The sequence below is a fragment of the Magnolia sinica genome, chromosome 12 (assembly GCF_029962835.1).
Source record: "Magnolia sinica isolate HGM2019 chromosome 12, MsV1, whole genome shotgun sequence".
In the NCBI taxonomy this organism is placed as follows: Eukaryota; Viridiplantae; Streptophyta; class Magnoliopsida; order Magnoliales; family Magnoliaceae; genus Magnolia; species Magnolia sinica.
The window spans coordinates 82,716,476-82,788,564 of NC_080584.1; the positions used below are offsets into that span (position 1 = coordinate 82,716,476).

A 72,089-nucleotide genomic window follows, 5' to 3' on the forward strand; every position below is an offset into this window, starting at 1 on the left:
TGTCAGGTATGGCGGCAACACGGTGCTCGAGGCATGCCATTTATTAAGCATGGCATGTCATGTTGTATTTCGAGGCCACAAGGGGCGTCAGGCCGCCGTTTTGGTGACCGATGAATGAGGGCGTCAGGCCGCCGTTTCGATGATCGATGAATGAGGCTGCCGTTTCGGTGACCGATATTAGGGGTGAGTAATGCATAGGGTCGTGCCACGTGTCAGTAGGGGTAGTCGAAAGGACATCTTTACGGCCTAGCATTGATGGGCATACTCAAACGACGCCACGTGGCCTCACTATATAAGGGAAGCCCTAACCCTCAGTCGCCTTCTCTCGCATTTTCATCTTCCCCAATCTGCTGCTTTCCCTTAGTCATTGAACGAGCAATTTCTGGCGATTATAACTACCGGCATTCGGGTGAACATCGTCTTCTTCTGTGAGCTTCAAACCTTCTCTCCCTCCTCTCCTTTTCCCCTTTTAAATCAGAGACTATCAACAACTAAAAAAAATCCAAAATGTCAGATTCTTTTAGTTTGCAGGAGGGGGCCTTTGGCAGCGATAGTGGGGCTAGTAGCCTTCAGGTGATGTCGAACCCACCATCGTCATTGGTGATGATGGAAGACTACCATTTTCCAGTATCACATGCGATGGAATGGTCCCCGACACAGAGGTCACTGGACGTAGAACGTGAGCCTTCCGGTGAAGATGACCAGGAAGAGTCGGCTGGCGAGGAGGGCCCGAGGGGTCCAATACCCTCGACCCTTACTGCTGAGGATCTGGTTCAGATTAGGCTCGGGTATAATATTCCCAAGTCTGTAGTTCTTCGGCTCCCTTCACCGGACGAGCTTCTGGACCGGCCTTTAGAGGGAGCTGTCGCGATCTTTCAAGTCATGCTTCAGTGTGGCTTGCGGCTTCCTCTACAAGGTCTGGTGAGGCGTTTGCTCACCCACCTGAACCCGACCCCATGCAGATGATCCCCAATAGATGGAGGGTTCTGATCGGCTACGCGGTGTTGTGGTCCGAGTTGGAACATCCCGATCTGACTGTTGAGGAATTCCCCCATCTATACCAAGTGAAGCTGAACAAACTCCAACTTGGTTGGTACTATCTCTCAGCTTGGCGGGGGATTGGAGGGAGCCTTATAACCGACCCTTTGTCGTCCAACAAGAATTGGAGGGATAAGTGGTTCTGGGCTTCTGGGTGCTGGGAGGTAGCCGATCTACCTTTGATCGCGAATCTACACTGGGTCCCCATAACATTTTCCAACCCAAGTATTCTTCAGATATAGAAATCTTGTAGCTTATCCTTTGTAGGTCAGTTTTCTATCTTGTTGAACTTGTTTATGCATGTCTTCTATTGCAGTTATCCCCAAACACGCTCCATTGCTCGACAGCGAGTTACTTGCTCGAATTAAAGGGGAAAGAGTGTTAGTGGAGGAGAAGAGATCTTGGAGAGTACTTCTCCAACTCGAGCTACTCTTGTAGTCGAGTTTAGACTTCGCCTTCTCTGTTAAGACTTTTGGTACGATCCCTGGCCAAGCTTGAGACTTAGAAAATTTTATGAATTCTCCTGACATGTCTTCTTCATGTGCCAATGTAGAGATGCCTGAACTTCGCCCTCTACTCCGATCTTCTTCTAAACTTCGTGCGTCCCCTCGAGAAGAGCTGGTGGCACTGAAGAAGAAGAAACACAAGACCTCCTCTAAGAGCAAAGGGGGTCGGCCCCTCCTGCCTGGTTGTAATAGAGACGAAAGGAGAGGGAATGGAGGTGGAAACATCCTCTGGCGCTACTGGGGTGACGGGGACGATTGTCCCAGAAGAGACTGTCTTAGTCGAAGTGCAGGGAGCTCCCGAGCTTTCTACGGAAGCTCAGTCTTTAGGGGCAAAGGAAATAGCTTGCCTTCACAAATCTCCGGAGGGTCGAGGTAGGGGTCTCCGTCAAACCGTCGAGGAGATCCTTCCTTGGGCAGACTACCACATGCCGGGGGAGGAGTTCAACAGCTTGTTTGACACCCCCACAAAATTCGGTCTTACACAAGTGACGACGAGCCCCCTCAGGGTATGCATGTTTTTCGAAGTTAGGTCGATCATTAGTTTCATGTTGCTCGTCTTTGTTTAACCTCTTTCTTCCCCCTTTTTTTTGTAGATTGCCTCGCATGTGCTGAGTTTGCTGAGCTGCGTGAGCAGGTGGGTGAGGCCAATCAGAAGCTTGCTCAGTCGGAGGCTCGGGCCTTGAGTGCGGAAGCTGAGCTGGAGGCTGTGAGGAAGCTTCTGGAAGAGGCTTATGCTCAGAAGGTTGAGTTGATAGTGAGGCTGGAGGAGGCTAAGGGGTGGTACGGAGAGTGCAGATCCAAGCTCAAGGAGACTGAGGCGAAGCTCGAGGAACTTAAGACGGGGACTCAAGCTACCATTGCTCTAGCTCGGAAGGACACCGTCAAGGAATTCGAGTCTTCCCAGGTGTACATGGAGGACAGAGATGCCCTTTATCGCCAGGGCTATGCCAAGCGTGTCGAGGTTATAAAGGAGACCTTCCTAGAGCTGGACCTCTCCGCCATTGACGAGTCTGAGACGGGTTCTGATGAGTGAAGTGGCTCTTGAGCAGCCTCCTGAGGTCCAAGGGTCAACCTAATTTTGCAGAGCAGTATTTCCTTTGCTTTGCAATATCTATCCGTGGTTGTGCAATACCTTTCCCCTTTTTCTGCCTTTTGTTAATGTAGACTGATGTAAATGTGCCCTCTCGGGCTATAACTGATGTAATTATGCCCTTCGGGTTTTATCAATGGAAATACTTCTTTTGATAAAGATTTGCCTCGAATTCTTAATTCTCAAGCCTGACTGGCCAGCTCGGCTCGGTTCGGTCAGTAGCTCGGGCCAGCTCGGGCCGAGTTCAAGCCAAGATCGAGCTGAGTTCGCCATTGAGGCATTTCCACAAACACCTAGATTGCACCTTCAAAACCCATTTATATGTGAAACAGAAGCAATGGTTCTACAGGTATTTTATCAAACACCTTATAAGCAACAAAAAAACCAAGAAAAACCAAGAAAAATGGTATTTGTTTCATGTACATACCTTCCTTGCCACCAACCACACTTCGTTGAGTTATTTTATCAAACACTTGGTGAGCAACATCAATGGTAAAGTAATCGAGTCACCGAATTGGTTCGATCTGAGTTCGATTAGAGCTAGATTCAAGTTGGATTCAATCCGAGTTGAGTCGAGCTGGGGCCTGCTCAAACTCGGCTAACTCGGATCAAACTCATTTTCGAGCTCAAAAAATCAACTCGACTCGGCTCGAACTGAGTCGAATCGAGCTTTTTCGAGTCGAGTCGAGCAAGCTAACCGAGCTAGCTCAGTTTGTGTACACCCCTATGTGTACTATGATGAGTTCCGAGTATTCTTTTAAAATGGTGGTTAACTATTACTTAATCGGCCATTAATAAATACTTCTTGTGGGACATAAAAGTTTTGAAACAAGCGCTAATAACAAGCCTTATACTAAAGTGGTTCCACGTCATTTATTTCCAGTTTGTTTGCCGCTATAACAGCTGGCTTTGGACTGAAGTAGGGCTAGCTAGAGTACATGTTTTTTCTTTACATTTTACAACTGGTGGAATGAAAGTGAGCCCCACTTTTTACAACACTAGGTATTATTTTAAAGTGAGACATACATGGTATCATTAAGACTTTAAGAGTGTAACTTGGTATTAAAAGAAGTTTTTTCAAAAAAAAAAATAAAAAAAAAATACCAAACATCTCACTTGAAAACAATATAATTTTTCTTGTGAAAATACTACTCAAAAAACAACCATGGGAAATAAATTTTCCTTTCCCACGCTTCTTGGAAATGGCATTTCTAGATAAATATAATTTTATTTCTTATACTTTCCCAGAATCCAAGCAGGGACTAAGGGAAATTTTTAAAGAACCATAGGGTGGCATGAAATAGTGGGTTTCACGTGCCCACTGTTGAACAATGCCCGCCCACAAGTGGGGCCCGCCGATGAAATGCTAGGCTGGCCGACCGTGATGTTTGGGAGAAATCCAAAATGTCTACTAGTTTTTTCAGCTCAATTTAGGGCGTAAGCTTAAAGATGAGTTATATCCAAAATCGAGTGGGCCAGACCGCAAGATACAGTGGCTATTGAATGCCCACAATTGAAACAGTTGGGGCCCACTATGATGTTTTTTGAGAAATCCACCCGTACACTAATTTTTCTAGCTCATTTTTCGGGGTGGGCCTAAACTTGAGGCAGATCCAAAACTTAAGTGAGCCACACCCCTTGAAAAGGTGGGGATTATTGAAACACGTTTCCGGTTGAAAAAGTTGTGTGGTGCACCGTGATGTTTTTATGAAATCCACAGTCCACTAGCTTTGCCGGATAATTTTAGGGGGTGCGTTCAAATATGAGGCATATCCAATACTCAAGTGGCCACAAGCTTGAAATATTGCTATTGAAAACCCACCATTGAAATAGTTATGAGGCTCACCGTGATGTTTTGAGAAATCCATCTGGTCCACCAGTTTCACTAGATAATTTTAAGGGGGAGCTCAAAATTAAGGTAGATGCAAAAATCGAGTGGGCCATGTGACTTATAACAGTGCATGTTTAATACCCACAATTGGAACAGTCTCTCTTTAATTTCCATTCATGGCCACTGAAAAAATTCATGGGACCTCACCATGATGTTTTTGAGAAATCCACCCTATCCATCTGTTTTACCAAACGATTTTAGGGACTGGGCTAAAAAATGAGGCAGATCCAAGACTCAAGGAGGCCACAAAGCTTGAAGTAGTGGCTATTTAATGCCAATAATGGGCACTGAAAAGGTCATGCGGCCCACCTCGATGTTTTTTAAAAACACACTCCATCTATCAGTCTTGCCTAATGATTTTAGGATTGGGCCCAAATTAGAGACAAATCCAAATTAAACTCAGCTACACGGTTTGAAACAGTGCCTATCTAACGCCCCCACCGGTGAAATTGTTGTGAGGCGGACCATGATGTTTTGAAAAATCCACCCCATCGACCAATTTTATCAAATGATTTCAGGGGGTGGGCCAATCAATGGGGCAAATCCAAAACTCAAGTGGACCATACAACTTGAAACAATACCTAGTTAACGCCCACAGTTGAAACATCCATGGGGCAATAATGGTCCCAGAAAATTTTTAGACCGGGCTACTATATTTCAGTATCCAGTTCAACCCAGTGGGAATGACCTTTTGACTGGTGGACCTTAGGAAGGTTTAACGGTGGTCATTCTACATTTATTGTTTCCTTTCATGTTGTGCACTTCAGTTTTGGATTTGCCCTAACGTAGAACATGTTATAAATTTATTCTTAGTTTGATTGAACGAAAAGAAGCCTAAACAGAAGCGAAAGTAGTTCATTAGATCTGGATCCAATTCTACATAAAGCACAATATAAATTGGCCCAGGCATGTTCGGTTTGAAGAAATTTATTTCAAATAAGTTGTCCATTAGATGATGAGCTGTAACTTTTGATCTAGACATCATTATGAAATTAGCAGCCTATCAATTTTTATGAAATAATGGTTCTTGGGTCAACCGACATGCTTAGTAGGTCATGCACCTCTATTTCACATAAAAATGCAAGTACAGTTTAAGGAAAAATTATTATTTTTAGTAATTTTTAATTTTGTCATATCTTCTAACTTTGATTTTCATCTTTTTTTTAAAGAAATTGCTCATAGTAATGCAAAAAATGCTCTAGTAAGGACTATCTAGACTTTCTATTTTTGACAAATTAAGCTTTAGAAGAATTTTGTTATTTTATGTTACTAAGAGTTTTGCTATTTTGGATAATTTTAAATTAGGATTTGAGTTTTCTTTATTAGTGATATGATAAAAAAAAAAATAGTACACACATTATTTAAAATTTTTTTTAAACTCTCTTTCATTTTCTCGTGGACTCAAGAATTCACCTTGTGGATTCAAGGCTTTAATCACCCAGGGAAGATGGTGATATTCCTCTTACTGTTTCACACTCTTCCCCGTGTCAGCCTCATTTTTGGGCCCACCTCTAAACATGAGCTAAAAATACTGATGGACTGGATAGATTTCTTAAAAACATCCAGGTGGGCCCTACCTCCACCACAGGGTCAAGCCGGCAAAAGGAGGCGCGTTAAAGCCGCATGGTTGTTTTCGGTCAATACAAAAATAAAAAAGCTAAACCATACAGGAGACTAGCAGTAGGTGGCTGCTCAACTAATGGTGCAAAAGTTGAGCAGTTTTATGAAAATAGTTTCAAAGTTATAAGGTTTTCTGTTTTAAGTTCAAAAGAAAGTGGCTATATGAAAAATTCCCTAAAAAATTTCAAATAAACGGATGTCCACAATTTTAAAGCCACAATGACTTTGTCCCACATGAGCGCACTACTCGACAATCAAGCATATGCTTTCACAAAAGCAAAAGTGACTTGCTTTTGCTTTTACTTTAAGAAATTCTAAGGTCGGGATGAATATTATACGGACTGTACAAGTGAGCTCAAGGATAAGTGTTCAAAACTGATGAATGAATAACACTTGTCCTGTACAGTAGATTTTATAAAAATCTCCCAACGCAATCAAGCATATGCTTTCACAAAAGCAAAAGTGACTTGCTTTTGCTTTTAGAAATTCTAAGGTCTGGATGAATATTGTTCGGACTGTACAAGTGAGCTCATGGGTAAGTGTTCCAAACTGATGAATGAATAACACTTGTCCTGTACAGTAGATTTTATAAAAATCTCCCAAGTTGGATGCTTTTAAGTACCCATTTGTAACAGGTCTACTAAATAAATAATCAGCAACAATATAAAAAAAACAAGGCCGCATATTGGATGACTAAAATCATCAAACGTGAAATGTTTTAAGAGCATTTTAAAAAAAAAGTCCACAACTTATAAGGTGTATCCATCAATTTAACAACTTGCTTTAAGTGATTCGTGAGTAGGGGTGCACACGGTTCGGTTTGGTCCAGTTTTGGGGTGAAACCGGAACTGAACCGTTCCTAACGGTTCTAGGAAATTTGGAACCGGAACCGAACCGTTGGCACTCTAGAACCGATCCGGAACCGAACCGGTAAAACCGGTTCGGTTCCGGATCGGTTCTACGGTTCTTGGCTTTTTATAATCCAACCCAATTGCAAGCCCATGTCCATCCATGTTGTGGTCCATTTGATGAATGGTTTAGATGTTGTATAAGGTGTTCAAAAATACATTTATGAAAATAATTATTCTAGAGAAAATAATTATAAGATATGCAAAAATACATCGGTTCGGTTCAAGGTTCGGTTCCACGGTTCGGTTCTACGGATCGGATCCACGGTTTGGTTCTACGGATCGGTTCACGGTTCGGTTCGGTTCTACATACCCCCAAACCGAGAACCGAACCGTTGTCACCGGTTCTTTGATTTTTGGAACCGGAACCGGTGCACTCTAGAACCGGACCAAACCGGACCGTTTGGTCGGTTCCGGTCCGGTTCTACGGTTCTACCGGTTAAAAGTGCACCCCAATTCGCGAGCACAATAATCATGCACCCGATCCTCCTATACTTCAACATGCTTTTTCTCTTTGCTTTTGCTAGATGTTAAAGCAAGTGCTCAATTGAGTAAAAGGGGGATGCGACTTGCTTATAACCTAACTTTACTGGAATCCCCCATGTGACACTGTTTTGGAGGGATTTGTTATTATTTTGATACAAAGGATTATTTTCATAGATATTCATTATGTATTGTCGAGTTACACGTAAAGGGAAAAGTATGTCTTTTAAATAGATTTTTATTAATATGAGTTCAAATATATATTACAGATCATGGTCTAAGATAAGCCCATAATTACATTTTAGTTGAAATACTCTTGATTCTAAAGTAAAGACCAAGAGAAACATGACTCATTCTATAGCATAAATAGTGTAAGATCTACAATGCATGTGCCTTAACCAAGAATACTTCGTATTCATAGTGGGGTGTGCATAACATAGGGGAATGACTAGCCTTAGTGTCATTTTTTTCTTTTTCTTTTTTTGTAGCTAGATAAAAGACATGCATGTTGCCTTAACAATGAGCATACGAGAGTTGGACTGTCATTTGAATAAGTAGCATAGTACGCTTGTGCAGCTCCCCCTTATGATTAACCAATATTAAATATCAAGTGTATGATTGAACTTATATAAGAATTGGGTCACATGGAGATGAGAGTCCATGTATGATACAAGCAGACTAGGGCTATGCTAAATACAAGAAAAGTAGCGTAGTATTGTACCATGTGTGAGAGAAGGAGCTTTGGGCTGTGTCCAGGTAGGCAGGGAGTGTAGGGCTGTGTCTATGTAGGCAAGGGGCACATAGTCATATTTGTGTAGGCAGCACATGGCTATGTTTATATAATATGATGGTAAGGACATTGCGTGACACTACCTATACATATAGTTAAGCCAACATTGGACCCAGATCCTTACTCTTGCTCCGGTGGTAGACTCTCAGGAGTTTAAACACCCGGTCAAGGGTTTGAGTATCCATAGGTGGTGAAATCCCACTAAGGCATGAGTGTGTGGGGCCTGTGCGTGTGTTTAAATAAATAAATAAATAAAAACACCCAACATTGGACCTTGTACTAGCTAGCACAAGAATATGTAAGTGCAGGTAAGAACATAATTAATGACACTTTGCTCTAATAGGCAAGCCTGAATCTATACTCCTATAGGAAACTGGCTGCGGGTGCTGTCCTGACAGCTCGCTAGGGCGATTGCCCCATGCTGCTAGCATGTATGAGTCAGTGGGCATCTCTCCTCACCTACTCACTAGCGAATGTGGGTAAGGAAGGGTAGTAGCTGAAGGTCCTCGTAGAAGATTTTCTGAATCACTAAAATAAAAATTCCCTGAAGGGTATTTATAGAAGGTGAAATAGGTGACCTCCTATGGGCTGTGCCACCGCAGGACCGCGGCCTTTGGAGTGTGTATGTTGTTCCGTATACTTTTTCCTATCATATGATCTACCTGAATCATGGATTGTACTATTTTTGGGCCCTATGGCTATAATGAAGTGACACACTTAGTGATCAGGGTGAATTTCACGTAAACATCATAGTGAGTCATTTGTAAAAATTCATAAAATCGGTCTCATATGTGCAGGAAAAAATACACAAATTTTTAATTCACATAGATTTCATCTATACAATAGCAAACACAATATAGGATTCCACTGCACATAAAATTGATAATTATGATTTAGATTTCAATTCATATCAAATACAAGCTGCCAAACAATCCCTAGCTTTTCAAATGTGTAAACATTGTAGCAGTACATTAGTCTGTTTATTAATTCGTGTGTAGCATGCAAGAAAATAGACGATCAGGAAATTGTTTGCTACCGTTTGTGATATGGATTTAGTGAATGTTTACCCAAAAAAGGGAGGGAGAGAGAGAGAGAGAGAGAGAGAGAGAGAGAGAGAGAGAGAGAGAGAGAGAAGAAGAAGAAAACATGTGCATTCATCCAGTGAAGATGTGTTACCAACTTGGGGAGGAGGCTCAGGCTTACTAGAATTACCCTGCGGAGTGGAGTACGTACATAGCATGTGTGGAGTATCAGGGAGCTGAGATAGATACACATGCAAACAAATTCCATATTAGGAAAAGAAGAACTTTGGACCCTTTGGAAGCCAATTGTGTGGGGTGCCACCGAACTCCATGGTTCGTTGACGTGGAAAAGTTTTGTGGGCCCAATATGAACTTTGTGTTATATCTGCACCATCCATTCATTCTGAGAGATCATTTTAAGGAGTGATTCAAAAAATGAGGCAGAGATCCAAACCTCAAGTGGACCACACCATAGAAAGCAATGGGGGTTAAATGCGTACCATTGAAAACTTCTTGGGAGCCACATAAGTTTTGGATCAAGCTGATATTTTGTGTTTTCCCTTCATCCAGGTCTTTGTTACCTTATGAAGAGGTTGGATTAAACATTATGATGGGACTTTGGACGGTTTCAATGGTGGAAATCATTATCCGCATTGCTTTCTATATCGTGGTTCACTTGAGATTTGGATCTGTCTCATGTTTAGGCACACGCCTTATAATAATCTCGCAAAATGGATGAATGGTGTGGATGTAAGACATAAATCATGATGGGCCTACGGAACTTTGCCAAGTCAACCGAGTCACTTTGGTAGTGTGATAGATGATACCCGGGTGCGTAGAAGTTATTTAGATCAACCTGATCTTTAGCCTTGGGAATTAAAAGAGGGGGCATGCATGATGGAAAGTGTGGATGTCATGAATACGTGAATGCAAGCTACATACATATAGTTGTAGAATAAGGTTATTCACACATTATGGTGGGCCTCTTCATACCCATTAGAATTCACGTAGGCTCTTCTTATCATATGATGGTGATGGTGACAGTACAGAATAAGATTATTCTACACATTGTGGTGGGCCTTTTCTCACGGCCAACATCACAAGTGTTATGATGACTATATTGGGATTTTGACTAAAATGGTCTTATGGTTTTGCCAAACTCACAAAAAGTATCCCTTCTAAAAAAAATCTTTCTTTAACTTTCGGAGTCTTTTGAAAATTTTAAAGGAATGAAACAGCCCTTTGCATTGAGCTTTGAATGAGATTAACACTCTGGGACTTGCTAAGGTGTTTGTGAGAAATCTATGGTATTTACATGTTTTTCCAAATCATTTTATGACATCAGCTCAAAAATGAAGTAGATCCAAAGCTCAAGTGGGCAGCACAACAGGAAATAGTGTAGATTGTATGTCCAATGTTGAAATATTTATAGGGTTGCATAAGCTTTGAATCAGACTAATATTTTTATTCTTCTAGCTCATGCTTGTGATGAGGTCCTTACGAGCATTTGAGTCACTTTATGAAATATGCTCGTTGGAGTAAAAATAACACTCATTTTCAGGGCTATAGAAGTTATTAGCGGTGCCCATATGTCGAAGAAGTTGATGACAGTTATTGTACGTATAAAAATTTAGTCGAAAGGGATGGTAGTAGTTTCTTAGAAGACATTTAAAAAAAAAGAAAAGAAAAAGAAGTCCTAAAATACCAACAAACAAAGGACAAAGAAAAAAATCTAAAAAATCCGTACGGGCACTAGGTTTAAAAGTATGGATATTTTCATCCACTAATTCTAAAAAAAATAATCAAAAGGATATAGAGATTGTTTTATTTTTTATTTTTAGAAATAATACTCATTGGTGTGTTTGTCGATGTCACAAGGATATTTTGGTCAAAATCCCTTACATTTTCCTACATTGGATGCTCGGTAACTGTTGCTTTTTTACTTGACTGGAGTCTTCCTAATTTCTAATGGTGCAGCCTGGCCTCGCCCACCATGGTGGGTCCTGACTGTGGGACTTAAGTTAATGTTTTTACTGGATATCCATGCCGTCCATCCGTTTTTCTAAATTATATTAGGGCATGATATCAGAAAGTTAAACAGATCCACATATCAGGTGGATTTCCTGTGGCGACTGAACATTAAAAACTTTTATGGGCTACAAGTTTTAGGTCAAACTGATACATTAATTTTTCCTTTCATCTTGTGTACCTTATCAACAGGTTGGATGAAATGTAAACATTGCAGTGGACCCGAGAAAGAATTTAATGGTGAGCATTCAATTATCATTGTTTCCTATACTGTGGTCCAGTTGCGATTTGGATCTTCTTCAATTTTATTACTATGTCCTAAAATGAGCTATGAAAACTAATGGACAGAGTGGATATATAATAAATACAATGGGGCACACCTAATTAGATCCTTCTTCCTCCCTTCGAATGCTACCGACTTGTGCCTTATCGGGTGAGGCTGGGGCACACCTAGTCCGCTCCTTATCTTGATTTCTAATGGAGTGGACTCTATGCGTTTCTACCATGATTTATGTATTTTATCCACACCGTTCATCCATTTTATCAGAAAATTTTAAGGCATGAGCCAGCATATCCAAATCTCAAGTGGACCACACCATATGAAACAGTGAACTAAATGTCTAAAGTTGAGAAATTCTTGGACCACTCGACGGAAGTTTTGGATCAAGTTTGTATTTGTATTTTCTTTTATCCATGTTTGTTTGATCTCATGAATTTTAAAGTAGAAATCATTATTTCTACTGTGTTTTTGTTTTTCTTTTTTTAGCTTGTTAGTACACCCACCGTCAGATCACACTTCACTATTAGCCACCCCCACTGGGGAATCGGTGCTAAGACCTCAGTGTTGAAACGAGGTATCTTTCACCCAATCTACCACTTGAGCTATAGATCTGGGTGTATTCCCACTGTTTCCAGTGATACGGTTCTCCTCAGTGTACTGAGTAAACTTTGTGAGGTCCACCAAGATTTACGTATTTTATCCGCTCTATCCATCTATTTTCCTATATAATTTTATGCTTGAGCCCATAAATGAAGAATATATAATGTTCAAATGAACCACACACTGGAAACAGTTGAATTGAACTTCTACTGTTGAAAAGTTCTCGGGAACCAAAGAAGTTCTGGATCAAGCTTATATTTGTGTTTCTGTTCATCCATGTCTGTATGATCTTATGAACAGGTTGGATAACAAATAAACAACACTGTGGCGCCTATCAAGGTTTCAACAGTGGAAATCATTATCCTCACTGTTTCTTGTGGTATGATCTACTTGATCTTTGGATATGCTTAAAATTTGGGTTCAACCCCTTAAATTAGATGGAAAAATGGATGGACAGCGTGGATCGATCACATGCATTCAAGGTGGGCCCAAGTGAGTTTACTCGGTACGATAGGAGCCTAAGGAGTATCTCAGGGCGCTAAATCTGATTTCGGGCTGCACTGTGTTGGCTGAGGCCGGGGGCGCACCTAATCCGTTCCTTCTTCACACTTTCTGATGGTACGGGTTTGTGCTTTTTGGTGGAAACGGATTGGCTACTCCCCCTGCCACCAGCCAATGGCTGATGGTCGGTGCTATATGGGCCCCATCATGATGTATGTGTTTCATCCATTCTGTCCATTCTTTTTTATAGATTATTTCATGCTATGATACTAAAACTGAGGTATATAAAAATTTCAAGTGTACTAAATTACATGAAATAGTGTTGAATGAACGTGACCATTAAAAACTTTTTGGAGGCCATAGAAGTTTTTGATCAAGCTGATATTTGTTTTTTCCTTCATCTGGGTCTGTATGACCTAATCAACAGATTGGATGTCAAATAAACAGTACAGTGGGCCTTAGGAGGATTTTAATGGTGGATATCCAATCAACATTGTTTTCTGTGGTGTGGTCCACCTGAGATTTATATCCCTCTCATTTTTGGAATAAAGCCATAAAATGATCTTTACAAATGGATGAAACACATACATCATGGTGAGGCCCACAGAGCACCGACCACCAACCCCTGGGCTGGTGGCAGGGGGAGTAGCCAATCCGTTTCTGGTATTATTAATACATCAAGGTAGGCCGGCAGTCAAGACCGCACCATGTGGGGGAGGGGGCACTGGCACTTTCTAATGGTACGGATTTGTGCTTCATGGCGTTAGAAATACATCAAGATGGGCCCACTGTCAAGACCCGACCATGTGGTGGTACCTAATCCGATGCTTCTTCCTACTTTCCAATGCTACCTAAGCCTTTCTTTCTTCGCACTTTCTTACGAGACGGATTTGTGTTTTTAGGCATTAGAAATACGGACGCGGATTCCTTGCGAACGCCTCTCGCAGGAAGTTTCTGCGCAAGGATGCTGGGTGAAGCCACCTGCGATGTATGTGAGAAATCCATTCCGTCAATCTGTACTACGAGATCATTTTATGACGTGCCACCAAAAGGAATCTGGATACAAAACTCAAATGGGTTACACAAGAGGAAAAATTGAGGAAATAAATTCCTACCGTTGAAACCTTCCTAGGCTCCACCTTGATGTTTATATGCTAACCAAATCGGTTATAAGGTCATTCCCAATGGGATGAAGTGAAAAAGCCAGAAATATAGCCTGATACAAAACTCTTATGGTCATAAGAATGCTTCAATGGTGCTAGCTGAATTTTCAATATTTTCTCTTATGTGGCCCACTTGAGTACTAGATACATCGAATTTTAGCTTGCATGCCCTAAAATGAGCTCTAAAAACAGATGGATGGGATGGATTTCTCACAAACATCTATGTGGACTCCACTCAGCATCTCTACAGGGAAGGAAATCAGCGTCCGAAAATACATAAAGGTGGAAACGGATGGGCTACTCCCCCTGCCACCACCCAATGGCTGGTGGTCGGTACTTTGTGGGCCTCGCCATGATGTATGTGTTTCATCCATGCTGTTCATCTATTTTTCCAGATCATTTTACGGCATGAGACCAAAAATGAGGTATATCCCAATCTCAAGTAGACCACATTACAGGAAAAAGTGTTGAATGAGCGTTGACCATTAAAAACCTTTCGAGGCATAAAAGTTTTGGATTAAGTTGATCTTTGTTTTTTCCCCTTCATCTGAGCCTATTTGACCTAATCAATATATTGGATGTCAAATAAACAGTACAATAGACCTTATGAGGATTTTAATAGTGGATATCCAATCACTATTGTTTTCCTGTGGTGTGGTTCACTTGAGATTTATATCCTTCTCATTTTTTGTTTAAAGCAAATGATACGTAAAAATGGATGAAACACATTCTAAGCACCGACCACCAACCACAGGGTTTGAGGATTTTAATAGTGGATATCCAAACACTCTTGTTTTCTAGTGGTGTGGTTCACCTGAGATTTATATCCTTCTCATTTTTTATTTAAAGCAAATGATATGTAAAAATGGATGAAACACATACATCATGGTGAGCACCGACCACCAGCCACGGGCTACTGGCACGGTGAGTAGCCAATCCGTTTGCCATAAAGGTGGGCAAACAGCCAAGAGTGCACCATGTGGGGATACTTAATCCGCTCCTTCTTCCTACTTTCCAGTGTCACCTTATCCGTTCCTTCTTTGCATTTTTTCTAATGGTACGGATTTGTATATTTTGACATTAGAAATACATCAAGGTGGGCGCACAGTCAAGACCGCACCTTGGGGCCTACCTAATCCGTTCCTTCTTCCTACTTTCTAATGGTACAGACCAGTGCTTTTCTCATTACTTCGTCGGTTCGTCGCCAAGACTTCTTGCTCTCAACTCTCAAGGGCAGCCGTAGATATCTACTCTCAGGACCTCGTGTTGAGACTCCTCCGAGTCTACCACTGAGGTGAGGACTCGAACCTGATAGGACGCGGAGCAGCGAGACTCGCCACTGAAGTGATGTTACCAAGTTCTGTGGGCCCCACCATAATGTATGTATTGTATCCACACCGTTCATCCATTTGGAGATATCATTTTATAATATGATCCAAAGAATGAGGCAGATCCAAATCTGGAGTGGACCCCACCATATAAAACAGTGAGAAGAGTGATGTGCACTGTTGAAATCCTCCCACGGTCCACCATAATGCTTATTTGAGATCCAACCTGTTCATGTGTTAACGCAGACATTAAATAAGGGAAAACACAAATATCAACTTGATCAAAAAATTTTGTATCCTTTAGAGGTTTTTAACAGTGGCCGTTACTCTTCCCCACTGTTTTCTGTGGTGGGGTCCACTCGAGCTTTGGATCTGACTCATTCTTTGGATCTTGCTTAATATTATCTCTCTCCAAATGGATGAACGGTGTGGATATAAAACATACATCATGGTGGGGGCCACGGAATTTGGTGACGTCACTTTAGTAGCGAGTCTCGCTAACCTGTCAGTAGCTAATCCGCGTCCACCCCGATGGATGCAGTAAGTCGAGTCCCGCTACTCAACCTGTCATTACTCCGCATTCCGTTCAACCGTACCAAATCCTCGTACACGTGCGCCAGGTGCAGTGTTAGCAGCGAAGCGAGGGGTGGAAAGTGCACTCGCGCCCACTGAACTTTACCATGCCTGCCGCACGATTCCCAGAAAGAGAGGAGAGCCAGTGAAGAGAGAGAGAGAGAGGAAGAGAGAGAGAGAGAGAGAGAGAGAGAGAGAGAGATGGCCCCCGACGTGAACGGCGCCGCTACAAACTCCAACCGGAGTTTGTACGATCGGGGATCTGAGGCATTTTGGACGATCGCGGAGAAGCTGAAGGAGCACCTGCTCGATCCTGGAGGCATGCAGAGGCTGGATTGTATTTTAGCTTTCATCCTGAGAATCGACCCCTATTTCGCCAGCGGGAACATGCTCAGAAGCGGCGCAGGTACGTTTCCCTGGTTGACCAAAATTACCCTAGCGCATTTTGTGTGATTTAAAAAAATAAAGAAAAAGAAAAAAACACTAAGATGCAAAATCGAACTGACGAGATTTTTTTTTATTTTTTAAAAAAACTATCTAATTAATATAGAATTTACGTTTCAGTAATTTTTAAAAAAGCTATATCAGGAATAATCGATATAATTATCACTCCAGTCAGTTCTTTAACTGCTTGGATAATTATCACTCCAGTCAGTTCATTTGCATTTTTTAACTGCCCGGGTGGGCATGTGAGCAAATGTGTAAGCTGCTTGATTGGGCCTGACCATAATTTCATATAAGATCCATCCTGACCATCGGGTGCATTACCTAATGTTTAAACAAGTGCCCAAAATTCATCCCCATCCGTGATTCAGATATACCACATTATAGTAAACAGTGTACAGGACACTCAGCCTCATTCTTTTTTAGATCTAGGCCAAAACTGGAATTATAGGTGAACCATGGTGGGACTCATTAAAATTCTAGTCGTAGAGCATGGGTTGATTATTCTGAGAGACCCTTCTTGATTTTTACAATTATAGGCCACCTTATTATTATTATTATTATTATTATTATTCTAGTCCTTGCAAGGCTTACTGGGATGCATTTGGTTAGATTCATTTTGGCCATTAGATATTTAATCTCATATTAGCCTAATAACAATAATAATAAGGTGGCCTATAATTCTGATGAGTCACACAAAAAACCAGTTAAGAGAAAGACATCCACTCTTGATTTTTATATGGGTCAACAATAATCATATAAAATCCACTCTGACCATTAGATTCCAGACAAAAATATAAGCATATGGCCTAAAATTTATACCCATCCATAATTCATGTACTATACTAATCGAAATAGTTTGGAGGGAAAGCATTACCATGCACATTGTTTCTAACCATGTGGTTCACTTGAATCATAGACGAAGTTGATTTTTGGTCCATTGGCCTAATATGGGGTGATAAACCTAGTGGTTGAGGTAGATTTTACATAAACAACATGGTGGAGCCCACTCGACACACCAATCCATTTGCCATGGAAAAGGAATTGACATATTAATTAACTTTTTTTTTTTTTTTTTTGTAATATAGAGTTAAAAACAGACTTTTGCTAACTACGGTTCTCAAATAATTTAATGCGGCTGGTAAGATACGTTTCGATTTCAAGAGTTTCTGGTTACGTGCACTGGTTTGGGTTTTTGGGTTAAGAGGAGTTGGAGTTATCTGAATCATTTGCTGAGAGGATTCATTAGATCTTCGATGAAATATCAGCGATCCAAACCGTTCATCCGAAAGGACCCACCATTGACAATGAATGCCTTGGAAATCTTCCACACTAGAAGATTGTGAACTTTCAATTATTGGCATACAGGTAGATGGTTAAGGAGAAAACGAATCAATGGTCGACATCTTTACTGTCTAGGTAGGGTGAAAGGAGAGCAGATTCCTTTCACCAGATTGTGTGTAGAGTAAACTTTGTAGGCCCACTGTGATGTATGTGTGTATACTGTCCACTTTCCAATTCATTTTTGGGGACGAGTCCAAAATTGCAGCATATCAAAAGCTCAAGTAGGCCAAACCATAGGAAATAATGTGAATTAAATATAGGCGGTTGCAAAATATATGGGGGCAAAAGTTTTGGATCAAGCTAATATTTGTGTATTCCCTTTATGCATATGTCTATGTGACCTTTTAAGTTGGATGACAAATAAACATTATTGTGGGCCTTAGTAAGGTTTCAAAGGTGGGCATCATTATCCTCATTATTTCTAATGGTGTGGTCCACTTGAGCTTTTGATAAGCTTTAATTTTGGTCTCATGCCCTAAAATGAGAAAATAGATGAATGGAGTGGATAAGACACATGCATCAACGTTAGGATAGGACCTCTTTTAAAAACATTATTTTTTATGCGTCTAATGACTTTTCCCTTTTTAATGGGATGAAAATGACTCTAGAGCCTGTCATTGAGCCTTGTGCCTTTAAATGCATTTGTGTGGGGGACAGGGAAATGATTTGGTAAGGCCCATGTCATATATCATGTGGGCCATATAACTTTTATGTGGTTCATGAATAAAGCCATTCAAACCATTCAAAAAGTCCCACAGACTTTCATGTTTAGATAACACAAATTTCAGCCTCATCTAGACCCTCCCTAGCCCGAGAAGCATGCAATAGCAGTTGTTCAATGCACACCATTTCTTGTGGTGTAGGCAATTAGATTTGACCATTTTTTGGGCACATATCTTAACTTTAAAAGCCAAAACAAATGGATAGGTTGGATCAAATGCATACCTCAACAATGGGCCCCAAAGTCGAACGATAAAAGAGGTATATAGGCCCCACAGACAACGTTCGACATCACGAACCCCATTTTCAACTTTTGGGAGGGAAATAAAAAAATCTTTCATCTCCAAAGCTTTCCAACTGCTCACTCTGGTAAAACTATCACTTTAGAAAAATGGGCTCTAATCTTGTTTGAGAAGAAAATAGGATGAGAAAAATATAGTAAAAAATTCACTTTTAGAACATGGGCTCTTCTTCTTTCTTTAAAACATGTTCATGCGTCTTACTTTGAATGTACTTTTAAAATGTTAAATGTTATCCAGATGAGGTGAGTTAAATTCATTGAAAAGTTTGTCGAATATTTATCTTTCTACTGAGCATAATATCACCCCCATCCGACCTATAATGAGGGAGTTATGACCCCTTTTGTGAGATCACATAATGTTGAAAACTAGACAAAAAACAACTGAATTTCATCATGGACTTTGACCTACATTAGAACAATCAAATAATGTCTAAATGAGATGATTCTAAAGCCATTTTAAAGTTCAACAAATTCTTTCGAACGAGCAAAAGATCACCCTGATACATCCTATGACGAGGGAGCTATAATCATTTTTGTGGGATTGTGTAATGTTGGAAATAAGAGCGAACATAACCAAACACAATTATAGATTTTGGGCCTAATTTTGAATAGTCAAATGGTGTTAAAATGAGATGACTTCAAAGCCAATTGAAAGTTTATCAATTATCTTTTCAATGAGCATAAGATCACTCCAATCCAACCTGAGAAGAGAGAGTTATAACTGTTTTCGTGGGAACGCATGATGATGGAAATGAGAAAGACCGCGACTGACCGCTATCATAGATATTGGGCCCACTTTTGAACAGTCATATAATGTTCAAATGAGATGATTCCAGTCTCATTTAAAAGTTTGTTGAATTATCTTTCCAATGAGCACGAGACGTCTTAAACTGACTTATAATGAAAGAGTCACGATCATTGTTTTTATGACAATGATAATGCTGGCAACAAGAGCGAACGCAACTGAATGCCATCAAAAAGTTTCGGCAAACTTTTGAATGACCAAATGATATTCAAATGGGATTATTTAAGTTTCATTTGAAAGTTCATTGAATTATCTTTCTAACGAGCATATGATCATTCTGATTTGACTTATAATGAGGGAGTTATGACCGTTTTTATGAGACCATATAAGGTTGAAAATGAAAGCGAATGCAACCAATCACTATCATAGAATTCAGGCCCAGTTTTGTATAATCAAATGGTGTTTAAATAAGATAATTTTAAAGTCATTTGAAAGTTTTTTTTAAGTAATATTTTTTTTAGAAAAGTTCATCGAATTATCTTTTCAACAAGCATAAGATCACCCCAATTCAACCTATAACAAGGGACTTATGACCATTTTTCTATGATCGCATGATGGTAGAAATGAGAGTGAATGCAACCCAATGCCATCGTGGACTTTGAGCCCACTTTTGAATGGTCAATTGGTGTCCAAATGAGATTATTCCAAATTCATTTGAAACTTTTTTGAATTATCTTTTCAACGAGCATAAGATCATCATGATCCGACATGTACTGAGGAAGTTATCAACATCACATGATCCCACAAAATGGTCATAACTCCCTCATTAGATGTCGGATCGGGGTAGTCTTATGCTTGTTAGAAAGATAAATCGATGATCTTTTAAACGACTTTGGAATTATCTCATATATACATCAATTTACCATTTAAAAGTGGGCCTAAAGTCTATGACGGTGTTTGGTTGCTTTTTCTCTCGTTTCTAGTATCATGTGATCCTACGAAAATGCCTTAACTCCTTCATTACTAGTCGGATGAGGATGATCTTGTACTCGTTGGAAAGATAATTTAATAAATTTTCAAATATCTTTAGAATCATTTCATTTAGACACTATTTGATTGTTCGAAGATGAGCTTAATGTTCATGATGACATTTAGTCATATTTTCTCTCATTTTAAGCATTACGCGATCCCACAAAAAGAGTCATAAATCTATCATTATAGGTCGAATTGGGTTGATCTTGTACTCATTAAAAAACAATTCAATGAATTTTCAAATAATTTTAGAATCATCTCATTTAGACACTATTTAAATGTTCAAAAGTAGACCCAAATTTTATGATGATGTTTGGTTGTGTTCGCTCTTGTTACAAACATCACGCAATCCCATGAAAATTGTTATAACCACCCCTCCTCCCCCCAATTACAAGTTGGATCAGGTTAACCTTATGCTCGTTGAAAAGATAATTTGATGAAATATCAAATAACTTTATAATCATCTCATTTGGAGACTATTTGACAATTCAAATATAGGTTAAAAGTCTATGATGGCGTTTGGTTGTGTTTGTTTTCACTTCTAACATCACTCGATCCCATGAAAACGATCATAACTCCCTTGTTATTGGTCTGATTGAGGTGATCTTATGCTTGTTCTAAATATAATTCAACGAACTTTCAAATGAATTTAGAATCATCTCATTTAGATATTATTTGACTATTTAAAAGTTAGTCTAGAGCTCATGATGATGTTTGGTTATGTTCCCCCACATAATAATATATTAATAGCTCGAATGTTCATGATCATTTGCTCATATAGACAATGAACGCCTTCTAAAATCGTGATTTTCTATATGTAGAAATAATGATTAGTACCCATTTACATGCTTGATAACACATTTAACTTACACACATGTAGTTGCCCATTATATAGAAGTGCTAATCAAATATACGCTTCAAAAATATTTATAAAAAAATATAGCATTAGCTTTACTGGTGGATGGAGACCTTGCACCTTTGCTTATTATGATTGTTTGCTTGCACCTAGAGCATTTAATAGTGGATTTTATCTTCTCCTTGTACAAAAATTCTAACATTCTTTCGATCTTTCGACGACATTTCTTTCTTAAGGTAGTTTAATCTTTTCGCACAACGCTCTTATTTCATCTGATATCTCCCATTGGCTTATGTTGACTATCGGATAAACTAATTTTCAATAGATGTTTCGGTAATTTTCTACCATATAATAAAAAGAATATAAGGAGTAAAGTACAACATTGTACTTACTTCAAGCTATAACCATATGTACACAAAGTAGCAACATCTTCTTAACTCACCACATGCACACATCATTTGTCTAAGTATAATCGTATCGCTCGGCCCCTTCACCCCCCCACCCGACCCATCACTTGAAACTCATATCAAGAATTTGCATTATAATTTGTTCTACTCACTTCTAAATAAAGTGATTTTAGTTTATTATTCGCCCATGGAGTCAATTTCTTTTGGAAAGTTGAAACTGCTTTTCTTCTCACTTAAAATATGTGCTAATTTTGTATTTCACCCCATCTAAGAGCCTAGTGACTAGATATTCTCTTGCTTCTTTCAACAATGAGCTGACCCTCTCGGCTATGTTTATAATAATGATATTGTACCTTCTAGTCAAAAGTTATGTGCAGATGGGTTAGCCAATTCCAAAGATCACATGTGCTCCTCAATTCTATATCACCTACATGTCTTAATAGCTGGACAATAATACTTCTCCAATGTCTTGTCCTTGAACATCTTAATCATATTTGTATAAATATGGTACGTGTAGTAGTCATGGGTTACATATATAAAGATCATTTTTACTTCATTCATCAGTTCTTCATGACGATCTGATATAATAACAAGTCATGACATCAATCTTAATGCACGTTGTAAATTACAGAGGAACCAATTTCAACTGCTATTATTCTCCAATTCCCCAATCCTATATGTTACTGGAAAAATATGATTATCTCCATCCAATGTCATAGCCACAAAGAGAAGTCCCTTATACCTGCCCTTTAAATGTGTCATGTTGACCGTTAAATGCTCTTGCAATATAGATTTAAAGCTTCTAATGCATTGTCCGAGAGCAACGAAATATCTCTCAAAGTGCAGGGTTTATTCATTTACAATCACTTCCATCACTGTCTCTGATTTTGTCTTCTTCAACTCATGAAAATAGGATGGGAGCTCAGCATATGAGTTTGTGTATCATCTCATCATTACCTATTTTATTATAATCTCCTTACCCATTCATGCTTCCTTATAACTGACATCAGCACTAAATTTTGTAAATATTTCATACACAATATCTCTTGTCTACATTGTAGTAATGACTTGAAATGAGTAACAATATGCTCATTGCTTACCTAGCGATGAGCTCTCCCCCTCCCCTTAAAAGTTGATTAATAGAGCTCTCCCCTCAGAAAATAATTTGCACATGTGTTCGAACCTATATGTCTTTATTTTTAAAACCTTAGCGTCATCAACTCTCGATTCGTGGATCCTCTAGGTACAATTTTCAATGAGACACTAAACCATGTATCGATGCGTATTCGAATACGAGACCTTGTACTTAGGGGTGTACATGAACCGAGCTAGCTTGGTTAGCTCGCTCGACTCGAAAAAGCTTGATTCGACTCGGTTCGAAGCTGAGTTCGAGCCGAGTCAAGCTGATTTTTTGAGCTCAAAAATGAGTTCAAGTAGGCCCCAGCTCGAATCGACTCGGATCGAATCCAGCTCGAATCAAACTCGAATCGAACTAGTTTGGTGACTCGGTTACTTTGCCATTGCTGTTGCTCACCAACTATTTGATAAAATGACTTAACCAAATGTGGCTGGTGGCAAGGAAGGTTTGGCCGGTGGCAAGCAAGGTATGTACATTAAACAAATACCTTTCTCTCTCTCTCTCTCTCTCTCTCTCTCTCTCTCTTTTGGTTTTTATGTTACTTAGAAGGTGTTTGATAAAACACCTATAAAACCATTGCCTCTGTTTTACAAACAATGGGATTGTGAAGTTGCAGTTGAGGTGTTTATGGAAATGCCTCAATGACGAACTCGGCTCGATCTTGGCTCGAACTCGGCCCGAGCTGGCCCGAGTTGTTGACCTAACTGAGCCAAGCTGGCCAGTCAGGCTCGAGGACTGAGCTTAGCCGAGTTCGAGCTAAGGATAGCTAGTGTTCGAGCTGAGTCGAGCTGAAGCCAGCTCAACTCGTTCGACTCGATGTACACCCCTACTTGTACTAGAAGTGGTTTTGTATCGCATACTTGTTAAGAATATTCTGTAGTAAACTCTTGTCCATGTACATTTAACCGATTAATATTTTATTGGGGTCATCTACCACATCCGAAAATCTTGAGAGATCCACATTAATGTATACATCGTTATCTAAAACGGTAAATTCATCATTGGTCTGTAAACCAAAAGATGGGGCAACCATGATATCTAGTGGAGTATGTCTCAGTAGAGAGGTTGATGGTGTAATGAAGTCGACCACTGAATCATGTCCCCATTAGGAGAATGATGGCGTAACAAAGTCGAACAATGGATCATGTTTTGGTCAAGAGAAAGATGGCGTAATGAAGTCGGTTGTTGAATTATGTCTGGATGGAGAAGATGATGGCGTAATGAAGTCGATCAATGGATCATGTCTTGGTTAGGAGGATAATGGAGCAATGAAGTTGACCGATGGATCATGTCTCAATCAAGAGGATAATACTATGATGAAGTCAACCGATAAATCATTTCTCGGTCAGGAGGATGATGACAAAATGAAGTCGAAAGATAGATTATGTCTCGATTGAGAGGATGATAATGCAATGAAGTCGATCAACGGATCATGTCTTGATTGAGAGTATGATGACTCAATGAAGTTGGCCTATGGATCTTGTCTCAATGGGGAGGTTGGGATATTGTCCTGTATGTTAGGATCTGGCCAATCTTAACTATCCAGCAAGTGAAAAGTTAAGGTCTCGTCACTTGAGGTGATGTGGGAGATCCAAAACCATAGTAGTATCCACTATTGGTACCTGATCATTCAACCCAACGAACACAAGTTTAGGAACAAGAATAGCTTTGAGGGTAGTCTGATGAACATGCACAATGTCTTGGGCCACAATGTTACAAGGACTATACAGGTGGCTGCAGGGTATGCTCCTCTCTTGGACAATAGTTACATGCTCCGCTTTCTCTATGAAGGATGGTATAAAGACATTTGAATTATGTTCGCTGAAGTTAAGGAACACAAAGATAACTTCATCATCTGTGATAATGGTTGGAGGGAGTGATCCATAACTGTGACAAGCATAATCGACCTTTATTTTTACATCATTTTCCTCATGTGTTGTCTTCATAATCTTGAGCATTTTAAGTACTAGCTCCTTATATGTATTTGTGTTACTCATAAAGACATAGTTTAAGTCCCCACTACGGTATGAGAATCTCTCATTTTCACATACCCACTCTCCATCATAAAAGCATAGAATAGTCTGAATAGCCATTATATAAAAATATAGAAGTAATTGTACAAAAAATTAAGTTTATTAAAGTAATACAAGAAAAAGAAAAACAGATAAAATCAATGATGGATCATGGTTTGAGCGAGTGACGGACCGTGGTCCTAACAAGAGATCCATCGCGATTTTGAGAATCCTGCGATCTTTGTTGTCACATATAGACGATCACGGTTATAACGTTAGGATGATTGTTGTTGGAACACAAGACCGATCATTGTTTGTACGATTAGACGATTGTTGATTGTATGCATGGGTGGTCGTTGTTTGTACGAGTGGGCGATTGTTTGTACGTGTGGGTGATTTCTGTTGGACTGTAATGTTACGATGCAATGATTTTTTCCTCTTTTTTTTTTTTCATTACCTTCTACTAAAACAACCTATAACTATGTACTTCTTACCTGTCATGCAAATAGAGTAGCCATGTTCACCAATGATTAGCTGGACCGAGTACAATGTACCTACATACGTTCTTTTTCTGGAATATGATGCCAAAAATGAGAATATAATAGTTTGAGTGCATGGGAGAGTAGTGGTCGGACTCAGTATACAGGTGAAGGTTATTGAAACTATGGCCAAGGCTCACCAATAAATCTTGGATGAAGATCTTCCCGTTTCCCTCCCAAAAGTTGAAAATGGCGTGAAGTGAAATTGGTTGTTGTCCATGGGGCCAACTAACCTTCCACATTGTTTGACTGTGGGGCCCTTCATGAATACACACACACACACACATCCACACCGTCCATCCATTTAGGCTTTTGAAATTAGGGCATGGGCCAAAAAAAAAGGTTAAATCCAACTTACAGGAGGCTCAAATCATAAGAAACAGTGTGCATTGAATGACTGTCATCAAGGACGTCTTCTTCGCTAGGGAGAATCTGGAGTAGCTAGGGTAAAATTTGTGTATTCTCACCATCAAGGTTCGTGAGACCTCTTGAACAGTTTAGATGGCTCCATACATGGATCAAACAAAGGTTTCAATCTCCCAAGTGATGTCTGGCATATATGGGCCTAACAAATAATCTCTCACATGCGCAAACACATTAAAGGGCACCAGGCTCAATGCCAACTTCTCAGGGGCATTTTCATCCCAAGAAAATATACAAAGTCCTTTTAAGTTTTAAAAAAATAATTATTTTAAAAGGAATGCTCTTTTGGATTCTAGCTGATCTCAAGTTTACTGGTAACAAGTCGTCAGTGGACTTGGATTCCCTGGTGACCCACTGCTCCTAAAAAGCTCTATTGGACCCACCATGACGTGTGTGTTTTACCCACACCATCCATCCATTTTTTCCATGTCATTTTCGGCCATGATCCCAAAAATGAGGTAGATCACAAGATTAAGTGGACCACACCAAAGGAAATAGTGGAGATTGAATGCCTACAATTGAAAACTTCTTGTGAGCCACATAAGTTTTAGATCAAGCTGATTTTTCTGTTTTCCCTTCATCCAGGTTTATGTGAGGTTATGAGCAGGTTGGATAGCAAATAAACATATCAGTGGACCCCAGTAAGGTTTCAACTGTGAGTGTTCAATTCCTACTGCTTCCTGTGGTGTGGTCCACTTGAGCTTTGGACATGCCTAGTTTTTTTTTGCATCATGTCTTAATATGAGCTCGCAAAATAAATAAAGAGCATCGATAAAAGACATACATCATGGTCGGCCCGGGGCACTGACGGTTCACAACCGAATCTGAGTCCTTACTCAGTACGCTTACGCCATCGGGCAAAAGATGTGTCCACCAAGCATGGTAGGCATAAATTGTAATGAGAAGATCTCAGGTCCAATTGGTTTCACCATAATTTACGGTCCACTTAGTGAATAACTTCTAACCTATCATTTGGGTGTGACATCCGGCCCTTCCAGTAGTTTGGTCTCGCATGAAAATTGCCTTGTGAGAAGAAAGAATCAAGCCTTATACACTTATCAGGTGGGCCACGCGATAGAAAACAATTCCTAGCCATTGAAAAATAACAAAAGACAAGTGTGGTCCACGTCATGATTGGATATGGCTGATTTTTTTATTTTATTTATTTATTTTTGCAAAAGGTGGTCTTCATGATGGGTTTAACCTATTGGATGGGCGGGATGTTGCAGGCACATGAAAGGTTGGAAGATATTCAATGGGTGGACAGTTGCTCATGGTCCAACCAGTTATACATGAGACCTTCTAAATTTTAATTTGGGTCCATCTCTCTTTTTTTCTGACTGGAGTCTACACAGGTTTGTTACGTTTCATCAACCAACTCACGTGGCTACTCCCGTCCAGTCATGGCAGCGGGAGATCCGAATGTTACAAGGAAACGATGGAAGAGATGCAAGAGAAGATGGAGAAAATGCAGGAAGTAATTAATAACAACACGGATGAGGCGCAAGAGAAGACGGAGAAAATGCAGGAAGTAATTAATAACAACATGGATGAGATGCAAAAGAAGATGGAGAAAATGCAGAAAGTAATTAATAAAAAGATGAAAGAGATGCAAAAGAAGATGGATAAAATGGAGGAAGAAATAAGTTACATCAATTACCATAACAAGATACTACTCGAGCGGACTAAGCGATGTGAGTGTCCTGGGGGGGAAATTTCACTTAGAATCGGTACGATGTGGGTCCTTTGATCTGGGTGGTGATTTCTTGGATGTCTGATACTTACCAAGGGCATGCATGGAGTTACTTTTAGAAACTGTAGAATTGATTATCAAAACATAAATGAGTTTGGTTTCCAATCAAAGAATGTTGTCTTAATGAAAGTGTGATTTATTTGTTTTCAGAATATTAGACATTACTAAGTAACTTGTGCTGATTTGTTGCACTAGACTGAGTTACTTGTGCATGTTAAATTAGATCATAGGTTGTCCATTGATTTCAACTTTGTGGCTACCTGATGGACGGATCATCCGGATTTTGGTGCAGGGTGATCTTTATGATGGGACCTAAAGTTTACAGGGTACGGATCTCCCGTACAAGTGGCATGTTGGCTGGAGAATCCGAATCCTCTGTTTGTCAAAAACAGAGATTTTCTGTTTAGCTGCATTGTGATTGTGCTACATCATCACTGACTGCTCTCTAGAGGCAAACAGGGAATCCCTGTTCCGGACAAATAGAGGATCCGAACTCTTGGCTGGAAAGACAGCTGCATTGGAAGTAATCATGCCTCAGCTTCTAAGTGATTAGTTCTACAGAAAAATCAAGCAGGTCAACTCATCCACGGACCATATCGATCTGTTGAATGTGAGCCATTGATTATTTTCATACTTTCCATTTTTTTTCGACAATGCGGACACTTGATGCAGGGCGTGATATTCCTACCCACAACGCTCTCGATGATTACCGGTGTTTCTAGAGCGGTTTGATCGAATACATACATCCTGCCTTGACATTAAGCAATAGAATACATCAAGGAAATTATCCTTCATGTTTAGGCTATCTTTCAATGATCCAAAGCATTTTTACAATGGAGTACTTTATTATGGGTGAAAACGAACTGACCTAAGATAACCAATGCAATAGAGCAGCATTCCTGAGGAGAGCCCGGGTCAATTGTAGCACGACCTCCGTGACAGCTTGGTGTCCTGGGCACTACTGGAAGCATAATTGCCACTGAGGTCTCATTTTTACGACCAACCAGCTATTATATGGATCCGAAGTACTTCCTGATATAGGAGAGAACGAAGTCACCTAAAAAGCATAACTGAAGGAGCTGTGAGGACAAATCGATGACATCCATTAGGCCTACCACGTAAAAATTCCGACCTCCATTGAAGTCATGCTAGACGAGACCGAGCCTCCGTTCACTAATGATATCATGGGAGTCCGGCTCCTGCACAAATTCCGAATGCTGCAAATTGCCCCATACTCTGGATCCGGTAATCCACCTAAGCATTTAGAATCGTTCAGGGCATGGATGGAACTCCACGGCACATTGAGCTCGGTAATGTGTCTAGCCTTCTTCCTAACTCTATCGGAAGTAGCATGGAAATAGTACCGACAATTGAAGCCAAAGTCTATCGGCTCATTCACGCAGCTCAGCAAGACCTTCATTACTCAATTTATTGGAATGAAGGATAGGCGGAAATCAACGACTAATCTCCTCACTATCACCCAAAAGAAAGACGAACTATTAAAAGATTATATCGCGCGGTTCAATTAGAAAGTAATGCAAGTGGAGGGCTATTTAGATCAGATAGCTTTAGCCGCTATGATAACTGATCTCAGGGAAGGGAGATTTCTCTTCTTGATTGGCAAGAACCTCCAACAACGAGGAGCTTTTCAGCTCGAGAAAGGCCACCAGAAGTGCCGGGAATTTGGCCAAGGACAAGAAGCATAAAGAGGAGGTGCAGCCGCAAGTTGTCAACAATAAAAGAAGAAGAGACAACAACTCGAGCAAGGGTCATCGCCCGAACCTAAGGCCCGAAAGTAGATTTTGTTTTTACACTCCCTTAAACACTACCCCTGAGCAGATACTCATGGAACTTCGAAATAAAAGGATCTTGAGATGGCCGAACAAGATGAAGACTGATGTCGAAAAATGGGATAAGAGGAAGTACCATCACTTCCATCGCGACCACGACCATGCTACTAGTGATTGCTTCGATCTTAAGGAAGAGATTAAAGCCCCCATCTGCAATTAGCACTAGTGGGAGTATGTCTTTAAGAGGAGGGAGGATCGGCCAGATCAAAGGACCGAACAACAAAGTCACAAGAACGATAATGAAGTCACAGGTGAAATTCGCACTATATTTGGCGGGCCCGCTGGAGGAGGAGACTCTAACAGAGCCGCAAAGCTTATGCCATGAGCATTCCCCTAGAAGTTCGAAACACCAGATCAACCTCACTAGCAGATCCTAAAAAGAGAAGAAAATGACCCTTGATGACCTGACGTTCACCAAAGAGGAGGCTCGCTGGGGTCTACCACCCACATGATGATGTCCTAATGGTAACCATGACGGTGTCTAACTATAAAGTGCACCGTATTTAGGTGGACATAGGCAACTCAGCTGACATCCTCTTTGTCATCGCCTTTGACAAGATGGGGATCGGGAGGTCCCGCCTCTAACCCATTCGGACTCCTTTGCTCGGATTCGCTAGAGAGAGTCACCTCCAAAGGGAGTATACTACTTCCATTTACGGAAAGAGAGGGACAAAATCAAACCACCACGATGGTTGGCTTCCTGATGGTAGACTGCCCCTCTATCTATAATGTCATTCTCGGCCGACCATCTCTCAATGGCATACGAGTAGCAATATCGACTTACCACCTTGAGATGAAGTTCCCCACCGAGCACGGCGTTGGGCAAGTCAGGGGTGATTAGCACGAGGCCCGTCAGTGCTATTCCACCCCATTGAGAGCAGGTGCATGACAGCTTACAATGGTCATCGCAGATTTCGATCCCCAGGAAGAGTCACTTGAGAGAGGATCCCCAGTGGAAGAACTGGTGGTCGTTCCTCTTTGTGATACTGACCCATCCTGAATAGTGCATGTCGGTTCACTACTGACCCCGAGTCCATGGGATGAAATCGTCAACCTTTTAAAGCAACATACCGATGTCTTTGCATGGTCCCACAAAGTTATGCCTAGCATCAAGCCAGAAGTTATGGTCCACATGCTAAACGTGGACCCTTGGTACTGACCAGTAAGAAAAAAGCGGCGGACGTTTGACCTAGAACGGTATGCCATCATCGGTAAAGAGGTTGGGAAACTCCTTGAGGCTAGGTTTATCGAAGAAATCTATTACCCTGAATGGATCGCCAACGTCGTGCTAGTGAAGAAATCCAACGAAAAATGGCGGATGTGTTGATTACACGGATCTGAACAGGGCATGCCCCAAGGATAGCTTTCCTCTCCCGAAGATTGACCAGCTGGTCGATAATATGACAGGACACCAGCTACTTAGCTTCATGGACGCCTACTTGGCATACAACCAGATCGTTATGCATTTAAGTGACAAGCAGAAGACAACATTCATCACCGACAAGGGTCTCTACTGCAATAAAGTCATGCCCTTTAGGCTGAAGAATGTCAAGGTCACATATTAGCGGCTTGTGAACAAAATGTTTGCCCGACAGATCGGGCACTCCATGGAGGTTTATGTTAACGATATGCTCGTCAAAAGCATAAAATTCGTCGACCACGCAGCCAATCTCAAAGAGATGTTCTCCATACTAAGAAAGTATTAGATGGAATTAAACCCGAGTAAGTGTGCCTTCGACATTAGCTCGGGAACAGTCCTCTGCTTTTTGGTCAATCGAAGAGGAATCGACGTAAATATCGACAAGATACAAGATCTGTTTGGTATGAGTTCGCCCAGAACTACCAAGGAGATTCAGTGCCTCACTAGTAAAGTCGTCGCTCTCAACGGGTTCATCTCTTGAGCAACTGACAATTGCCTTTCGTTCTTTCAACAACCGACGTGGATAGATGAATGTGAGCAAGCATTCCAGCGGCTTAAACAGTACCTCAGCTCGCCCCCTCTACTTTCAAAGCCCGAGCAAGGGGAGCCACTGCTTCTTTACTTGTCCACTTCACTCGTCATAGTGGACTCAACCCTAATATGGGAAGTCGAAAGTAAGTAGTTTCTCATCTACTACATCAGCAAGACATTAGTTCTAGTCGAGACTAGATATCTAGACATCGAGAAGCTCATGCTCGCCTTAATAATATCTGCACACCACCTTTGTCTTTACTTTCAGGCTCAGGCTCATACCATTATGGTCCCGACTAATCAACCCCTTCGCCAGGTACTCCAAAAGCCTGAAGCCTTTGAAAGGCTAACGAAATGGATGATCGAGCTCGGTGAGTTTGATATAAAGTATCGGCCCAAGACCTCTGTAAAAGGCCAAGCAGTGGCCGACTTTATCGCTAAGTTCATAACACCAAACTCCTGAAACAATTCGAAGAGTGCTAGGACGAGGCCGAGCCCCACGTATGGATCCTCCACATTGATGGGTCCTTCAACTCTATAGGTAGCGGGGCGGGGATCATTCTTGTTGCACCCGACCAGACCTGTACCCAATATGCCTTAAGATTTGGATTCCCGACATCCAATAACATGGTAGAATATGAGGCCCTCCTTGCTAGACTTAGATTGGCAAAGGTAATAGGAGTCCAGATTCTAGAAGTCTACAACGATTTCTAGCTCATCGTTAACTAAGTAGCCGACAAATATCAAGCTAAGGGAGAGAAGATGATCGCCTATATCTAGAAAGTGAAAGAACTCCTTGTTCAATTCAATAAATGCGAACTCAACTTAATCTTTCAGACTTAAAATTCCAGAGCAGATGCCCTGACGAAGTTAGTGTCGCCCGCCACCGACGACATCGCTAGATCAATTGCGATTGAGTTCTTGCCCAAGCCTAGCATCAATCAACTTGACCAAGAGCAAGTGCTTTCGGTTGTCTCCACTCTGAACTAGATGGACCCGATCATTGGTTACCTTCAAGCAAACAAGCTACCCGAGGATAACCTAGAGTGGAACGTCGCAAACTTTCGATACTGAGTATTGAAAGTCCTTAAGCGTTACTGTGAAAAGTAACATAATATTTACACGTGTGCGACACCAACCTAGCTATCCTACCTTTACATCCATTCCCTAACAAGATTCTAACCGTTGGGAATGATCTCCATCATTAGATTCAACCATCTAACAGTTGATTTCAAGACAAGACCATCCATCACGTGATTTGACGTAAGTACTTTCTTAGGAATGACACGACGAATAACTCCCTATCCGTAATGATTTATATATATATATATATATATATATATATATATATATTCTTTTGTAAGAATTTCTTAGAAATGTGCCTAGAACCATGGGGAGCCATTGGATTTCCCACTACCAAAAAAATGGGTATAGGCTATGGATAAAAGTTGTAGCCATAGACCTATGGCTACGGTTTTAGTCCGTAGCACGACCGTAGTCGTAGGTTCCGTAACAATAGGTCTTGAACCTATGGTTATGGATTTAATTCGTAGCTATTGATCCCAATAGCTACAGATATAATCCGTAGCAATTATATCTGTAGTAAAAACCACAAACAGCTACAGATATTATTTGTAGCTAAAAATCCGTAGCAATATGCCAAATTTAATAATGGCTACAGCTGTTAGATAACCAGCTACGGTCAATAACCGTAGCTATTTCATACATTAAAAAAATATATAATCATTTGTTCATTCAATTACCACCTGCATAATCATTCATTCATTCCATTATAATCAATTACAATCATTCATTTATTCAATTACAATCCTTCATTCAATCAATTACAATTACAATCAATTACAATCCTTCATTCAATCAATTACAATTACAATCAATTACAATCCTTCATTCAATCAATTACAATTACAATTACAATAATGATGAAAATACAAATCTTTGGCTTCATTAGAGAAATTTGCTTGACTTCACCCTGAAATTTCAATGATAAAGAATTGAAAGAAAAGATATATTTTGACACTATGATATTTTTTCACAAGTAAATAGGCTTTTTTTAGCCATCACCCACCTGAAGAATAAAAAATCGATTGTTGTCCAAGTTCACTCCTTTTCCTTTCAATTTCTTAGTGACCTCTGTAAAATTACGTCCACGGTCATTTATGTAGTACTTTGAAGAGTTGTCTCGAAATGCAACTCTAGTAATGACAAATTCACTTCCTGCAACAGCTTCGTATATTCCATCATCCTACAAATAGTCATGGCATTCATAAATTAGAATGACCATTGGGGGAAAGAAAAATAAAGCGAAAGAAGTGCATCATATATAACCATTTTTTTCTTAATGAATTAATAAAAGCTCAAAGAGGAATGAAATTGACACAAAAGGAATGGTCTCACCATATGGTTTGGAGGTTTAGGTTAGGGAGTTGAGATTAGGATTAGGTGTAGGTTTAGGTTTAGGGATTTGAGAATACATTTAGGTTTTCGGTTTAGGTTTAGGTTTTAGGTTATAGGTTTAGGTTATCGGTTATAGCTTTAGGGAATTGAGAATAGGTTAAGGTTTAGATTTAGGAAATCGGGTTCGGGTTCGGGATCGGGTTTAGGTTTGGGTTTTCAAGTTTAGGATTAGGTTTAGGTTAGGGAGTTGAGATTAGGATTAGGTGTAAGGTTAGGTTTAGGGATTTGAGAATACATTTAAGGTTTAGATTTATATTTAGGTTATAGGTTATATGTTAAGGTTTAGGTTTTAGGTTAAGGTTAGGGTTAGGTTATACGTTATAAATTTAGGTTATAGGTTATAGGTTAAGGTTTTAGGCCATAGGTTTTAGTTTAGGTTAAGGTTATAGGTTTAGGTTAAGGTTTAGGTTTAGGTTTAGGTTAAGGTTTAGGTTTAGGTTATAAGCTATAAGTTTAGGGAATTGAGAATAGGTTAAGGTTTAGGTTTAGGAAATCGGGTTCGGGTTCGGGATCGGGTTTAGGTTTGGGTTTTCAAGTTTAGGTTTAGGTTTAGGTTAGTGAGTTAGAGATTAAGATTAGGTATTGGTTTAGGTTTAGGGATTTGAGAATGCATTTAGGTTTTAGGTTTAGGTTTATGTTTTAGGTTATAGGTTAAGGTTTAGGTTTTAGGTTTAGGCTAAGGTTAGGTTATAGGTTATAAGTTTAGGTTATAGGTTATAGGTTAAGGTTTTAGGTCTTAGGTTTAGGTTTAGGTTTAGGTTATATGCTTTAGGGTTATAGGAATTGAGAATAGGTTAAGGTTTAGGTTTAGGAAATCGGGTTCGGGTTTAGGTTTGGGTTTTCAAGTTTAGGTTTAGGTTTAGGTTAGGGAGTTGAGATTAGGATTAGGGATAGGTTTACGTTTAGGGATTTGAGAATACATTTAGGTTTTGAGTTTGGGTTTACGTTTAGGTTATAAGCTATAGGTTTAGGGAATTGAGAATAGGTTAAGGTTTAGGTTTAGGAAATCAGGTTCGGGTTCGGGATCGGGTTTAGGTTTAGGTTTTCAAGTTTAGGTTTAGGTTTAGGTTAGGGAGTTGAGATTAGGATTAGGTGTTGGTTTAGGTTTAGGGATTTGAGAATACATTTAGGCTTTGGGTTTAGGTTTAGGTTTAGGTTTAGGTTATAAGCTATAGGTTTAGGGAATTGAGAATAGGTTAAGGTTTAGGTTTAGGAAATCGGGTTCGGGTTCGGGATCGGGTTTAGGTTCGGGTTTTCAAGTTTAGGTTTAGGTTTAGGTTAGGGAGTTGAGATTAGGATTAGGTGTAGGTTTAGGTTTAGGGATTTGAGAATACATTTTGGGTTTGGGTTTAGGTTTAGGTTTTAGGTTTTAGGTTAAGGTTTAGGTTTTAGGTTTAGGTTAAGGTTAGTTTATAGGTTATAAGTTTAGGTTATAGGTTATAGGTTAAGGTTTTAGGTCATAGGTTTTGGTTTAGGTTAAGGTTATAGGTTTAGGTTTAGGTTAAGGTTAAGGTTTAGGTTATAAGCTATAGGTTTAGGGAATTGAGAATAGGTTAAGGTTTAGGTTTATGAAATCGGGTTCGGGTTCGGGATCGGGTTTAGGTTTGTGTTTTCAAGTTTAGGTGTAGGTTTAGGTTAGGGAGTTGAGATTAGGATTAGGTGTAGGTTTAGGTTTAGGGATTTGAGAATACATTTAGGTTTTAGGTTTAGGTTTAGGTTTTAGGTTTTAGGTTAAGGTTTAGGTTTTAGGTTTAGGCTAAGGTTAGGTTATAGGTTATAAGTTTAGGTTATAGGTTATAGGTTAAGGTTTTAGGTCTTAGGTTTAGGTTTAGGTTTAGGTTAAGGTTTAGGTTTAGGTTATAAGCTTTAGGGTTATAGGAATTGAGAATAGGTTAAGGTTTAGGTTTAGGAAATCGGGTTCGGGTTTAGGTTTGGGTTTTCAAGTTTAGGTTTAGGTTTAGGTTAGGGAGTTGAGATTAGGATTAGGTGTAGGTTTAGGTTTAGGGATTTGAGAATACATTTAGGTTTTGGGTTTAGGTTTAGGTTTAGGTTATAAGTTATAGGTTTAGGGAATTGAGAATAGGTTAAGGTTTAGGTTTAGAAAATCGGGTTCGGGTTTGGGATCGGGTTTAGGTTTAGGTTTTCAAGTTTAGGTTTAGGTTTAAGTTAGGGAGTTAAGATTAGGATTAGGTGTAGGTTTAGATTTATAGATTTGAGAATATATTTAGGCTTTGGGCTTAGGTTTAGGTTTAGGTTATAGGTTTAGGTTTAGGTTTAGGGAATTGAGAATAGGTTAAGGTTTAGGTTTAGGAAATTGGGTTCGGGTTCGGGATCGGGTTTAGGTTTGTGTTTTTAAGTTTAGGTTTAGGTTTAGGTTAGGGAGTTGAGATTAGGATTAGGTGTAGGTTTAAGTTTAGGGATTTGAGAATACATTTTGGGTTTAGGTTTAGGTTTATGTTATAGGTTAAGATTTAGGTTTTAGGTTTAGGTTAAGGTTAGTTTATAGGTTATAAGTTTAGGTTATAGGTTATAGGTTACGGTTTTAGGTCATAGGTTTTGGTTTAGGTTAAGGTTATAGGTTTAGGTTTAGGTTAAGGTTTAGGTTTAGGTTATAAGCTATAGGTTTAGGAAATTGAGAATAGGTTAAGGTTTAGGATTAGGAAATCGGGTTCGAGTTCGGGATCGGGTTTAGGTTTGGGTTTTCAAGTTTAGGTTTAGGTTTAGGTTAGGGAGTTGAGATTAGGATTAGGCGCAGGTTTAGGTTTAGGGATTTGAGAATACATTTAGGTTTTGGGTTTAGGTTTAGGTTTAGGTTTAGGTTTAGGTTAAGGTTTAGGTTTAGGTTTAGGTTATAAGCTATAGGTTTACGGAAATGAGAATAGGTTAAGGTTTAGGTTTAGAAAATCGGGTTCGGGTTCGAGATCGAGTTTAGGTTTGAATTTTCAAGTTCATATTTAGGTTAGGTTAGGGAGTAGAGATTAGGATTAGGTGTAGGTTTAAGTTTAGGGATTTGAGAATACATTTAGGTTTTGGGTTTGGGTTTAGGTTTAGGTTTAGGTTAAGGTTTAGGTTTAGGTTATAAGCTATAGGTTTTGGGAATTGAGAATAGGTTAAGGTTTAGGTTTTGGAAATCAGGTTCAGGTTCGGGATCGGGTTTAGGTTTGGATTTTCAAGTTTAGGTTTAGGTTTAGGTTAGGGAGTTGAGATTAGGGTTAGGTGTAGGTTTAGGTTTAGGGATTTGAGAATATATTTTGGGTTTGGGTTTAGGTTTAGATTTAGGTTTTAGGTTATAGGTTATGGTTAAGGTTTTAGGTTTAGGTTAAGGTTAGGTTATAGGTTATAAGTTTAGGTTATAGGTTATAGGTTAAGGTTTTAAGTCATAGGTTTTGGTTTAGGTTAAGGTTATAGGTTTAGGTTTAGGTTAAGGTTTAGGTTTAGGTTATAAGCTATAGGTTTAGGGAATTGAGAATAGGTTAAAGTTTAGGTTTAGGAAATCGGGTTCGGGTTCGGGATCGGGTTTAGGTTTGGGTTTTCAAGTTTAGGTTTAGGTTTAGGTTAGGGAGTTGAGATTAGGATTAGGTGTAGGTTTAGGTTTAGGGATTTGAGAATACATTTAGGTTTTGGGTTTAGGTTTCAGTTTTAGGTTATAGGTTAAGGTTTAGGTTTTAGGTTTAGGCTAAGGTTAGGTTATATGTTATAAGTTTAGGTTATAGGTTATGGGTTAAGGTTTTAGGTCATAGGTTTATGTTTAGGTTTAGGTTTAGGTTAAGGCTTAGGTTTAGGTTATAAGCTTTAGGGTTATAGGAATTGAGAATAGGTTAAGGTTTAGGTTTAGGAAATCGGGTTCGGGTTCGGGATCGGGTTTAGGTTTGGGTTTTCAAGTTTAGGTTTAGGTTTAGGTTAGGGAGTTGAGATTAAGATTAGGTGTATGTTTAGGTTTAGGGATTTGAGAATACATTTAGGTTTTGGGTTTAGGTTATAGCTTTAGGTTTAGGTTTAGGTTTAGGTTAGGTTATGTGTTAAGGTTTAGGGAATTGCGTTTAGGTTATAGGTTATAGGTTATAGGTTAAGGTTTAGAGAATTGAGTTTAGGTTATAGTTTATAAGTATTGATTATAGGTTAGAGGTTAAGTTTTAGGGTTAGGTTATAGGTTTTGGGATTTGAGAATAGGTTTAGGTTAAGGTTAGAAGTTTAGGTTAAGGTTATAAGTATAGGTTTAAGTTATAGGTTATAGGTTAAGGTTATAAGTTTAGGTTAAGGTTTAGGTTATAAGTATAGGTTTTGGGATTTGAGAATAGGTTTAGGTTAAGGTTAGAAGTTTAGTTTTAGGTTATAAGTATAGGTTTAGTTTATAGGTTAAGGTTAATGTTGTAAGTTATAGGTTTAGTTTATAAGTATAGGTTTAGGTTAGGTTATAGGTTAAGGTTTAGGGAATTGAGTTTAGGTTATAGGTTCGGGTTATAGGTTATAGGTTATATATTTAGGTTAATGTTTAGGTTATAGGTTTTGGAATTTGAGAATAAGTTTAAGTTAAAAGTATAGGTTTAGGTTAGGTTGTAGGTTCAAGTTTAGGGAATTGAGTTTAGGTTATAGGTTTAGGTTATAGGTTATAGGTTATAGGTTCAGGTTAAGGTTTAGGTTGTAGTTATAGGTTTTGAGATTTGAGAATAGGTTTAGGTTATAGGATAAGGGTGTGGTCCCTGCAAATACAGATATAAACACGGCCTTCTCCAATTGGCCAGGACCTTCCAATGCTATCCATAGGAAATGGACAGCTTCATCATGGTCATAACAGTGGTTCCCACCTTGCAGGGACCCCCGCTCATCTAGATAGCTCTGACGTACATCCGGGTCTGCTCCATTAATGGCGACTAAATACATAAACACGGCCTGTCCAAATGGTCAGGCCACTCCAATGCTATCCATAGGAAATGAACAGCTTCATCATGGTCATAACAGCGGTTCCCACCTTCCAAGGACCTCCGCTCAACATCCAGATAGCTCCTACGCACATCCGGGTCTGCTCCATCAATTTTTACGGAATTATGCATGTCCTGCTCATGAGCATGACTAATATTGCCAATGCATGAGATTCATCACAAATACCTTTTTATGATTCAAAGAAGGAAACTTGAGGGTTTTCCTTATCTTTCATTGTATGCTTCCAAGGTTCAGATGGCCCTTGAAACACACATACATCCTGGGAATCACTTCTCAAAACCGTAGACTATTTTGTTTTGAAACTCGATCATCTCACCTGAAAATCTATCACATAATGAATAATTGTAACCACAATGATAACTATTGCGAATGCATTATAATAAACAAATTATTATTATTATAGATAACTATAATTACAACATAGATATCATGCACATGATATCACAGAATGTATTGTTTGATGAACTACATATGTGCATTCTTGACAAGAGACGTATCGGATGCTTAAATCTGAAATATGCAGCTCCAATCCTCCCACATGCAACATCCACCTGAAAGAATGCGCATAACCGTCATTCTTGAGTAATCAATACAGGAATGTATAAGTAAAACCATAAAACCACGATACTCACTGCATTTTCAGGATCTCCTTCATAGTTAACGATCTTATTCTAAAGCCCTTCTCCCTCCTCCTTTACCCGGGCTTGGGACTGGCAATGCAAGGAGTTGTATTGGCGGAGTTAAAAAAGGGCTTAGGTTCCATTTGGTTTTTTTAAAAAAATATTTTCATAAATACTAATGTGATGACCAAATGGAGCCTAAGACTATAAATACGTTCAAATATAGAGTACAAAATTCATTCAATATTAAAAAAAAAAAATAAGTGCCAAATTAGTTCAAAATTAGTTCAAAATGCACATTACACATGTTCACTTATAGAGTACCAAATTTGTTCAAATTATTGAATTCTCAAAGCCTCTTTTTCCCATTGCACAAATGATCCCGGACCGGCCTCTCCAAGTGTAGATGTGAACCCATCTTCTTTCCACAAATGAGCATGAGGTTGTATAACCTCAGTCAGGACAACAACAAAAGCTCCATCCTCAAACAGTTCGTAATGGACAGTTGTATTTGGATTAACTTCGTGTACTTCTCCACGAGCAACTACACCATGTTTTCCAAAACCAAGCAAGTCGCATCTCTTACCGATATATATAATCTCCGGCTATATTTACACATAAAATGGCATTGGTATTATTAGCGTTTATAATATAATTGTAAGCTTAATACAGTAAAAAATTTATACTTGCATACCGACGATGCCTGAGTAGATTTAGCGACTGTTGGTGATGAGAGATTTTGAATATATTGTCTCTCTTTCTGCATATCCACCAATGTTTTCTTCATCTCAACTATATCTTTAGTCATATTATCCAATTTTTTCTTCACCTAAAATAACTCTTAAGTTACGCTCTCTTTTTCTTTTGTCACATTCTCTACTTTTGAACAAGTAGGAATTGACTTCTTCAGTCCTAGCTTGCTTATTGAGCAACCTATACCCCGCATTTGCCCTCTATTATCAGAACCAACTAACTGTAAAATATTGTAAATCAAGTTATTAGGATATTCATAATTACCATAAAACTTAAGTAATTTTTAAATTTTATTAGTACCTCTATAAGGGCATCATCCATGCCGATCATCTTAGAAGCAGGATTGCTACTATAGAGCTCATCTAGTTTTTTCTGTGAAAAAATATAAATGAATGCAATATAATTCAAAGTTATACATAGGCTTTTCATAAGGGTACTAGTTAGTGGTACGAGGGATGCACTTACAGCAAGGTCAGGATATTGGACCACTTTGTCCTTTCTTGTATGGGCTCTTAAGAAGACTTCACATCTACTTATCTCAGCATCAGAGGTAAGATTCTTCTCCATCGCCATATCATTCAAATACACATCATTAATAGATTTAGATGAATGATAATTCAAATTTAAATTCAATTTTAAACTATAATATCTATTTTTAAATACATACCATCTTATGGCGAGTAATAGCCATGTTGTGCCTTCCAAAACATACAGGTCCTTTTAGCTTGGCCCGATTGATTTTATTCCTTGCGCTTACCCTCTTGAATTCCTCGGTGGTACGTTGATCCACGAAGACCCTCCAATCCTCTATAGGGATACCTGGGGGGCAGGACCATCTCTCACAGTAATAGGATCCTTGTTTTTAATATATTTTGCAGTCAATCTTCTCTTGTAATTCCTCCACGCTTCATTGATGCGTTTTGTAACGTAATCAAGACTTGCATCTCAACTTTGACCCTCAAACTCATAAAACTGTGACAATCTTTCTGTGACCATATGAATTTGTTCATGAGGCACCTGGCGAAAGTCCAAGTATATGATCGGGATATGAGAACAGGTGAGGACATCGACACGCGATACAAAGTCTCTGTGATCGGAACAGTCCTCATTCGGTTACCCGAATTCATTCGTCTTTAGGACTTTTTCCTTATCAGGTTGCACAAGTAAAGAGACCCCCCTAGTAATGCCTCTCTTTCTAGATGAAGAAGAAGCTGACACAATTACATAAAAAGAATAACAGTTATATATACACATCATTGATTACCGCCAATATATAAGAAAAAAGAAATTTACATATATAATTAAGGAGAAGTATTTTATTACCTTTAGTGTTGCTTGAATCTGTAATCTAAGCCACCTGCGTACCCAATACCTCTGGTTGTGAATCCATGTGTCTATTTCTTACCTAATATGAAAAGAAAAGAAAAAAAAGTTAATGGTTAAGAAATAATTTAGATCACAGATAAAGTACAAAAAATTCATTATATTATCTAAACCTTAATTAGATTTCCTCCAATAAATATCATTTTGTTACATGCTTAGAAAATACAAACAAATCATTAGATTCTCTTTGATCGTTTTCTTTTCTTTGTTTTCTCGACCACAATACTGATGTCTTCAGATTCATTGAATATCAACTCATCAACCATTGCTAATGAGGTGAGATCAGGTCTTGCATCGGCATTACCTGGAGCCTTTAATCGTTCTGATATAACACACGTCTCTTCTTCGACAAAAGTTTTTTTTGGAACCTCCAAGACCACATGCCAGTCAGGATTTTTTGGATCTTTAGAGTAGAAAACTTGCGTGGCATGCTCTGAAAGAATGAGGGGCTCGTCACCGACTTTGTCTGAACTGTAAAGACTAGACAAATTTACTAATCTCAAATTCGCTTCAACATCAAAAGAAACACCATGATGTGTCACTTTCACCCAATCACACTTAAATAGGATGGGCTTGTACCCTGTTCGGTACTCCAATTGGATAATTCTACGAAGGACTCCGTAGTAAGGTTGATTTTCATCCACTGTATTGATATCCTTAGCACTTGATCGGAAGATTGTCATACCCTTTGTCCTAACCCCACTGTTTTGGTTCATTTTCTCCTCATAGTCCTTAGTGACAAAGAGAAAACCATTAATACAATACTTATTGTATTGCATAGAAAAAGCTAGAGGTTCTCTCACTACATCTTTAAATTCATTATCGTCAAATTCAATGAACTTTGATTGCCTCTTCAACCAAGATATGAATTCGTCCTCGCGAGGCACCCTGTTGGATCTCTTATAGCATCACTACAAGAAATCTTTGTACTTCCTGCGCGATATTCGATAACATTGTTATATTGAAATCGCATAAAGTAAGGAAGATATATATATACATACATATACATATATATGGGCTTATTGTACATACCCTTCTCACTCGTCGTAGCTGGGATGACTCTTTAGTACCCATGTACGAGCTTGTTCGTATTCGATACTAGCTAGGATAACACTTTGACCAGAACCTACTGGACCAACGTCGTCATCAATGATATCTTCCAACTTACGTAGTCTTGGAATGACTCCGTTAAACCGTTTTTTCAGCTTTTCCAGTAGGCTTGTTTTCTGTTTTCCTTTATATTGGTTGCAGAATATAATTGTCTTCTCTTGGATGTACTGCTCTGCAATACAACCCTCAGGTCGTGTCTTGTTATGGACATAGGCCTTGAATGTCTTCATAAACCTGACAAAGTTAATGATACATTATATATACATGCAAATGTAGATGTTAAGCTGATTTATTCTTATTAAGCTCACAGCGTACCTTTCAAATGGATACATCCATCGATAGTATATAGGACTACATATGCGAGCCTCGTAAGCCAAATGGATCGACAAATGCATCATAATGACAAATATCGATGGTGGGCATATAGTTTCAAGTTGACATAACGTCCTAGCTATGCCCCTCTCGAGAGTAAAGTATGGTACTCAAGAAGGTAGATGGTTTGTGAGGGGTTCTTTGTATAGGGCCTGCACTATGTGGAAAGCTATTGAGGCTTTCGAGCACTTTGTTTGGAAGGGTATATCCTTTGTGGTTGGAAATGGGCTTTGTACTTGCTTCTAGGTCGATGTTTGGTGTAGGGATTCTGCGCTGCAAGTTCTTTTCCCAAGTATTGCTCGCCTTGCCATTGATTGTTTCGTTGTTGTGGTGGATTGTCTCTCTATTATTAAGGGCCCCTCCATGTAGGAGGAACCTCTCGGAAGCAGAGATTGGGAAGTATGCTAGCCTTTTGGATGTTCTGTAGAATACCAAGGTTTGAGTCGTAGAGGTTGATTCCATTTCGTGGGTTAATAGCTCGTCATGGAACTTTTCCGTTAAGTCGCTATTCGCTATGATTATGGAGCCTTCAAACTATCTCCCCCCTCATCTGTTCCATCATTTGTTCTATGGGCTCCCCCTCGTGTTACAACCTTCCTGTGGTTAGCTTCTTGCTGGAGGATTTTGACTATTGACAATTTGCAAAAGATGGCCCCTAATATTTGCGTAATGTGTATAGCTAGTGAGGAGTCTATTGACCATTTGTTCATCCATTGCGCCTTCACTAGAAAGGTGTGGAGTTCACTTCCTATCGATGTTCCAAACAGATTGGGTGATGCCGGCTTTGGCGGGGGATCTTCTGTGGGCTTGGCATGGTGAAGTGGGGAAAGTTGGGAAAGCGATTTGGTGGCTACTCATTTTGGTAGTTTTTTGGGCCATATGGGGGGACATATGGATGTTACTTCTGGAATATTGCTGTGAGGGTGGACGAGGTCATTTCGAGAGTGCAAGCTCTTTTAGAGGAGTGGGCTTTGCATGTTTAGGTTGCGTCGGCCGCTTTTTTGGCTTGTTTTGGTGCTGGGTGTTGTATTCTTGCTTGTTTTTCATGAACTTTCTTAATAAAGTTATTCTCTTTAAAAAAAAGATTCTAGAATTTCAATATATATATATATATATATATATATATATATATATATATATATATATATATATATTTCAAATCAGTTTAAATGTAATGCATAGGGGGCTATTTCCATCAAATCTACACCAGATCTGATTATAGATTTGGGGTATCGTTGGGGAAATCAAAGTTGGGGACCCCATTTGGGGAAAATTGAAAATTTGTTTGATTTTAAAGAAATTTTCTTCTTCTTTCAATTGCAACTTGTAATTAGCTAATAACGCACGATTAATTGCTTAAAGCTATAGATATATAAATTTTGGGCATGAATTGATTAAAAGTTGTTATTTTTCATCTTTTTTTTTTTGGGTCAATTTATGAGATGTATTAATAGTTTATACCAAAGAAAAGGTCGATACATCATTCTTACCAAACAATGGTCAGATTCACCATTAGATACATGGTCAAAACACATGCCCGTGCACACGCACACACAAAAAGATAGATTCTTTGATATGTCATTTTTTCCTATTTCTCTAATAATTTTTCATATTTTTTTCTTTAAAATAAAATAAAATTCTGATTGATACGACCCCGATACCGATGCACAACACCAGATTGTATCATTTTTTCGCTGCGCCGATACGCTGACCTAGTCTGACATTTAGAACCATTACAGGCACACTTGCCGATATGGAGTATCTGTGTGTGATCTTTGGCCCACCAAAAAATTGGCCATTGCACTACTCATGAGGGCCATAATGTACAAAATAATAGATGGTTAAAAACTTTTTTTTCTGGCCCTCTATATGTTTGAATGTTGTGGGCCACTTGAAGTGTGAAGTTGTCTGAATGAAATGGAACACCTGGTGGAATGCGCAAATCACACCCACGTATCCCTATCTGAAATATGTGCCTCCATGTTGATGGAAAGGACTTCCACATGCTCATGTAATTACCAAACATTTTAAAAGTGGCAACACTACATGAAAAATGGGAAAAAATGACGGATTTAGAGACGGTTCTGGACCGTCTCTAAAATTGCTTGGTTTAAAGACACTTTAGAGATGGCCATAAACTCTCTAAATTTTTAGACAGCCCTTGACCGTCCTTATTATTGTCTTAAAAATTTGAACGTTGACAAATCATTTAAGACAGTCAAAAACCGTCGTTAACTGCAGATAAAAGACGGCCATTAACTGTCGGGAATAAGAGACGGTCCCTGACTGTCTTATATGGCGGAATTTGAAACGGTCAAAGACCGTCCCTATTTGAGACGGTCATTGACCATGTCTTACTGGTAATTTGAGACTGTCAAGGACCGTCTCAATTAGAGACGGTCGTTGGCCGTCTTTTCCTGTAATTTGAGACTGTCAAAGAGTGTATTAGTGACGGTTCTTAGCTGTCTCTGTTTAAGACTGTCAGGGACCGTCTCTATTAAAGACAGTCATTGACCGTCTCGTATTGGTAATCTGAGACTGTCATTGACTGTCTCAATTATAGATGGTCATCGGCCGTCTTTTACTAGTTGTTGAAGGCTGTCAAAAATAGCCTGTATTAGGGACGGTCCTTGGCAGTCACTATTTGAGACTGTCAATGACCGTCTCTATTTGAGACGGTCCTTAGCCATCTTATTATGGTTATTTGAGACTGTCAAGGACTGTCTGCATTAGAGACGGTCCTAAACCGTCTCTAATGCTCAACTCAAACATTAAGAATAAAAGAAATTATGAATTTCGAAAAAAAAAAAAAAAGGTTAAAAAACTAGAAAAAATAACTAACAATTTTTAAGAAAAAAAATTTAGATTTTGAATAAAAATGTAATTTTATAAAAATCTAGTTTTTGAAATAAAAATTAAGAACTTTTAATAATGTTGATAATTTTGAAAAAAAAAAAAATTTCGATAAGAAAATGATATTTTGAAAAAGAAAATTTTAAAAATTAAACAAAATTGTAAAAAAATTGTCAAATTGCAAAAAAATATATATTTTAAAAAAGAAAACTAGATTTTGTATTTTGAAAAGAAAAATTAAAAAGTTGTATAACAAAAATGATATTTAAAAAAATGATATTTTGAAAAAGAAAATTTAAAAAATTAAACAAAATTGTAAAAAAATTGTCAAATTGCAAAAAAAAATATATTTTAAAAAATAAAACTAGATTTTGTATTTTGAAAAGAAAAATTAAAAAGTTGTATAACAAAAGTGATATTTAGAAAATGATATTTTGAAAAAGAAAATTTAAAAAATTAAACAAAATTGTGAAAAAATTGACAAATTGTAAAAAAAAATATATTTTTAAAAAAAGAAAACTAGATTTTGTGTTTTGAAAAGAAAAATTAAAAATTTATATAACAAAAATGATATTTTGAAAAAAAAAATTTTAAAAATTAAACAAAATTGTGAAAAAATTTACAAATTGTAAAAAAAATATATATTTTAAAAAAGAAAACTAGATTTTGTATTTTGACAAGAAAAATTAAAAAGTTATATAATAAAGGTGATATTTAAAAAATGATATTTTGAAAAAGAAAATTTAAAAAATTAAACAAAATTGTGAAAAAATTGACAAATTGTAAATTTTATATATATATATATATATATATATATATATATATATATATATATATATATATTAAAAAAGAAAACTTGATTTTGTATTTTGAAAAGAAAAATTAAAAAGTTATATAACAAGATTTCGATAAAAAAATGATATTTTGAAAAAGTAAATTTAAAAAATTAAATGAAATTGTGAAAAAATATATATATATTTTTAAAAAGAAAACTAGATTTTGTATTTTGACAACAAAAATTAAAAAGTTTTATAACAAAAGTGAGATTAAAAAATGATATTTTGAAACAAAATAAGAAATTAAACAAATTTGTGAAAAAATTGAAAAAAATGTAAAAAAATATATATTTTTTAAAAAAGAAAACTAGATTTTTTATTTTGCCAAGAAAAATCGAAAAAAAAAGAAGGGATCTATACCAAATTGAATGGATGTGGCCTACAATACACAAGGTGGGATTAAAAACATGTAAACGTGAAAAGAAAAAAGAAAAAGAAAAAGAAGAAGAAGAGTGTTAACTCGAGGTTAAAAAAAAATATACACGTTTAAGAAAGAGTGCAAATCAAAGTTCCTTAATACCTTGGTAAAAAAGAAAATGGTCTAAATTCAACGGTAATATCAAATCGTTGAGATTATCCAATCATTGTGATATTAAAATAAGTGTTCTACCCAACAGAATAGATGTGCCCTTCAACCTAAGTGCAGACCAAAGAAGATTGAAGCATATAGATGTTTAAAAAGAATAGTACAAGTCAATGTTCCTCAGGATAGTCAAAAAGAAAATGGTCCAAATTAATCTAACGGCAATTTCAAACAGTTAAGATCATCTAATCAGTGTGACCTTTGGAGAGGGTACAGGTATGCCAGGGGTTGCCAACATTAAGAATTGGTACCAAATGCATACATTAGTATAGGCCATTCTCATGTTATCATTTTTCGGTTATTAACTCGTCTCCAAAGCAATGAGATGTAAACTTGCACAGCTTAGATATAGTTTAAGCTGCTTGTTAATTAAAAAGGAACTGGAATATAGTTAATTAAGCCAAATGGAATCTCAAAAAAAGAAAAAAAAAAGGCGACCGACATCCATCTAATCGTACCAAGTCCACCAATCAGGTGGCAGAGATTGTTCCATGAAAGGCATTCCCAGCTCTCCACCCATCCACAGTCGACCTCCACATATTAGCTCAAGGACTCCAAAACAGTAAAACACAACACATAAGTCTCACTAGAAACCCTAGAACTTGCAGAAACACAAGACATTGACACAGACAGAATTTTTTCCAAATGGAATCAAATTAATATCAGAGGTTAGTTTCCAAACACCACTAGTAGAATCGAACAATCTTTAACAAGAAAACAAAATCAAACCCTACAACCCCTAGAATTCAACATACAGCCTCATCAAAATAGCAAAATCCAAAGGTGAAAAAATCATCATAAGAGTGATTTCATGACCCACTTGAGATTATTGAGTTCTTATGATTCGAAATCACATCCTAAATATATGATGGAAAAATATATGAACGATGTCGATATACATAAAATATATCAAGGTGGGCCATACACGGTTAGAGTAACACCCATGAAGGAATTATCTAAATAGTGAAATGGTACTATAAGGTCACCTCTCGGGAACTTCCCATGAGGTTAATCTGTGTGCGCCCCACCATGATGTATGTAGAACATCAACACCATGCATTTGATGTGTCCTATTTAAGTCCAAAAATCAGTCGTATACAAAACTCAGGTGAGCCATAGCATCTAAAACTATGTGAAGACATCCCTAAAACATATAAAAGCATTCAATTGGTGGGGCCCACATGAGTTTTGGATGTGTGTGAAACTTGGGCTGACTCCTCATCCAAGTGGGACGCACGTATATAATGAATGGGCTGGATCTATGAACCACATCTAGGTGGGCCCAATAAATGATTATGAATGTTTTAATGGGAGGGTAACCCTCTCAACTATAGTATGTGGTGTGGCCCACCCAAGTCATGGATTAACTTTATTTTTAAGGTCGTGGCCACCATGGAATGGTGCATCTGACTGACGGGGCAAATCCAAAATTCAAGTGGACCCACCATAGAAAAGAGTGGGATAGTGACACCCACTATTGAAACCTTCTTAGGGCCTACCACGATGTTTATTTGAGATCCAACCTGTTTATAAGTTAATACAGACATGGATGCAGTTGAAAATTGGTCTGACCCACATAATGAGTGGGTTGGATATGTGAATCACATTTAGGCAGGCCCAATATATGATTATGAATGTTCTAAGGAAACCCCTCCATTATATTATGTGGTGTGGCCCACATTTAAGCTGATGTTTGTGTTTTCCCTTCATTCATATTTTTTTTGATATTATGAACATGTTGGATGACAAATAAACATTACTGTGGGCCCAAGGAAGGTATCAACGGTGGAAATCATTATTCCACACCGTTTTGTGTGGCATGGTCCACTTGAATTATGTATTTACCGAAAATTTGGGATCAACCCACACTGTTCATCTATTTTTCGAGATCATTTTATAGAATTATCCAAAAAATGAATCATATCCAAAGATTAAATGGACCACACCACAAATAAGGGGAACGAATTGGCTCCTTCCCTACACCATCCAATGGCTTGTGGTTGGTGCTGTGTGGGCCCAACCATGATGTATTTTTACAAATACATGGATGAAGGGAAAAACTAAAATATCAACTTGATCCAAAACTTCAGTGGCCTCCCAAAAATTTTCAATGGTAGACATTTAGTTTATATTATTTCCTATGATGTGGTCCACTTCATATTTTTATAGGCTTCATTTTTGAGCTTATGTAATAAAATTATATGTTAAAATGGATGGATGGAGTGGATAAAATGAAAAAATCATGGTGGGCCCCAAAGGATTTACTTAGTATGCTTGGGAACGGATTGGCTACTCCCCCAGACACTAGCCAATGGCTGGTGGTGGGTGCTTTGTAGCCCCCCCCATGATGTATGTGTTTCATCCATGCCGTCCATATATTTTTACAGATAATTTTACAATATGAGACCAAAAATGAGATATATCCAAATCTCAAGTGGACCACATTATAGGAAACAGTGTGGAATGAGCGTCGACCATTAAAAACATTTTGGCAGCCATAAAAGTTTTAGATCAAGCTGATTTTTATTTTTTCCCTTCATCTAGTCCTGTATGACCAAATCAACAGATTGGATGTCAAATAAACAGTACAGTGGGCCTTAGGAGGATTTTAATGGTGGATATCCAATCACTATTGTTCTCATGTGGTGTGGACCACCTGAGATTTATATTCCTCTAATTTTTGGCATAAAGCTTTAAAATGATCTTTAAAAATGGATGAACGGAATGGATGAAACACATACATCATGGTAGGGCCCACAGAGCACCGACCAGCAGCCAGCCCAAAATTGGGCGCGCACTCAAAACAGAGCCGCGCGGGCCCATCTCTCACTCGGGACCCTCCCTTCCCTCTCTCTCTCTCTCACCCCTGCCCTCCCTCGTCGCCCTCTCTCTCTCTCTCTCTCTCTCTCTCTCTCTTGGTCCTCTCTTCACCACGCCCTCTCTCTGTTTCTCTCTCTCTCGGTGCTCTCTCTCACGCATCCACACGAGGTATCTCTCTCTCTCTCACTCTCTCTCTCTCTCTCTCTCTCGCTCAATCTCTCTTAATCTTAATACCGATTGAAACAATTTGGGGATTTAGGGATTTGGGGATTTGGGGATTTGGGAATTTAGGGATTTAGGGATTAAGGTGGGCCCTACTGAGTTTACTCAGTACAATAATAGCGTACTGAGTAACTCAGTATGCAATCCAATTTCCTCTACAGCATCACCATGATCTATGGCCCCACCATGATGTATATATTTTATCCATGCCATTCATCTATTTTTACAGATCATTTTAGGGCTTTATCTCACTCGGAAAGCCTTTTAGAGGACATGTGTGAGATCGCCATGCATGCTTATGAGAGTATCAAAGTTTCTCTTTTGCAGGCCTATTCCACGAAAGGGGTTTGATACTCTGGCAGAGTTTAGTGAATGATACACATGTACACAAGCACCTTTCAAGTAGCAGATTTTTTCTGAAATTAAAAATTCTTAGAACTCTGTTGATGTGGCCACTGGCTTTAAGATTGAATGTAAAGATCAGAGATTTGGACATCAGCAGTATTTATGCATTGAATTAGTCGTAATCTGTGATGTAATATTGACGTGTGGATTCTCTGGTATTAGTTCATAATATAGATGCCAGACAGGCAAAGCTTGTTATACACTGAAAGCTACAAATATTTAAACTTATCTAATGTGTTTTGTGATGTGTTCTTATGCAAAACCAAAAGAAAATGTCATCTAGAAAGTTTCAGATATGTATTGATCAGGTAAAATATGTATCTTCCTTTAGAGAGATTGTGATACTTTAGCTGATTGGAAATGAAATTTCATGAAACATGATGAAGCAATTGCATCATAAGAATTCCAAAGTGCTGTATTTCATTTAAAATAAAATAAAATAATTCGTTGTGGTTAGGAACATATAAGGTGTGTTTAGATGCATTATTGAACTGAATTGCAGCTATTAGTCTAATAGAGTGGAAATTAGACAAGTTGTGATTTCCTCAGCAACTATTTGGGCTCCAAATTGTAGTTATGTTGCTTCCAAGTTGGACTTGAATAAAAAATAACTACCAATTTTGTGGGTTGCTTCCTCATCATGAATTCTAGAAAATGTCGATTACTTTTGCCCATTCCTATAGATTAATAAAGTGAAATTTCACAATTAACTTTGTGCGTGATTTTTGTGTTTAACCCATCATAGAGGTAACCCATTGATTGGACAATTGGAGTCAATGAGGATGTTGATTGGATGGTATATGGGGCTTCATACCAAATCTTAGTATATTGTTGATGAACAGGATCATTTCTATTTTCTACACATTTACACTTTGATTTTCAAATAGCCGATGAGTTAGAAAGGCCCATTGCTTGGTGATCTAGACTGTTGAGATGGGTTTTCATCGTGGATGGACCATGCTTCCAAAATTTGCCCTACCAAAGATCCTACCTCTCAAAAGTTTCTACTCCTTTTCCTATTTGCTTTGAATTGTGTTGGAACTAAGAGATTCTTTAGATACATCTATTTAACCTTATTTTCATTTGTTCTATTTGACTGCAGGAGATGATATCCAAGCCTGAAATTGGACAATCACAAAGGTTTTATGCATGAAACAAAGCTAATTTTTCCCTTCCTATGTTGCTTTACTATTGATTCCAAGTAGCTTTTTCTTTCTTCTTTATATAGTTTTTATAATGATTTGTATTTTTTAAAAAGGTTTTTGGGATATCAAGCTGATAAATATGGGTGGACCAGCATGATTTTTTTGAGGTTCTATATTTTTCTTTCTTTTGTTTATTTATTTGTTTATTTTTCCTGATATTAGTCCTAAACATATGCATTTCTAAATCTTGATTCTACACATCTCAGTTTGCTGGATTGAATAGTTCATCATTTCTTTGTAGGACTAATTTTGGAGTCGTTGGACCCCCTACCAAATCTCAGCAATCAATACAATTCTTCTGGTGGCCCCGATGGTAGATGACCCACTGTGAGAAAATCATGCCAATTGCTTGATCTTGCTCATCTAACCATGGTACTTCTGCTTAAAACATGTGAACTGTACATCTTTTCTGCATTTTTGTATGTTCTCTTGAGAAGACTTTTCTGCATTTTTCTCTCTTCCGATTTTGGTGATGTCTCTTTTTGTGGGGTAAATTATGGTGCCTCTGCACTACAAATTTTAGCTATGGCCTGTTTGCTCCTTTCCTTTTCCTATGAGAATCTAGTTATGATTTCCCAGTATCTGAACAGTTTATTGGCATGTTTTTGCTTCACTGGAAGTAGTACGTCTTTATTAAATATTAATTCTTTCATTTTTTTTAGTTCTATTTATAGGAAGACGAATTAAAATTATAGTGAGATAAGAACAGGTATTACCTGCTGTTGTCTTACTATGGATTTGGGGTTGAAAAAGCATGAAAATGGGAACCTGCTTAATGCGGTTTCCATTTTCTGTGTCACCTCAAGCATAAAGTGGATGGGTTTCACTAATGATGCTGATCCAATACCGATTTGGAGGTTCATCCAAACGTGCCCTTCAACTGTGGCATTCTCCATCTGCTTCCTTGCTTCCCTTTTTTATTTTCTTTTTTGGTAGTAGCAGTAACTTACCTACTGATATTCCATCTCTTTTGAGGGTCCTGCAAGGGGTATAGACAAGATTGACAAAATTCTACATGCCCATTTTTATTTTTTTTTGGTGAAAATCAATTTGATTTCAGTAGATGTGTAGTTGTTTTTTTTTTTTTTGGAAAATCAGTGAAATTTGGGATGTTTTGAAGCAATTTTATGCATATTTTTTGATTTCGATGTTCATCAAATTTGGATTTAAAAAGGAGTATTATGTGGGTTTTTTCTATTATATGTAACAGAATCTCATTTGAGTGCTTTTGCATTTATCAGTTCTTCAAGTCTGTGTAATCATTTGATGTGAATCCATTGGGATTCTACTGTAATAATTTTCCTATTGTCAAGAAGGAAATCTCATATGGGTATCTCTCCTTTTGAACTTTCTTTGATTTGGTGAAAATCAATGTGACTTTAGGATGATGTGTGGGCTGTTTTCAATTATTTTGGGATGAAAAACCAATGAAATTTGGGATGTTCTTAAGCAGTTTGATGCATATTGGTTGAAAAATGAAGTGTTATGCGGATTTATTATAATTGTTATGGTTTAGATGATGGAATCTTGTGTGGGTGCTTTTGCATTTATCAATTCTTAAAATTTGTGGGATTACTTGATGTGAATCAATGAGAGTTTTTGATGATTAATAGTTGCTTTTGGGTGTTCGTAGACTGAAACCAATGGAATTTGGGGCACTTTCAAGTTATTTGGACTTGGCATAATTAATGGAGTGTTGTACACATCATTTATGTTACATGTAAGCGAAGCTCATGTGGGTACTTTTGCATTTGGCAGTTTTTGAAGTTTATGTGATCATGTTATATTAATTGATGGGAATTTAGGATGATGGGTACTTGTTTCCGGGATTATTATTTTTTTGGGGACCAAAATAAAGGGAACTTGGGATGTTCTCAAGCAATTTGATGCATATGTATTGACCCAGATGTTCTTCATACTTGGATTATCTGAAAAACGGAGTGGTCATGTAGATACTTTTCTGTTTATTAGTTTTTGGAGTTTGTGTTTATTTGATGAAAATCAATGGGAGTTGAGGATGCCGGGTACTTGTTTTCAGGTGTTTTGATTGGAACTAAGGTAATTAGGAGCTTTTTCTAGTTATCTGATGCAAATTGAATGATTTTAATATTTTTCAGATTTTAATGATTGTATTTATATGCATGTGGTGTCCTCAGGTCTTACATGAACTAATTTATATGCATGTGGTGTCTGCGGATCTTACATGAACTAATACGACGCCCCAACTAGATTATGTGGAGCAAGAAAGAAGTTAGTTTTCTTCCCTTTACCATTGTTGTTTGATTGTTAATCCATGTAACGATTATTTTTTTATGCCATAGGTCTTGGCACTTGCTATTTTTCTTAGAATTTATTAGTTTAATAACCTAACTATGTAAACTATTAGACTTTGTTTCATAAGCATAAATATGAATCACCTTCTTTCTTCCTTTTGCTAGGTGGCATCAAATCTAGATGTTGTAACAAATGTGTATGATTTCCTCCATTTGATAAGCACCATTTCTAGTGAAAAAGAAGTAAGCAATGAATGTCTATGTGCAAATGTTGATGAAAAAGAAGTAAGCAATGAAGCAGCCCGTTCAATCTAATCAATCTACTCCCTGGGGAGGTTGGAAATCAAATGATGTGTACAATAATTCAGGTATGGTTTACACCAATTCAAGAGACTGTACATTAGGCATTCAATATATAAGACTGGAGTGAGACTGATTAGGCATTTAAATGTGTTGCAGGATGTTGTTTGAATTACTTGTCCTAATAGGTGCACAAGTTGGGATGGATTGGACTTCTATCTTGAGAAAACGCCATGATTTCAAGTAGTTATTATTGTAATGGAAAGTTAAAAAAATAAAAGAGAGAGAGATAATGAATTCTTGAAATGTAACACCTCGTACTTTCCAGTACTCGGGTGTTACCGTATAACCAAACTTAGTATAAAGATAAGCTAGACTTATGTAAACATTTACGTGCATCCTAATTTAAATCTAATCGTTAAAACAATTCCCATCCATATGTTAACTCATTTGTCCATTGGTGCTCCAATAATATTTAATAAGTATAATTATTTTATTTTACATAAACATAGATCAGGAAAAAATTATAGATGTATTTTGATAAATTATTTATCATACAGAAGTGTATGAAAATATATTATAATAAGAGTAATACGTATATATTTAATGTATAAATATATATATTATATTAACTAAACATAATGAATAATAATTTTATAATATATAATTGAATTATAAATATTAATGTAGTATTGAATATTTTTATAAACGTGTATACCAAAAATTATTAGATATTTGGATAAAATTTTATATTATTTAGCAATGTGATTTTAAATAGGATATTGCACAATTTTCAATTCATATATGTATAATATGAGACTGCATATTTTGAATTATATATATAAAAAAAAAAATAGGAGATCAATGGCATGCATATAGTATTATGTTAATATTAAAATTATATGAATATATGTGCATGAGATTTTAATTATTTTAATTATAAGTAATATACAACAGTAAGGAAATCTATATTAATATTCGTATTGGTTAGTAATATGTGATGAAAGTTTTACAAATGGACCTTTAGGACCTTTTAACCATTGACGTCCGACTTCGGAATCATCCGACCATTAGATTGACAAGAAACCACCGTTAGGACTACAAATCATGTTGCGGGCCCCACCTAGGATTTAGATCTGCCTAATCGATGGCCTCAGGATCCTAATCTACGCTTCTAAGGAGAATGGGCGGTGCGGATTTCCCACATACATTACCACGGGGCCCACATTAGGGTGAGTGTGCACCAGTGCTAAAGCACCTGCAATGCGCTAGATGATCCAGCTCAGTCAAACGGGTCTGACCCATGACTTCCCGCAAACGGAGAGATTCTCTCCCTCTTTCATTTTTCTTCCTTCCGACGAACGACGCCACTGTTCGATCAGTGTGCCCACCATCTATTGTCACATGGGAGATCCGAGCCATCCATCACATTTAGAGCATGGCTTTGACCAAAACCAAGGAAGTTTTATACGAGGTAATGTGCATACAGATGAACATTCACGGGCGCAAGCGGGCTGCATACAACCATGTTTCCTAAAGGGGAAACTGCCCTCTCCCAGCCAGCTCAACGATCCGCGCGGTGGGAGGCATCCTCCAATCCCAGCCCTTCACTGAGACATATCTCAACCGTCCGTCTGTTGCTCGTGTGCTACGGCTTTCTATGCAAAACCGACACCTATCCTTCCCACAGTTTTAGAAAACCGGATGGCGGGATTGCATTCGAGCCTTCCGATCCAATCCAACGGTCCTGAGGGTGCTGGAATCCCTACAAAAGAAAGAGAAACGCCCTATTACCACCATTCCTACGGCAACCCAAGAAAACAACTGTTCCCGTTCTACTTTCGAACCCACCAACCTTATCACCTCCAACCTTCGAAGAAGCTCATCTACAAGCATCGTAGGGTCCATATGGACCATCTGAAAGAAACAGATCGAAGGAAGAAGCTCTCATTTGCAAAACACCATTAATGGCTGTCTTCTTCTCCACCGAGAAACAGGAGGTTGCTGTTGGTTTTAGCCTTCGTCCGACCTCGTCCAGGCCTAGTGGGATAGGTCTAAAAAGAAAAGAAGAAAATAGAAGAAGGAAGAAGTAGGTGAAATGGGTGCGGTTCGCCGCACTGCCTCAGCCCAACCGAGTCGTTGGCCATGCACACGGGTTGCTACCGACCTCGGATTGAGTTGGGGGTTGCTGTTCGACCTCCCGCTGCACCAGCTCGAGTCAGGATGACTCACTCCAGGCATTTCTGGAAGCAGACAGTAGAAAGGAAGAAGAAAATAGAGTAGAGAGAGAGGAGGTGGGTGCAGCCATTGCACCACTTCATGCTACTTGCTGGTGCGAGTTGGTGTCCAGGTTTCGGCCCAACGATCTCGCTGAGGTGAGGAAATGAGAAAGAAAAAAAAAGGGAGATAGGAAGAGAAGAAAAGAAAAGGGCAGAGAGGAGACAGAGAGGGTGAGATGGGGCAGAGTTATGGGCTAACTCGTTGCCGAGTCAACTGGGTTGAGTTCGGCCTGAGTAGGCCTGTTTCAGTTAAGTTATGCTGGTTTACTCCAGCAACCTTGTTGGACGCATGGGTCTATGTAAGGGCAAAAGTAGAAGAGAGAAGAAGAAGAAAGGAAAAGATAGGAAAGAGAGTAGAGGAGGAAAGAGAGAGTCTGGGTCTGAGCTATGGGCTGACTCGCTGAGTCAGCTGGGACGAGTTGACCAGGGGACTGGTCTGGGTCTAGCTGGGTTCTAGTAGGAAGAGAGGGAAGAAGAAAGCAGAAAAAGAAAAGATAGGGAAGAAGAAGAAAAAGAGAGAGAGGAAAGATGAGAAACTTGAAGAAGGGCCGAGTCGACTCGGTTGGAACCGAGTCAGGGCCGAGTTTAGCTGGGTTAGATAATGCTTGGGCCTGGTCCAGGCCTTGCTGAGGTTGAGTTGGGTCGACTCAGCTGAGTCGAGTCACGGAGCTGGTCTATGGCTCGAATGGAGGATGAGTTGAACTACCAAGTCAATCTATGTGAGTAAACTTCCTCTCCCTAAGCAAGCTCTATGATTTATCATCTTCATTAGCATTACTACAATTATTGTAATATGTTTAACCACTAGTAGGATAACTTTGCTAATAATAAATTACAAAAGCTTGATATTAACAATTATCGTTATTAATGCTATTCTTATTTTGTCATTGATTATAATGTTAGCATTGTTAGTATATATAAGTGGACAATTACTGATTATTTTACGTCATTCTAATATTATTACAATTAATTATATAAGTTAGATTTCAAACCCTAAACGTAGATAGAGTGTTATGTCTGGATTTAGCTATGGAAGCTCGTAATTCATCGTAGACCATAATACTTACTATCATGATTAGACTCACTGTGGATAGCCTAGGGCTATTAGCATTAGAAACTATTTGTCATTGTCCTTTTAGGATTAGTATAATACTCGTTAACATAATTATTAAGTATTAATCCCTATTATAGTATCATTAGTAAATAGCAATTGGACTAATAATCCCTGCGCTCCCCGTAGTGACCGTGAGCTTATTCTAAAATGGCTGATTGCAATTGGACTAATAATGGGCTGGCAAATTATACACGCATAGCATACTACGATGGCTTGGATCATTATGCTCATACGATTACGATGCGAGTTGCGCTAATGACCAGCCGATCGATTTATAATGATGACTTGGATCACTCATGCCCATACGGTTACGCTGCGTGTTGCACTGATGACCACTCACATCTTTGGGTGACGACCCCATTGCCTGTTTGGATGTTTTTCCTGGGGCACCGACCATCCGGATAATTTACCCGGGTCGATGATTGCATTCATGCATCCATGCACCTAATAAGACTGCATTTACTCTGTTTTAGTTGTCTGGATGTTTTATACTATCTCTTACCTAATGCGGCGGTGTGTAATCTTGAGGGGAATTCACACTGAGTTAGCCACTCATCCATCAAATATACAATCGTACAGGTAGTACAGTGGCTTTAGTGATATGTATGTTCAGACTTGATGAGGAGCAGGGTACGATTGCTAGGGATGCATGACTATATTTACCTGGAGGAGCTGCATGATCTTGTGGCTTATATTTATCTGCTTTCCGCTATTCTTCATATATTAAATTCTTGTAAATCTTGTACTTGTTAAATTCAGAGACATTGTTTCGTATAAGTCATTATGGGCAGCTTCTTGTAAATTTGAATGATAATGAAATTTTTCTTTATGTAGATTTGTCCACACTACGCTCATTTGCTTACTCTAATGAAGGAAAAAAAATGTACACTTGAATTTGACCATCCTTTAAAGATAACACTTGGGTTTTTGGGACACGGGTCGTATACTCGGGTCCTGAAAATCGGGGCGTTACATGGAAAGAAATGTTCTTTTTCATTAGGGCTGCTTCCGCTGGGTTTGATGCAGAAATCGTTGCCAACTTCACAAAAAGACAAATAGCATTAATGGCCACAGATTGCAACTTGGATTTAAACAAGGTTCGAGGTGCCGTCAACAATACTAACAGAATCCGCCAGGTTAGATTATTGATTGGACCTGATTTTATTTAAATGATCTTGATAATCCATTTTATTTAAATGAACAGACCCGGATGTGCGTCGGAGCTATTCGGATGTTGAGCGGGGGTCCCTGGAAGGTGGGAACCGCTGTTATGACCATGATGAAGCTGTTCATTTCCTATGGACAGCATTGGAGTGGCCTAGCCATTTGGAGAGGCCATGTTTATGTATTTACTCGAAATTGATGGAGCAGACCCGGATGTGTGTCGGAGCTATCCGGATGTTTAGCGGGGGTCCCTAGAAGATGGGAACCGCTGTTATAACCATGATGAAGTTGTCCATTTCCTATGGACAGCACTGGAAGGGCCTGACCAATTAGAGCAAGCCGTGTTTATATCTGTGTTTGCAGGGACCACACCCTTAACCTATAACCTAAACTTATTCTTAAATCCCAAAACCTATAACTACAACCTAAACCTATAACCTAAACCTATAAATTATAACCTAAACCTATAACCTAAACTCAATTCCCTAAACTTTAACCAACAACCTAACCTAAACCTATACTTGTAACCTAAACCTATTCTCAAATCCCAAAACCTATAACCTAAACCTTAACCTAAACCTATAACCTGAACCTATAACCTATTCTCAAATCTCAAAACCTATAACTATAACCTAAACCTTAACCAAAAACCTATAACCTAAACTCGATCTCGAACCCGAACCCGATTTCTTAAACCTCAACCTTAACCTATTCTCAATTCCCTAAACCTATAGCGTATAACATAAACCAAAACCTAAACATATACCTTAACCTTAACCTAAACCTAAACCTATAACCTATAACCTATAACCTAAACCTAAACATAAACCTAAAACCTAAATGTATTCTCAAATCCTTAAACCTAAACCTACACCTAATCCTAATCTCAACTCCCTAACCTAAACATAAACTTAAACTTGAAAACCCAAACCTAAACCCGATCCCGAACCCGAACACGAATTCCTAAACCTAAACATTAACCTATTCTCAATTCCCTGAACCTATAGCTTATAACCAAAACTAAAACCTAAACATAAACCTTAACCTAAACCTAAACCTAAAACCTAAATGTATTCTCAAATCCCTAAACCTAAACCTATACCTAATCCTAATCTCAACTCCCTAACCTAAACCTAAATCTAAACTTGAAAACTAAAACCTAAACCCGATCCCGAATCCGAACCCGATTTCCTAAACCTACACCTTAACTTATTCTCAATTCCCCAAACCTATAGCTTATAACCTAAACCTAAACCTAAACCTAAACCAATAACAAATAACCTAAACCTAAACCTAAAACCTAATGTATTCTCAAATCCCTAAACCTAAACCTACACCTAATCCTAATCTCAACTCCCTAACCTAAACCAAAACCTAAACCCGATCCCGAACCCGAACCTGATTTCCTAAACCTAAATCTTAACCTATTCTCAATTCCCTAAACCTATAGCTTATAACCTAAACCTAAGCCTAAACCTAAACCTTAACGTAAATCTAAACCTAAACCTGTAACCTATAAACTAAACCTAAACCTAAACCTAAAATGTATTCTCAAATCCCTAAACCTAAACCTACACCTAATCCTAATCTCAACTCCCTAACCTAAACCTAAACCTAAACTTGAAAACCAAAACCTAAACCCGATCCCGAACCCGAACCTGATTTCCTAAACCTAAATCTTAACCTATTCTCAATTCCCTAAACCTATAGCTTATAACCTAAACCTAAGCCTAAACCTAAACCTTAACCTAAACCTAAACCTAAACCTAAACCTGTAACCTGTAACCTATTACCTAAACCTAAACCTAAAACCAAAATGTATTCTCAAATCCCTAAACCTAAACCTACACATAATCCTAATCTCAACTCCCTAACCTAAATCTAAACCTAAACTTGAAAACCAAAACCTAAACCCGATCTCGAACCTGAACCCGATTTCCCAAACCTAAACCATAACTTATTCTCAATTTCCTAAACCAATTGCTTATAACCTAAACCGAAACCTAAACCTATACCTTAACCTAAACCTAAACCTAAACCTATAACCTATAACCTAAACATAAACCTAAAACCTAAATGTATTCTCAAATCCCTAAACCTAAACCTACACCTAATCCTAATGTCAACTCCCTAACCTAAACCTAAACCTAAACTTGAAAACCTAAACCTAAACCCGAACCCGATTTCCTAAACCTAAACCTTAACCTATTCTCAATTCCCTAAACCTATAGCTTATAACCTAAACCTAAACCTAAACCTTAACCTAAACCAATAACTTATAACCTAAACCTAAACCTAAAACCTAAATGTATTCTCAAATCCTTAAACCTAAACCTACACCTAATCCGAATCTTAACTCCCTAACCTAAACCTAAACTTGAAAACCCAAAACAAAACCCGATCCCGAACCCGATTTTCTAAACCTAAACCTTAACCTATTCTCAATTCCCTAAACGTATAGCTTATAACCTAAACCTTAACCTAAACAAATAACCTATAACCTAAACCTAAACCTAAAACCTAAATGTATTCTCAAATCCCTAAACCTAAACCAACACCTAATCCTAATCTCAACTCCCTAACCTAAACCTAAACCTAAGCTTGAAAACCAAAACCTAAACCCGATCCCGAACCTGAAACCCGATTTCCTAAACCTAAACCTTAACCTATTCTCAATTCCCTATACCTATTGCTTATAACCTAAACCGAAACCTAAACCTAAACCTGAACCTAAACCTAAACCTAAACTTGTAACCTATAACCTAAACCTAAACGTAATACCTAAATGTATTCTCAAATCCCTAAACCTAAACCTACACCTAAGCCTAATCTCAAATCCCTAACCTAAACCTAAACCTAAACTTGAAAACCAAAACCTAAACCCGATCTCAAACCCGAACCCGATTTCCTAAACCTAAACCTTAACCTATTCTCAATTCCCTAAACCTATAGCTTATAACCTAAACCTAAACCTAAACCTAAACCTAAACCAGTGACCTATAACCTAAACCTAAACCTAAAACCTAAAACCTAAATGTATTCTTAAATCCCTAAACCATAACCTACACCTAATCCTAATCTCAACTCCCTAACATAAACCTATGCCTAAACTTGAAAACCAAAACCTAAATCCGATCCCGAACCTGAACCCGATTACCTAAACCTAAACCTTAACCTATTCTCAATTCCCTAAACCTATTTCTTGTAACCTAAACCGAAAGCTAAACCTATACCTTAACCTAAACCTAAACCTAAACCTATAACCTATAACCTAAACATAAACCTAAAACCTAAATGTATTCTCAAATCCCTAAACCTAAACCTACACCTAATCATAATCTCAACTCCCTAACCTAAACCTAAACCTAAACTTGAAAACCAAAACCTAAAACCGATCCCAAACCCGAACCCGATTTCCTAAACCTAAACCTTAACCTATTCTCAATTCTCTAAACCTATAGCTTATAACCTAAACCTAAGCCTAAACTTAAACTTTAACCTAAACCTAAACCTTAACCTATTCTCAATTCTCTAAACCTATAGCTTATAACCTAAAGCTAAGCCTGAACCTAAACCTTAACCTAAACGTAAACCTAAACCTAAACCTGTAACCTGTAACATAAACCTAAACCTAAAACCTAAATGTATTCTCAAATCCCTAAACCTAAAACTACACCTATTCCTAATCTCAAATCCCTAACCTAAACCTAAACCTAAACTTGAAAATAAAAACGTAAACCCGATCCCGAACCCGAACCCAATTTCCTAAACCTAAACCTTAACCTATTCTCAATTCCCTAAACCTATAGCTTATATCTTAAACCGAAACCTAAACCTATAACCTAGAACCTAAACATAAACCTAAAACCTAAATGTATTCTCAAATCCCTAAACCTAAACCTACACCTAATCCTAATCTCAACTCTCTAACCTAAACCTAAACCTAAACTTGAAAACTCAAACCTAAACCCGATCCCGAACCCGAACCCGATTTCCTAAACCTAAACCTTAATGTATTCTCAATTCCCTAAACCTAAACCTACACCTAATCCTAATCTCAACTCCCTAACCTAAACCTAAACCTAAACTTTAAAACCCAAACCTAAACCCGATCCCAAACCCGAACCTGATTTCCTGAACCTAAACCTTAACCTATTCTCAATTCCCTAAACCTATAGCTTATAACCTAAACCTAAACCTAAACCTGTAACTATAACCTAAACCTAAACCTAAAACCTAAATGTATTTTTAAATCCCTAAACCTAAACCTACACCTAATCCTAATCTCAACTCCCTAACCTAAACCTAAACCTAAACTTGAAAACCAAAACCTAAACCTGATACCGAACCTGAACCCGATTTCCTAAACTTAAACCTTAACCTATTCTCAATTCCCTAAACCTATTGCTTATAACCTAAACCGAAACCTATACCTATACCTTAACATACACCAAAACCTAAACCTATAACATATAACCTAAACATAAACCTAAAACCTAAATGTATTCTCAAATCCCTAAACCTAAACCTACACCTAATCCTAATCTCAACTCCCTAACCTAAACCTAAACCTAAACTTGAAAACCGAAACCTAAACCTGAACCCGATTTCCTAAACCTAAACCTTAACCTATTCTCAATTCCATAAACCTATAGCTTATAACCTAAACCTACGCCTAAATATAAACCTTAACCTAAACCTAAACCTTAACCTATTCTCAATTCCCTAAACCTATAGCTTATAACCTAAACCTAAGCCTAAACCTAAACCTTAACCTAAACCTAAACCTAAACCTAAACCTGTAACCTGTAACATAAACCTAAACCTAAAACCTAAATGTATTCTCAAATACCTAAACCTAAACCTACACATATTCCTAATCTCAACTCCCTAACCTAAACCTAAACTTAAACTTGAAAACCAAAACGTAAACCCGATCCCGAACCCGAACCCGATTTCCTAAACCTAAACTTAACCTATTCTCAATTCTCTAAACCTATAGCTTATAACCTAAACCGAAACATAAACCTATACCATAACCTAAACCTATAACCTATAACCTAAACATAAACCTAAAACCAAATGTATTCTCAAATCCCTAAACCTAAACCTACACCTAATCCTAATCTCAACTCCCTAACCTAAACCTAAACCTAAACTTGAAAATTCAAACATAAACCCGATCCCGAACCAGAACCCGATTTGCTAAACCTAAACCTTAATGTATTCTCAATTCCCTAAACCTAAACCTACACCTAATCCTAATCTCAACTCCCTAACCTAAACCTAAACTTAAACTTGAAAACCTAATCCTAAACCCGATCTCGAACCCGAACCTGATTTCCTAAACCTAAACCTTAACCTATTCCCAATTCCCTAAACCTATAGCTTATAACCTAAACCTAAACCTAAACCTAAACCTATATAACATATAACCTAAACCTAAACCTAAACCTAAACCTATATAATATATAACCTAAACCGAAACCTAAACCTATACGTTAACCTAAACCTAAAGCTAAACCTATAACCTATAACCTAAACATAAACCTAAAACTCAAATGTATTCTCAAATCCCTAAACCTAAACCTACACATAATCATAATCTCAACTCCCTAACCTAAGCCTAAACATAAACTTGAAAACCAAAACCTAAACCCGATCCCAAACCTGAACCCGATTTCCTAAACCTAAACCTTAACCTATTCTCAATTCCCTAAACCTATAGCTTATAACCTAAACCTAAGCCTAAACCTAAACCTTAACCTAAACCTAAACCTAAACCTAAACCTGTAACCTGTAACATAAACCTAAACCTAAAACCTAAATGTATTCTCAAATACCTAAACCTAAACCTACACATATTCCTAATCTCAACTCCCTAACCTAAACCTAAACTTAAACTTGAAAACCAAAACGTAAACCCGATCCCGAACCCGAACCCGATTTCCTAAACCTAAACTTAACCTATTCTCAATTCTCTAAACCTATAGCTTATAACCTAAACCGAAACATAAACCTATACCATAACCTAAACCTATAACCTATAACCTAAACATAAACCTAAAACCAAATGTATTCTCAAATCCCTAAACCTAAACCTACACCTAATCCTAATCTCAACTCCCTAACCTAAACCTAAACCTAAACTTGAAAATTCAAACATAAACCCGATCCCGAACCAGAACCCGATTTGCTAAACCTAAACCTTAATGTATTCTCAATTCCCTAAACCTAAACCTACACCTAATCCTAATCTCAACTCCCTAACCTAAACCTAAACTTAAACTTGAAAACCTAATCCTAAACCCGATCTCGAACCCGAACCTGATTTCCTAAACCTAAACCTTAACCTATTCCCAATTCCCTAAACCTATAGCTTATAACCTAAACCTAAACCTAAACCTAAACCTATATAACATATAACCTAAACCTAAACCTAAACCTAAACCTATATAATATATAACCTAAACCGAAACCTAAACCTATACGTTAACCTAAACCTAAAGCTAAACCTATAACCTATAGCCTAAACATAAACCTAAAACTCAAATGTATTCTCAAATCCCTAAACCTAAACCTACACATAATCATAATCTCTACTCCCTAACCTAAGCCTAAACATAAACTTGAAAACCAAAACCTAAACCCGATCCCGAACCTGAACCCGATTTCCTAAACCTAAACCTTAACCTATTCTCAATTCCCTAAACCTATAGCTTATAACCTAAACCTAAGCCTAAACCTAAACCTTAACCTAAACCTAAACCTAAACCTAAACCTGTAACCTGTAACATAAACCTAAACCTAAAACCTAAATGTATTCTCAAATCCCTAAACCTAAACCTACACCTAATCCTAATCTCAACTCCCTAACCTAAACCTAAACCTAAACTTGAAAACCAAAACCTAAACTCGATCCCGAACCCGAACCTGATTTTCTAAACCTAAACCTTAACCTATTCTCAATTCCCTAAACCTATTGCTTATAACTTAAACCGAAACATAAACATATACCTTAACCTAAACCTATAACCTATAACCTAAACATAAACCTAAAACCTAAATGCATTCTCAAATCCCTAAACCTAGACCTACACCTAATCCTAATCTCAACTCCCTAACCTAAACCTAAATCTAAACTTGAAAACTCAAACATAAACCCGATCCCGAACCCGAACCCGATTTCCTAAACCTAAACCTTAATGTATTCTCAATTTCATAAATCTAAACCTACACCTAATCCTAATCTCAACTCCCTAACCTAAACCTAAACTTAAACTTGAAAACCCAAACCTAAACACGATCTCGAACCTATTCACTCCCCAAGTATAGGGATGTGATGTAGTAATAAACTCGGTAAGACCGAGGTCGAATCCACAGGGACTGATACCTGTATGTTATCTGAAACCAAGTAGAACTAGAACTAGACTAAGATGTGATCTAAATCAAATAGAATTTCAGAAATAATTGTAGAATAATTATCTAAAACTTTAAACAATTCAGGGAAGGGAAACTAGGGATTCAGAGGATCCACTTGTAGAGATTAGGGAGATCTTATGCCTGTATCAAGGATTATGGAATTCAAACTGAACTTCCTTTGATATAGTTGTCAAGAAGTGAAAGGTACATGAATTAGAATGGATTCCATCACCAAACCATGCCCAAGAAACAAAGTTAATAATAGAATTAAACTAATTACCAACCAACCAACAATGTATGAGGATCAGGAAGGGTACTGTCATCCTACCATACCCATGGGACAATGATGAACAACAGGGGTTCCTGACTTCATAAACATAAAAAGGGAAAAGAAATACTCAAAGCCATTGCAAACCCATTGTAATTTCAGTCACAACAGACCATAAAAGACTAAGAAAAATATTCCTTTGATAATCAACCATATCAAATTCAGTTTATGAATTAAAGGCACACAGTAAAATCTCCCATCTCGCTATAGGCTTCACCTCTTAGCCCTAGCTAAGAGGTTTAGCCGAGCATGATATGAGCTAAATTCCAATTAAAAAGAAGAAGAAGAAAAAGAAGAAGAGGAAGAAGAAAAGGAAGAAGAAAAACCGGGTCAGCTCCCACGTCCAGCAGCTCCCCACGGCTGCACTCCCTTCTCGGCTGCACTCTCTTCTCGGCTGCACACTTTTCTCGGCTGCACACAATGGACGGTCCCGATCAGTTATTTGGGGGAGGAATGGGCCCCACTGAGAGGAACCGGTGGACGGCGCCAGTACGCTGTCCGTGTTTGAATTGAAGAGAGAGACGTCCCTATGTTGACATGCAGTCTTAGTGTAAAAAGTGTACTATGTACACTGTATGATGATTATGAGAAATCCACACCATCCATCTTGTTCTTCTCATGATTTAAGGCGTTGAGACCGAAGATGAGGAGTATCCAGAGATCAGGTGGGTCCCAGATCAGTAAATTGTGGGCTGATCTGTCTGTTGGGCCCCTTCCACAGCGATCCAATGGATGAAAATTTACATGTATGGTTAATTTATGACCCTCAGGCCATGGATAAAGTTTTGAGCTGATCGGATGGCGAGAACCCTGTGATCTTGCATTTTGGACGTCTTTTGGGCCACTTAAGCTCCAATTTCTTAATTTTCTTGAATCCTTGGCATGCACATCCGTCGATCTTGGTCTCCTGGGGTCCGTCGCTTGCCTTGGTGATTTCAGACCGCTAAATCCATGCTTTTAGTACTTTTTCCCAGTCCAGGCTCGTAAACACGCCCTGCAACACAAACACGTTTTAAATCGGGCCGTTAAACAGTATCATGTTCGTAAATCCAGTCAGTAACTGGGTCTGATATGCAATATTTGACCCTCAACACAACCCCCAACCAGCATCTTGCTAGTCCCGAGCAAGGTATGCGAAAAATAAATTGAGAATTACAGGATAATTTCTGCAAACTCAAGAGATTTATGAAAACAATTCAGATACTTGAATTCTAAGATTCATGAATGTTGGCATTAATTTTTCCTGAAATCAAGCTCATGGTAAACTTCATAATCAAGCTCAAATATTAATCCATTAATTAGAACGATTCTAAATATTGAATTCCATGAGTGTATCGTGTAATCTCGGCTTATCATTAAGGTTCACTTCTTAATTTTAAGATATCATTGGTAACCACAAGAGAATTCATGATAACCAACACCTAAACCAAAGCTTGATTCATTCTTCCAGCTTTTGATGATTTTCACACTATGTCAACTTGTTTAAAAGTACAGCCATGGAGGAGAATCGAATCTACACCTATAGGGAGCAAACCTATGGTAAAAACCGATCACCAAATAGTTTATGAATGTCAACCTTGGAGAATCAAACCTTCACCTGTAGGGAGCAAACCTATGGTGAAAACCATTCGCCCAATCTTTTCAATTTCTCAAGTTGGTTCCTTTCAAGCTTAGTGATCACCAAATTAATCCTTCAATATCGAATGAAAACCTTAATGTGTAAGCGAGATGTGACATGTAAAATTATGATTCACTCAATGTTTAAAACTTCTAATCATGGATTAATAGTTCTAACTTAACTGTGAGATCTAACAAATAGTTGAATCCAAGAGTCATCAATTCCAACATCACTTATCTTGTAATTCTAAATCTAAGATGGCCGTCAAAATCGCTTCGAGTTCATACGAAATTCTAGAAAAATTTAAAAATTTTCACAATTTCTGCTCAAGATTTAAGAAGATACTGATTAGGAAACCTAATCTCCCACCCCCAACCTAAAATCTACATTGTCCTCAATGTAAAAGAAATAAGCCTGCAATGCACATGGGACAAAATGAGTAAATGAGAAGTAATGGAAAGATAGTACCTGGATGATGCATAGAGAGACACTTTCCAAGAGATCACAGCATGGGCGTCGGTCAGCACGAGAGAAAAGGCAACAAAAATAACACAAAATAAAATCCTACCTATACCACTTTCGTAGGTGCTCTCGATTGCATTTAGCGTATGCAACAAGCCTTTAAACCCCTAGGTTACCCCTAGTGGATGAGTTGTAGTCTCGTGAGGGTTTGCAGTAATGTTACCCACAAACATTGAACTGACTAATGATAAAAATGACATGAAATGAAAAACTGGGTTACCTCCTAGGAGCGCTAAGTTTACCGTCTTCAGCCAGACAAATAAAGCAACTACCCTAGTCCTAAGAAAACAGGAAACCTACCTATACCTCCATCAGACTAGGAGATCAATCCTGCTAAACAGGATCAGTCAGAGGCATGGACATGTCCTCTGAATCAAATTTCTCGACAAATGGTTTCAATCGATGTCCATTGACTTTAAACTCCTTGCCATTGTCGGGATCTCTTATCTCAACGGCCCCATATGGAAAAACAGTGACAACAATGTAAGGGCCGGTCCAACGAGATCGAAGCTTACCCGGAAAGAGATGTAATCGAGAATTGTACAAAAGAACCTTCTGACCAGGCGTGAATGATTTTCGCAAAATGTGTTGGTCGTGAAATGCTTTCATCTTGTCCTTGTAAATTCTCGAATTATCGTACGTATCATTCCGGATTTCCTCAAGTTCATTCAATTGAAGTTTGCGTAGCGAGCCAGCGTTGTCCAGATTGAAATTAAGATTTTTGATCGCCCAATACGCTTTATGTTCCAGCTCCACAGGCAAGTGACAAGCTTTCCCATAGACAAGTCTAAAGGGAGACATTCCAATAGGGGTTTTAAAGGAAGTACGGTATGCCCATAAGGCATCGGTCAATCGGATTGACCAATCCTTACGATCAGGGTTAACCGTTTTCTCCAAAATGTGTTTAATTTCCCTAAGCCTAAACCTACACCTAATCCTAATCTCAACTCCCTAACCTAAACCTAAACCTAAACTTGAAAACCCAAACCTAAACCCGATCCCGAACCCGAACCCGATTTCCTAAACCTAAACCTTAACCTATTCTCAATTCCCTAAACCTATAGCTTATAACCTAAACCTAAACCTTAACCTAAACCTAAACCTTAACCTAAACCAATAACCTATAACCTAAACCTTAACCTATAACTTATAACTTATAACCTATAACCTAAACTTATAACCTAAAACCTAATCCTAAACCTAAACCTAAATCCTAAAACCCAAAACCAAAACCTAAACCTTTAACCTAAATGTATTATCAAATCCTTAAACCTAGACCTACACCTTATCCTAATCTCAACTCCCTAACCTAAACCTAAACTTGAAAACCCAAACCTATACCCGATCTCGAACCTAAACCCAATTGCTGAATAATATAGCCCAATCACATCATGGCAAGAAACACGAATGTATCCCTTTTAACACATGCCCCTTTTTACAAAGTTTTAATTTTTGTTGTTGTTTCTATTAACTTGAATTGAAACACTTTTTTGCATTATTTGCTTGCATTAGTTTTATTTTAATGATCAATTTTATTTTAAAAAAGTGCCCACTTTTTTGGAGGAAGTTTATGCAATTCTTCGTGATTCTGAATTATAATGTTTTGTTGGTTTAATATTTTCTTTTTTCAGATGAAAGACACAAAAACAAAATTGTTTCTGATTTTTTTCCTTTTTTTATTTATGAAGTTAAACTTATATGTATTTATGCGTGGATGAATGTAATGTGGATAAGATTATTTGTGTTTGGATGGATGTAGTTTATGTTTGGATGAATGTAGTTTATATTGGATTTACGTAGTTTGGGTTTAGATGGATATGAATGTGAATATGATGAAATATATTATATAACAGGTGTATATCAAGAAGAATACGATGAAATATATTGTAACAGGTGATCCTCTCAAATTCTCAAAAGGGACGGTCCATGACAGTCCTTTTTAAGAACGGTTTGTGGCCGTCCTTTAAAGGTTCATAAGAGATGGTCCATGACAGTCCTTTTTAAGGACGGTCCATAACTGTCCTTTTAAAGGACAGTCCATAACCGTCCTTTGAATGACGATAAGAGACGGTCCATGACAGTCCTTTTTAAGGATGGTCCATGACCGTCCTTTTCAAGGACGGTCCATAGCCGTCCTTTTAAAGGACGTGAAGGCTTATCAGAGACGGTCTATGACAGTCCTTTTTAAGGACGGTCCATGACTGTCCTTAAAAATGACTGTCGATGGCTGTCCTTTAAAGGCTCATAAGAGACAGTCCATGACCGTCCTTTTTCCGTCAATAAGAATGACGGTTTTCGACCGTCCTTTAAGTAATACGACACATCAAAATTTGACGGCCCTTGCGACGGTCCATGACCATCCTTTTTGGTCATTTGAGACGGTTTTGGACCGTCCTTTTTTCGCAGTTTTGGCGTAGTGCAAAATCGATGAAGGAAAACTTTGATACTGTAGAAAAGTGTGGTGAATGATACATAGGCAGTGAAATGCATGTGGCATGCAAGTAAAATTACCGATCCCGGTTTAGATTTATCATAAACCAAAAATTAAATTCTTTGATAAAATAACTATTAGATTGGTGGATATGTAGCATAGCGTTCATCCCCTTGAAGCATGAGGCTTAAGCTATGTAGGGTGTAGCTTAGATTACATGCTGATTCTAGATTTTTTTTATCAAGGTCTCACTTGTTGCAGTAACATCATGAAATTTTATCAACCAAATACATCAAAAAATAATAGGATAAATAGGGCAAAGATTAAGTAGAAAGATAAAGAAATTGAAAATCGAACTGATCTAATACTAATATTATTTTACTAAAATCGTTGAAAACATTAACTAATTTTTATTGAAAATAGAAAAATGTAACAAAGCATAGAAAACATTAATTAATTTTAATGTTTAGTGAACAATAACTTGCATTGTAAGCTACATGGTATGTAATGTAGGCTATGCAACACGTAGCTTATGCTAGTCAACATGTTGCGTAGGCTACACATGACTTAAAGCTATTTCCTTGTACGTAGCATGAAGGCTATAAGCTACGCTATGTAGCATAAGCTACACGTTACACAGTGTAAGCTATTTTAAACACTTCTAATACCGGAGGCTATAGAGTCCCTTGTGCTCTTCTTCTTCATCATGAGTGAGAGACTA

General features: G+C 38.1%; 1 protein-coding gene and 1 long non-coding RNA gene across 2 annotated transcripts; one reads left to right on the plus strand and one right to left on the minus strand.

Annotated features, from left to right (window-relative positions):
• Window positions 1-15,807: 15,807 nt before the first annotated feature.
• Window positions 15,808-27,672, plus strand: LOC131221915 (uncharacterized). The gene is made up of 2 exons (XM_058217225.1): window positions 15,808-16,227; window positions 27,138-27,672. Exons 1-2 carry the CDS (start codon window positions 16,023-16,025, stop codon window positions 27,530-27,532), a joined length of 600 nt encoding a protein of 199 aa, XP_058073208.1. The 5' UTR covers window positions 15,808-16,022; the 3' UTR covers window positions 27,533-27,672.
• A 5,488-nt stretch (window positions 27,673-33,160) lies between these two features.
• Window positions 33,161-33,641, minus strand: LOC131220688 (uncharacterized). Its single transcript, XR_009158777.1, has 2 exons — window positions 33,426-33,641; window positions 33,161-33,329 (listed from the first exon to the last, which is right to left on the minus strand). It is a non-coding gene; the product is annotated as an uncharacterized LOC131220688 (long non-coding RNA).
• Between the last annotated feature and the right edge of the window lie 38,448 nt (window positions 33,642-72,089).

What these genes read in the sequence shown, in the direction of transcription:
- LOC131221915 (XM_058217225.1), top strand. Translation starts at nt 16,023, where the DNA reads ATGGCCCCCGACGTGAACGGCGCCGCTACAAACTCCAACCGGAGTTTG. An exon ending in CATGCTCAGAAGCGGCGCAG is followed by an intron (nt 16,228 to 27,137) that starts GTACGTTTCCCT and finishes GAGTCTACACAG; the next exon opens with GTTTGTTACGTTTCATCAAC.